General features: G+C 42.1%; 1 protein-coding gene across 1 annotated transcript; it reads left to right on the forward strand.

Annotated features, from left to right (window-relative positions):
• The first annotated feature begins 12,479 nt into the window (after nt 1-12,479).
• On the forward strand, nt 12,480-55,402 carry SLC6A15 (solute carrier family 6 member 15). The gene is made up of 12 exons (XM_075274526.1): nt 12,480-12,611; nt 24,322-24,771; nt 26,540-26,697; nt 28,650-28,776; nt 29,945-30,126; nt 43,532-43,642; nt 47,141-47,382; nt 47,469-47,661; nt 50,415-50,607; nt 51,320-51,479; nt 52,379-52,541; nt 53,182-55,402. Exons 2-12 carry the CDS (start codon nt 24,483-24,485, stop codon nt 53,557-53,559), a joined length of 2,196 nt encoding a protein of 731 aa, XP_075130627.1. The 5' UTR covers nt 12,480-12,611; nt 24,322-24,482; the 3' UTR covers nt 53,560-55,402.
• The last annotated feature ends 16,687 nt before the right edge of the window (nt 55,403-72,089 follow it).

Raw genomic sequence — 72,089 nt, forward strand, 5'->3', positions numbered from 1 at the left:
ATAAAAGTAAGGATTTGTTCTTATGGTGCAGTGAAAAATGTTATTACCCATGTAACTCTTTTAAACATTGCGCCATGTGTATCTGCTCCTGTCCCTTACTGTATTCCATCTGCTCCTCCCATATAAACCTCTGCGTTAAGGTCTTTCTCTTACTCATAGAGTCCCTGTAATCGAACATCTCCCTTCTTATATTGTTCTTTATGGGTCCGATTATGTGTTATATGACTGTCAGGCATTTCATGGAACACTGAGTACTTCATCTTAGTTTTTTTTTTTTTTTTTTTAATGGTACTCCATACAAAAAGATTGCTGACCCCCTGGACTATAGCAAACGGTCAAGACAGGATATTTATACCTGTAGTGCTAATGGACAGGTATATAGACTAGTCCTGGCTAGGTAAACACAGGTTTCCCCAGTTTTATAACCTATTATGAGTAAGACTACATTCATACCAATGAGGTACAAAATAACTGTGAAAAAGGTAAATTTTTTCACAACCATCTTGCACCCCATAGGCACCCGTTTTAACTGATCCCCTTATTCCAGTGTATGAAGGGATCCATGAAAACGGACAAAAATAGGACATGACCTATATTTTGACAATCCGTTACAACAGACCATAAAAATAAGTCATGTGAATTTCCTCCATTCAATGACATTGAAATTAATGTTGCTGTGTGACCTCTGTTTAAAAAAACGGAGGACATGTGGCCATTATTCACTGTTGTGTGAATATAGCCTTATCAGAAGCTTGTGAAAAAGGTATTACAGATTCGCTCTACTCATATCTGTAATACGGCTCTGCGCATAGTATATTAAAAGAATATTTTCAGTGCCACAAAATGTAAATACATCTAAGATTATTGTAGTGTAAGGAATTACAAAAACTTTTGGAGCATGAGATACAGCTACAGACTAATGCACAGCTACGTTATCTTAATGGACATGAAGGTCAAATTACCACATTTCATTTTTCAACCATCAAGGATCTTTCATAGATGAGAATAATGCATGTAGCTATAACATCAGAAGAAATATTGATGCATGCATTGCTTACATAGAAGGATGCTATGATGGCATCACATTGTCATACACAGTAAATCATTGAAAAAACATGTGATTTTAATGGCTAACAGAAAAGATGATGAGATGATAAATGGTATGCTGTCAGTACACAAAAACACCTCTAATTGTTAATGCCCTTCTAATTCTGATGGTTTTGCTGTACTTCCCTTGTCTTATTTAATACACTATTCCTATGCCATTCTGTTTATAATATGTAACTATTCTGATATAGTATTACAATGCAGCATCCCAGAGGACAATGCATTGCACTACGTGCTACATGTAATTGGTTTATATATTATCCCTTGTATTTGTGCTGTTTCTATGGGCTTGGAGGAGCACCCCCCCTTTTGGGAAAACCAATGGTTAGCTCAGCCAGTGCATAGCTGGTTGTGGGAGTCTTCAGGGGGGTCTTGATCCAGCTACTGGGGCATTTAGATGTAGGTCCAGCTCAGAGGGAGAGTCTTAGCAAAGGTGGTGCCCAGGTTTACTGATAGAGCCTTGAGACAGGGAAATATATTTGTTGTTAATCTGAGAAAGGAGAGAGAGCGTTTTGGAGGATGTAAGTAAGTACCATTGCTGTGGAAAGTCAGAGGTTGTTGTTAGCTATGGAGTATAACCCCTATTGCACCGTAGCACTGACAGGGCCATCCTTGGAGTACTTACATTGCAAGAGTCAGAGGGAGATACTGATTACTCCTCCTCTCAACCCAAGTGGAACTGCTGTTATTTTCTGTACCTTCATGCCATATTAGAAGCTATGTGTTGGGTGTCATTCACTACTGTAAAGTTTAGACAGTGCAACCTGTGTCTCCTGAGTCTGTTCCTGCATTCATCACTAAGGGCTCTTCCAACCAGTGAGCTGAGAACCACCATTGGAGGTGCTCTTGGAGAAAATGACTACTACCATCAGGTACCCTGCAGCTTTTCACCAACTCTGGAGCTGAACTGGAGAAGTCAGTTGAGTCTAATGGCCACCACGGACTTGCTACTACTCTCATCCTTTGGGTTACTGTAATACCATGCCACTAAGTAGTTTTGAAAGTTTTCTGTTTGTCATCATTTTTTTAGGTGGTCAATGAAATATATCAGCTACTGAAGACTCTCAAATTTGATGTTGGTATATCATCCAATACCGGAAAATGAGATGGTGTTTTAAGAAGCTCGGACTGGCCCACAGGTGAACAGATGAAACCTCTAGTGAGCCCAAAAGGTAGGTGGGCTCTCAGCTCATCCTGGCATGGCACACTATACCTCATACAAATTCTAATTGTACAGCAGCTCAACTGTGCTATGTGTCAGTATAATATACTTGGAAGTATTTTTTTAAGAAACTTCCCAAATGTTGATCCTTCTTAGACCCCATCCTCTCAACCACCTCAGGAGCCCTAATTAGCAATCACCTTGCAATGTTTTGCTGCGGTCTATGGCTGCGTATGTGTGAACACATATACCTGGTTTAGTTGAAGGCAAGAGCCAGGTACCCCAGTTCAGAAGCAAATAGAGGCAAGGGATAGGCACCAAGCTAATATTGAAAAATACATTTATATTGGAGACATTTTACAAATTTGCAAATGAATGACATTTAATATATACATGTAGCTGTATATTTGGCCCTAGTACCTCAGCGCTACACTGTGCTTAATGATTAGGCATTTTTGCTTACTGGTCTTCATATCATCTAGTCAACTGACAACTTTGTAAAACATCTGTAAAGGACTGGCATCTATGTGTGGGTAACTGGTGTCATGTAACAAAAATATAGTTGAACCTGTGATATCCTGGGTTCTGGTGCGAGTTATTTAAATGGACCCCTTACCGGGTGGATTCACAGTTAAAACTGCCCATCGCACCATGATCCTCTGTATCTATGCCCCTTAATATGTGAATGCAGTTAAATACTGCGGTGAAGGAGAGAACTACAAGCTCCATGCCCCACCATAGACTCTCTCAGGTTGTAGGCCACTTCAGGTCTATGACTTACACTCTATAATGTGATGGAGATAGTGATGTCATTGCATTATCTGTGCCATTCAACAGACAGAGTGGACCACAGGCTAGAAGAAGCCTGTAGCCTGAGCTGCTATGTTCTTCATGGGATTTTTTAATTTTTTTTTGTGCCAACAGGGCACCTATAATATTTGTGGCACCAAAAGCGTACTTTGTATTTAGGACTCTGAGGAGGTACTGTATCTGCGTGTAGTGCGCTGTATTTGTGTATCACACCTAAGTAAGGAGGCCTGTTATAGTGAGAAATGCACTAAAGGGACACTAGTACTCTGGGAGGGAACTAAAAGTAATATGTGTGGACACAGCAGTGGCACTTTTACTATGTTAGGGCACTAAGAGGTTACTGTTAGTGTGCGGGGTACCATTATAATCTGGAATACTGTCTTTTTAGCACAAATTTTTTTGGAGTGTAATGATAGATACAGAGGTATCTAGGGCAGAAGCAGGTACTGTATTGGGGAAAGCTTCAGGATGACAAGTTGGTGTATGGAGCTAATTCTGCAGATGAGCCATGGATGGTCTTTCTTCTTTTGTTTGATTTCACCTCTCCAGAAGACAAACCTTTAAGAAGACCCCCCCCCCCCACTTTCCCATTAATGATCTTTTTTTTCAGCAACCGATTTTTCTCCCATTATACTTTATGGAGACTTTCTCTCTATAAGCAAACCACCACCTTGCCCAACCAAAGACTACCTTTTTGAGTAAATATTTGAGCGCAAATCCCATTGAAAAGTGCTGTGCTGCATCACTGTGACTGACAAACATCAAAAGAGAAAAGTGGCCAGCTTCACACTGAAGCAGAGAGCCCATGTTATAGTCAATGTGTGATTGCTGAAGAATAGAGACTGCAGTCTGTTACTGCCAACAGTCTTAATTTGACAGGACAGTCTCAGGCATTGGTCCACAAAAGGCTCGGGTTTTATGTATACCACATATCAAAATAGGCATTCTTGAGGGATTGTCAGATGACCATTAAAGTTCAGTAAGTATTGCCAAGTGAAGGTGAATAATGCAAATGCTGTGATCCAGGAGGAGGAACCATGGTATGGACCACAGTTTGAATGGATATTGTACAAGGGCCTAGGAATGAGAGGGAACCATGCTGAGGACCATGATTTAAAGAACATGCTGTGGTCACGGGTTGAAAGGGGAACCTTGCTGGAAAACAGGAATGAAAGGGCTAGCCATGCTCGGATCCAGGAGGTGGATTGAGAGGGGGAAAAAAGTTCTGGACCACAATTTAAAGGCGTACTATGCTTGGATCCAGAAATGAGAGGAGAAGCCAAACTGGTGCCCAGGAATGAGAGGTAAGCCATACTGGAAACCAAGAATGATGGGGCAATATTGAAAAAGAAATGTGCAGGTCACAATGAAAATATAAAAGAGTTTTGGGTTCAATGGTTATGTATGTGGGTTGGTGTGACTTGTGTACAGTACAATGTATGTATTATTAGTTAAGGTCTAGGCCTAGTTGTGTATAATAGGTTGATGTGATGCCTGGTTCTGTGTAATACTCTGAAGCATAAAATACATGATATATGGTTCATCATTATGTGGGATTTTGGAGGCTGTACATGCTTACTGACTCCATTAGACTCTCTAACCTGCACTCTTGTATACTTTATTCTTCGAGAAGACCACCCCTATAAAAGACTATTTTTCGAAGGTTGGCTCAAAGAGATTTCACTGTATATTGTTGCTACAGAATGTGTACGCAAAATATGAAGAGCTCAACGGAAAAATGGCCTAAGTCCACATTTTGTCATATTTCAAATTATTACCTAGAAAGCTTCTTTGTACCTCGTTCTATGCATTGGGTTTACATGGTACCTAGGATTAATGACCTAAGTCCATATATTTCAATGCAGAAGAATTTACATTCAATGGAATAATGGCCTAAGTCCAATACAAACTTACTTACTTCACTCTCGTTGATCATTTTTTCATTGAAATCGTGACTTCCGGTCTGTTGTTTATATTAGTGTAAAAACTTTGTCTTATTGTTTAAAAGGCTCTAAATCGACTTTTGCACATATTTAGCGCCGAAAAGGGAGGCAGATAATTATTATTCTTCATCGTTTAATAATAGTAGTAATTAATTAATAATATTAAATAAATAATATTTATACATGAAGCTGCAATTTTTTTAATAAATAATACAATTTATGATTAGGATTAACGGTGTTCATTAGCTGATTACATTGGATAGATATATTCCACAATAATGCCCGTTTGCTTTAGGCTAAAACTTTAAATTTCGTTTTTCTCACAATATTGATTTTTGGACTTAGGCCATTTTTCCGTTGAGCTCTTCATATGTATGTGTATCCAAAAGGTACAATCAGTTTAACTTTTTACTTCTGGATATAGATAAGAGAGAATAATAATAATAATAATAATAATAATAATAATAATAATAATAATAATAATAATAATAATAATAATAATAATAATAATAATTTTATGCACTGCTAACATATGCTGAAACACTTAGCAAATTAATGGGTACATGAGCAGACAATAGCAGAAGTTACAATGTAGCAAAGTAATTAACATATCAAACAGTAAGTTGCAACAAGCAATATGTGAATTGCCTGTTTTTTAATTAAGTATGATCAATGGTAAAAATAAAGTTATGTTGTAATGTGGAGTAAACTGCTCTAAACTACAGATAGTTTATGTTACACTAATGCAAAACTGGTCTATCCAGATACATTTATTTTTTATTTTTTCCTTACACCCTTCCTTCCTCTCTGTATTCTGTATTGTTTGCTCCAGACATCTTCACCAGGCATATGGACAAGTTTTTTTGGACAACATCTAGTTTGCACTAGAGTAAAGGTATAGGGGAAAGGGCACCCAAAGCAAAGAAGTGATAGTTGTTTGTCTCTATATCTATCTCTGATCAACGTGTGATACCTTTGCAATTTGTTGTGCACACATTACTGTGCCATATGTAAATGTAGTTATATGCGTCTGTGGGTATCATTTCAGCCTGAAGAAGAATCTGGTATATCCATGATATAGGGAAACAACTACACTCTGAGCAGGGTGGTCAATATTTGGATCATAGCCCTTCATAGAATTTAGCTCAATTGCTGTGACCACAGTTTTTTTTATTATCTGTGTGTAATGTAACCACCCTGTACAGAAGCCTGGCTTCACAGAATTACTGAAACTACTGCACTCTAGTGTCTCAAGAGTTCAGAAGAGAAGTTTGAGAAAACAAAGAGTTAGTCGGAAAGGCCCAGATGATAGATGGAGGATAAAAGGAACATGCCTTTTTACAATTTTATTGCACACTTTCAATCCTTTGTCCTATATGCCAGTATGAGTGGAAGGATGAGACCAGTTTTCTCTTATATGAGTAGTAGCCCTTAGTAATAGAAACAAATACATTATATTATGCCATTATGGGACTTGCATCTGCATAAGGAATTTAACTTTTTGTAGCTATTTAAAAAAAATTGCATTTGTGTACTTCTATTACATAATGTGAACATATACAGATGTTGTCTCCTATGTTTGTGAATGGAACTTCCTTAAGAGTGAAAGAACATTAATTCTCATATAATTGGGCATTAAATAGAAGTTATTAATGCAAAGGCTTGGTTTGGCTGGAAACCGTATCTGACCTGTGGTAGCTTTACTGTCTTCCCTTACCCTGTATAAGCTTGGCGTTAGGCCAGTGGCCGCAGGAGAGGGGTGAACGTAGATACCTGAGTTGTGTACAGGTCTATTGATACCAAACATTTTTCAGCCATTTTTGGCCTGAGCATAAACGCAATGTGCAATCTCTAGGGAGATAGGGTATCTAAGATAGGGACTTTATATATACTCGTACATTAGTCCCCTACCCTCCACCCTTGAGAGTATACTTAGGTTGTGTCCTGAGTACTATTGGTTATTACTGGCCATATTGTGTTCTTTTGGAGTGGTCTGAAAATACATGTTTTTATCTTTATATGTTAATTTTTTAATGGGTCTTAAAAAAAGGTGAAGTTTTAGATTTTTCCGTTTGTTCCTATTCTTGGGATTTTCTTTTCCCCTCAGTGAAATAATATTTAAAAGATAGGACCCGATATCCTTGCCTCAGTGATAGATTATTAGGGACCAAATTAATAGTTGTCATGAACATAACTACCAATAACTACACTAGGTGGTATAGTCCTGCTAAGACATAACTGTGGGTGAATGAGGGAGATTAAATATTGCGCTATTCTAACGTTTTCATCTTGGTTGTCTTTGCATTATCACTTCAATGTGGGATTACTTTTTGCATTATTGTGACATCACTATCTCTGTATTAATAAATACATTATGGTATTGATTAAAGGGGTATTCCCATAACTCTTGTTCTGCAGCCTGAAGGCTCTATACTCTCTTCACTTCCTGGATTTCTCGCACATTGGTGGGCAGGGTTTCACTTGCAGTATCAGTATGACACTGATGTGGAAACTGATGTAGCAGAGCTGGATTTGAATCAGCTTGCATTACATACAGAGGTAATGGACTCCTTTCTCAGCCCTTATCAGCCAAATTCAATTAAACCGGCTAATCAGTGGAAAAGCTGAAGATAGACAGCACAGTAATCCCGGAGTTCTCACCTCCCCCTCCCCTATATGAGGAACTACATTGCTTGTCAGCCCCTCCCTCCCCCTCTGAGAGCAGGCAGCTACATCACTTGACAAATGAGCAGATAATCCCAAGGGCCAGTGTCAACAATGAAGTGAATTAATTAAGATAGCAGCCAAACAAAGCAGTTTTGATAAAGCAATGTATTTAGGAAAAGTCTTATTTCCACATAAACTAGCAGTATAGATAGGATCCTTGTTATGGGACAACCCCTTTAATCCTGTACTGTGACACTACTGTGTTTATTATTGTGGTACTTTTTCAACATAGGGATTATTATCTTTATGGTGTTACTGGTTTGTTATCTCTGAACTATGATATCAGGTTGGGTTCACATCTGCATTCAGTTGCCATTCAGGGATTCTGTCCCCCATACCACCTGAAAAATGCAAGCAGGACTTTTTTCTCTTAATTTTCAGGGGGAAAACGGTAAGAAACCAGACAGACCCCATTACAATCTGTGGGGTCTGTGGCTTAGCTGCTTTTTAAGCAGATTGGATTTCTGTTTTTTGGTTACCCAAGTGCACCCAAAGAACAGTAACCCGAATGCATGTGTGAACTTAGCATCTCTGTGTTTATCACCCTTTACTGTGATTGTGACATCAACATAGTTATGTCTCTCATGTCACATTTCAGTGTTTTTTAGTCTGTCTGTTTATTATCAGTGCACTATAATTTAGTTTACAAAGTTTACAATCTCTGTACTGTGACATTACTGTATTTATTATGCCTGTAATTGTCTATTATGTCTATTCTGTGACATCACTGTATTCATTATTCCACTGTTGTGACATTACTGTTTTATCTTTCCTATTCTGTGACAGTGTGTTTTATCCCTGCGTATTTGGGAGAAATAATTACAAGCTTATCCTATTATGAACTTACAGCTGAAAGTGAGCATGGTGGAGTGGGACATCATTTCAAGTTTTGCTATGGGGCCCTATGATTGCTTGCCCTAACATCCCCCCTCCCCCGCCATAACTTTTTCATTTTTCTGTGCACTCCCCCTGTACTGTCTGAAAACTCATTTACTTAAGGAAGATAGAAGATATTTCTCAGAAATGGCATCGCGGATCAGAATAATAAAGGTAAGAGAAGAATAGTTGACGTGTATCAAATGATAGAATCCCTTTAAATTTCTATGTGCAGGGATGCATAAGGCATATTTTTTTGCAGGGTCAGTTGAACTTTTTATTCATATCATTTATGGGGATGTATATTGCCTTGATCATTTTTTATTCCAATTTTTATGAAAGATGAAACATGGCGTTTGTAGACCAGGGGTTTTCGGACACAGGGATACCTAAGGTGTATACTTTTTATAATTTTTTTACCTTTTTTTGCTTTTATTTTTAGACCCCTCCCAGGGATCTTGTAAAATACTGACATTGTTATTACAGGCTGTATAGAACAGCCTATAATAAAAGTGCATTGCAGACATGCCAGGGAGCCTTCAATAGGCTCCCGGCTGTCATGGCAATGGATAACTGCACCCGAATTTCATTATGAGGCTGATGAACTGCCCCAAAATGGTGGCGCCCATGCACTGCCTGGAAAATGATGTCTCATCAACTTTGACTGAGGCACTGGGAGGGGGTTAATGCCCATGATCAGTGCAGGCACTGTCGGCAGGCATTGCTGCTATGGCAGCTACTTAGCTTCTGAGTGGCTGCCGTAATTAAATACCTAACATCTACTACTACTATTATAGAAAATATCAGGAAAGGGATAAAAGTGTTGCCCAGTTCTTTTTTTTTTTTTATTGATGCCCTGTTGGGGTCATCAGTAAAAGTCTGGGGTACCTGCTGATCAGCTGTTTGAAGGACTCTGTTACTGACTCACTGCTTATATCACATACCTTTTGTTTCATAGTCGCTGAGCACTATAATTGCAACCTCATCCCATAGAAATCTGGGGTGTGAGACCAACACTGATTCTGTCTATTGATGACCTAAGATAGGTCATCAATTAAAAGAACTGGAAAACTCCTTTAATGCCACACAGTGTTGGATATGTGTAATTTTATTATTTTTTTTATCTTAACTTACTTTTCTGTTGCAAGAATCCAGAGGGAGAGAGGGGGAGGTTCAATTTGCTTTCAGAAAAGTAGGTGGCATGCCCGGGTGGCAAGGACTAAGAACCGAAGCAGAGAGTGTGTATACACTTTCACAGAAGACTCGCAATGATTGAGGAGGAACAAGGCAGGACCTAAGTGATGGGGTGGGGTGTGTCTCAGCTGCTGGGCGATTCCAAAAGGACAACAATGCAGGGCAGGACCAGAAAACATGAAGCATACCTCCCTCTTCCTGCCTCCATTTCTCCAGCACAATGGAGGAACCTGGGGGAAAATTGCCTGCAATCTCGTAGGGACCCTATACCAATGGGACAAAATTTTATAACTAGCCTCATGGTAGCGGGAGCTGATAGAGGTCGCCTGTGAGAGACGAAAGATACACCTCCTGTGATCCTGGGAGAGGGAAAGAGACAAGTCAGACCCCCATTTCAGCATAAATGGCAGCACAAATTCCTCCGAGAGTTCTATTAGGATCTGATAAGTAAGTGAAACAGAGTGACAAAGAAGGCCATCCCCCACACAAATCCTCTCCAGGGGTATAGGCTCAGATTGAAAATCCGCAGGGGTTGGGAGGGAAATGGGAAAGTAACGGAGATGCATCTCACACCACGCATCCAAAGGAGATAAGTCAGGAGTCACATGACTGGTTCTTCCTCCTGCTCTGACTCTGTGGCTGTGTGAGCAGTGTCAGTGGGGGGCGCTATTACCCTGCAGGTTCAGGAGTCAAAGCTAAAGTTATCCTAGTAAGAGAATGGTCCTCTCCATCAATGACCTAACAGGGATGGCTGAGGCCAGAAACAACATGTCTACAAGGATATTAGAGCTCGCTCTGGAGACCATCTCCTTGATCACTGGAGAGCATTACACAGTAGTGAAGAAGTCATCTGGTGAGTGTGCGACACCTCGTGTGTCAGGAGGATGGAGCAGGACCCCGACCCCATCACCGAGCCTCCACCTCATTCACTGAGACATGAGTGGAAGATCCTAGAACTTACCAGCAGGATCACTGAGCTGCTGAGCGGAGAGGTTCCTATATGGTGTCAGGATGTCACTGTCTATTTCTCCATGGAGGAGTGGGAGTATCTAGAAGGACACAAGGATCTGTACAAGGAGGTGATGATGAAGGATCAGCAGCCCCTCACATCAGCAGATGGATCCAGTCAGAGAAATCCACCAGAGAGATGTCCCAGTCCTCCATATTCCCAGGATTGTCCAGAGGATCCAGAGCTGAATGTCCCACTGGATCATCAGGAAAGTGATGACAGTAGTGTGAGAGAAGGGTAAAAACTGGATGACAAGATCCCATGGCTATCTCCTGTCATGTACACACTATGAAGTAGAAGAGAATCTATCACAGTTTTATAGTACTGTAGATAGACCGGCACACATTTCATAGCATATCCCAAATGTGGAAAACGGTAAGTCAGGAGGGGCTTGGGGGCAGGTAACGTACGCCAACCCGTATTGTCTCAGATTATGTCAATTAAGAAATACCCGGTCAAGAAGTACTGGAGAAAACCCAGGGTTACCCAGTATATATTTCCCTTTTTCTATGTCAGTGACTATTTGTAGCTGCATCATAACCTGTTTTTGAGTCCAGTGTCTCTGGATTTTCTATAGTATGTTCACTTTGGCTTTTCTATGCTATTAGTTGTCTGTTATTTTACAATAGCTTTGGGGAGAACATATTATATGTAACAGGAGTAAGCATATAAGTAATGATTTCACTATTTAGAGAGAGCTCCAAAGCCTTATAGAACATGAGAGACAGGAAGTGTGGAGCAGTAAACTATTGGCAGACATGGTACATGCCCCTTGCCTCAGAAAGAAGGTACAGTGTGTCTGACAAAGTCTCAAACAGCAAGACCTCGCTGATCTCGGGTAACCGACATTGAAGCTGGTCATAGGCCTGGTTTAACATCTGCGTTTGGTATTCTGTTTGGGGAGTCCACTTGGGGACCCCCCAAATGGAATACCGAATGTATTGACAAGCGATGAGCTTATGAAAGCACATAGATCCCACAGACTATAATGGGGTCTGTGTGTTTTCCCTGTGGATACACTCAGAAAATGTAGAAAGAAGAGTACTTCAACTACTTTCCTCTTTGCATGACTCATCCGGAGACCGCACAGAAAACACACGGACCCCATTATAGTCTATGTAGTCCATGTGCTCTCATAAGCTCACCGCTTGTCAATGCGTTCAGTATTCCGTTTGGGGTCCCAAGCGGACTCCACAAATGGAATACTGGACGCAGATGTGATCCAGGCCATAGTTGTGCAAACAAGTATTTGTTCCCTGGTAAAAATGTATCTTTATTTAGCATATGGACTGTGTTTCATTTTAGTTATGCTTTTGTTCAGTATGTTATTGTGTGTACTGAAGGCAAAATATACCGAGTCATCATAAACAACAGCATAAAGTATATAATATAAAACAGGAGGCTACAAAGCAGAAACCGCTTAACTTAGTTGTAATTTATTTAACAATGATATTACCTATTATCGTATAATTATATATTAGGCATTACTTAGGATTTGGATAAATATGATATAACCCAGGCCTAAGAGATAATTTCGGGTGAGCTAAGATGACTCTCTTGCTCTGTGTATGGACCACTCCCTGGGACCAGGATGATGCATGCAGCTTGCTCCAGCTTGTATGAGGTGGATTTGTTTCAGACCATAGTCTCCTCCCACTCATTCCTCCTCTTAACCCAGCTCTGATGGAACATGTGCAGATCCGTCATCATCACACAGTGTACACACAGCAGGCGTGCTCCCTGATCACATCACCCATCATCCTCATCTTTTTTCTGACGGGAGGTAAGGTGTATCAATTTTATACTTTTTATTCATGTGTAGTTCAGATACATTGGGGAGAGATGAAGGTATTCTACCGGAGGCAGTGATGCTGCGTGCTGATCCTTACAAAGCATTGGAGGCCTGTCTGATGCTGATGGGATTCTATTTCTACACAGACCCTAGCACAGGATGGAGAGTGTGTTCCTGCCACACATGCTGCTGCCGCATGTCAGTCTGCTGGCCCTTGTGTGCTTGTCTACAGGGGAAATCACATAGCATGCTGCTCTTCTACTGCTTTGTACGTGAGATCCTCGTATGAGAAACTGAACATCTGCTTTATAGGAAACCGCTTTATTACGTTATAGAGCTACCGAGAGCTGCCACCTATTGTACTGTGGTGATGTGTCTGCATGGGAATATGTATTTTATATTACAGAATTGTCAGAAAATAAACAGACCGCCTAACTGAGGTTTGTCGTGTAAATGCTACTTATCACCACATTTTATAGTAGATTTACCGTACTGTCTGGATGGAGAAACCCATTACCTCTGCGCCATGTGAATGAATCATTTTCTACTGATATCAGCCTCGGGCGCTTGTGAAGGTCGAAAGGTAGAATTGTGGTAAATCTTGATGTCATTACCCTTTTTGATGGCCTTACTAAATCTCATTAGGACGATGCAGGTCCTAATCATATAAGCTGACAGGGCGGATGAAGGGATGAAGGTGGCGCTACTGCTGTCGTACCATCCCTTGTATACATCTCTCAGCCACGCAGACATAATACCCGGTAGTAAATATTATTGATTTATGTGTACGATATGGCAGAATATTTTCTATGCTCATAGTAAGCTGCTTAGCACCCTGTCCATGCTCAGTGCCAGTGCATTGGCTTTCAAGGGCAGCCTCCATTGCCCCCCTTCCTCCATGTAAACTACGGTAGAGTAAACCCTGCCCTGCTGCTGCCTGGTGCACTGAAGCTTTGCATAGCTTGCAGAGAAATGCCCGCCTCCTCCCTTGCCTCTTATGTCTATTCTCCTCAATGACAAGGGTAGGCCCACTTTCATCTGAGTGGAACGCCCCAGTTCATTGTATTCTTGTCATCTTTAAAACATGAACTCTCTGGGAGTTCTCCAGCATGGTCACGACTGCCTTCAGAAGAGAATCTTAAGCAAAATGACCAGAACGTCCGAGCAGTTACATAGTTACATGTTTAACAACATTGAGTTCTGCTTGATTTACACATCACAGTTATTTCTACACGAACCTTTCATGTGTCTGTTACAATGTAATGAATTAATCTAAACTCTACTTGGTTGGTCATTTCCACTCTGCGCACATAGTGAGTACATGCTGTGTGAATTCCTGAGCAGAAAATTGCAACGTGGGGTTATTTAGTTACATTGCAAATATGTGCAAATCTACTTTAAAACCATAGCAACCAGTCAAACATTTGCTCTCACTGTATAACTTTCACAGATGGTTGGTTACTATGGTTTAAGGGAGGATTTGTGCCTTTAACCTGGTGGAATTGTAGTAACTTGAGAAAATGCTGTAAAGGGGCGCTCCGACTTTCTCCCAGTTATGTGACCTGTTCTCCCACAAAATATTGTTTGTTATTATACATTTTAGATATGAATGTAGTAAGAGGAGCAGCCAAAGTTGGAGAAACCCTTTAAGTACAGCTTCAGGGTATATGTACTGTAAGCAACACTCTTTATTGACATCATGGTTGAACCTATGTTCGGGTATGTCTTCAATGTAATTTCATTATTGATTACATTGTCAGTACGTACACAATGTATTTGCTTGATGATGCAATATCGCCATGCTATTGCAAAGCTTTCATACAGACAGAGATCTCAGTTTCACACCAGAAAAATCACAGGAAATACTAAGGAAATATCGTATAAGGCTAAGACCTCACATAGCAAAGCAATGTGCAATGGGTGCTTGGGATTAGCTAGAATCCCATCCGCTTTACAGGTGCTGTAGAACGCAGCAATTTTTTCCTGCGGTGTTCCACCTTTCTTCCCATGGGAAAAAACACTTTGTTTTTGCAATGTGGGGCTTCAGCCTATAGCAGACATTCACTCAAATCACCTTTAGGGGGAGTTCACACTACCGTTACTAATGTCCGTTGCTGTCTTGCGTCATTGGATGACCGCAACAGACATTAAACTGTCTCAGAGAACAGTCACAGACTGATTCTGTATCCGTTCCCATTGACAATAATGTAAACAACATGACGAAACTAGCTTCTGTCATGTTTGTTTACATTTGTAACCAAGATAAAGATGTTCACGCAGGCTGAGGCACAAAAACAGTATTTTACAGTCCTAGCAAAGTGAAGGAGATTTTGTTTAATTTCATCCATTCTTTGTGGGGAAAAAAAACTGCTTTATTGAAAATCCCCATATGTTCATTTTACCTGTGGACACTGCATTGCCCCACGAGACGTCCCACAGCCAAAAAGCACTGCGGGAAAAACTGTAGCGGCAACGCATCACAGTTCTTCCCACAGCGCTTAAAACAGAAAGTTTGCAGAGTTTTCCTCCGCTGACTTTCTGTTTCAATTATATCTATGGGGGTTTCTGTAGGTATAAATGACATGCTGCACTTTGCACTTACTGCAAAACGCTGCGATTTTCCTGTAGGTTTCTATACTGTGGGGCCCGGCCTAAAGCAGTGAAAAGTGAAAGCGTTTTGCATCTTTTTCTGCTGCATTTCCACTCTTTTTTCTGGAATGCTTTTAGCTGTATTTCGCTACATTTGTCCTCAGGCTAAGGTCTCGTTCACATCAGCGTTTGTATTCCATCTGGGAGAGTCCGCATGAGGACCCCCCCCGAACCGTATACCGAACGCAACTGCAAGCCATGTACAGTGAAAGCACACGGATCTCCATAGACTATAATAGGGTGCGTGTGCTTGCCACCAAATCTCTGCAGGGATCATGCGGACAGGAAAGTGGTTCGCAATCTACTTTCCTGTCCGCATGATTCGTGTGGGCAGCGCGTGGCAAGCACACAGACCCCATTATAGTCTATGGGATCCGTGTGCTATCACTGCACAGTGCCTGCAGTTGCGTTTGGTATTCCATTCGGGGGGATCCCATGCGGACTCCTGGGATGGAGTACCAACGCAGATGTGAGCCAAGCATACGACTGCTTTCACACCACCATTTTGTCTCACGTTTAATGTATATGTTGGAAAGAAATGAATGGAAACATTTTTGTATCCCAGAAATAGATTAAATGTAGGACAAAATCCTTATATGCCCCTATAGCACTCACATCACGCTGCATTGTGCTATCAGTTAATATTTTTGGATTCTGGATTCTATGTACAGTCCTATGAAAAAGTTTGGGCACCCCTATTAATCTTAATCATTTTTATTTCTAAATATTTTGGTGTTTGCAGCAGCCATTTCAGTTTGATATATCTAATAACTGATGGACACAGTAATATTTCAGGATTGAAAAGAGGTTTATTGTACTAACAGAAAATGTGCAATATGCATTAAACCAAAATTTGACCGGTGCAAAAGTATGGGCACCTCAACAGAAAAGTGACATTAATATTTAGTAGATCCTCCTTTTGCAAAGATAACAGCCTCTAGTCGCTTCCTGTAGCTTTTAATCAGTTCCTGGATCCTGGATGAAGGTATTTTGGACAAACAATTCAAGTTCAGTTAAGTTAGATGGTCGCCGAGCATGGACAGCCCGCTTCAAATCATCCCACAGATGTTCAATGATATTCAGGTCTGGGGACTGGGATGGCCATTCCAGAACATTGTAATTGTTCCTCTGCATGAATGCCTGAGTTGATTTGGAGCAGTGTTTTGGATCATTGTCTTGCTGAAATATCCATCCCCGGCGTAACTTCAACTTCGTCACTGATTCTTGAACATTATTCTCAAGAATCTGCTGATACTGAGTGGAATCCATGCGACCCTCAACTTTAACAAGATTCCCGATGCCGGCATTGGCCACACAGCCCCAAAGCATGATGGAACCTCCACCAAATTTTACAGTGGGTAGCATGTGTTTTTCTTGGAATGCTGTTTCTTTTTGGACGCCATGCATAACGCCTTTTTTTTATAACCAAACAACTCAATCTTTGTTTCCAAAATGAAGTTGGCTTCTCCAAATGTGCTTTTGCATACCTCAGGCAACTCTATTTGTGGCGTACGTGCAGAAACGGCTTCTTTCTCATCACTCTCCCATACAGCTTCTCCTTGTGCAAAGTGCGCTGTATAGTTGACCGATGCACAGTGACACCATCTGCAGCAAGATGATGCTGCAGCTCTTTGGAGGTGGTCTGTGGATTGTCCTTGACTGTTCTCACCATTCTTCTTCTCTGCCTTTCTGATATTTTTCTTGGCCTGCCACTTCTGGGCTTAACAAGAACTGTCCCTGTGGTCTTCCATTTCCTTACTATGTTCCTCACAGTGGAAACTGACAGGTTAAATCTCTGAGACAACGTTTTGTATCCTTCCCCTGAACAACTATGTTGAACAATCTTTGTTTTCAGATCATTTGAGAGCGGGCTGTCCATGTTCGGCGACCATCAAACTTAACTGAACTTGAATTGTTTTGTAGAAAGAAATGGTCCAAAATACCTTCATCCAGGATCCAGGAACTGATTAAAAGCTCCAGGAAGTGACTAGAGGCTGTTATCTTTGCAAAAGGAGGATCTACTAAATATTAATGTCACTTTTCTGTTGAGGTGCCCATACTTTTGCACCGGTCAAATTTTGGTTTAATGCATATTGCGCATTTTCTGTTAGTACAATAAACCTCATTTCAATCCTGAAATATTACTGTGTCCATCAGTTATTAGATATATCAAACTGAAATGGCTGTTGCAAACACCAAAATATTTAGAACTAAAAATGATTAAGATTAATAGGGGTGCCCAAACTTTTTCATAGGACTGTATGTGCTGTATTTATTAACATTCAATGCAGTCTATGAGTGACTTCAGTGTACATAATATATCCCTAAACTGTGCTGTAGGAACATACATAGATACATTTAGAACCTCCATAGAGTTACAGTCCCCAAGATTGCAACTCTGAAATATGCAACAGAATGTGACGTATAGTAAAATGCACCCCTGCTGAATTTACAGCCAATGTAATGGCCTCCATAGTTTCTCACACGTACATATAGGAAGTGACATTACAGTAAGGGTGAGTTCACACGGAGGAAAGTGCCGCGTGATGTGGCACGTAGACGCTGCGTTAGCTTTTGCGGGTCATATACGCTCCCATTGATTTCAATGGGAGCCGGGATCGTATACGCGGCGCTATTTTGCTCATGCGGCGTCTACATGCCACATCACGCGGCACTTTCTTCCGTGTGAACTCACCCTTATAAAGCAAATGGCTAGCCACGTAACAAAACTCTGTATGGCTAAGTGATTGTTAGTCCAATATATGCTAGAAGAATGTAGCAGTATTTGACATTTGGCCATGATATTCCAATATACCTTTGCCTGAACTGTACTGAGACTTGTAGTTGACTGCACTTTTCAAGTCACATGTACAGTATGCAACAGCATAGAATGTCTATTTCTATGAGAGTCAATGGCAGACCTACAAAGCTGCATAGACATACTTGCATGTCTGGAGCAAAGGTTCAGTAAAACTTCTTCTATGATCCTACTGGTTTGTGAGACTTAAAAATGTTCCCAGTTTTCTAAATAATTCTTCATCATGTAATAACGTACTATAATGTTATCATTGATATCATAAATATGTAAATATAACTTATTTTGTGTTTCAGTTGGTCACCATGTGCATATGATCTCTAGTAAGGCTATATTCAGACAACTGTGCCCATTTTTTCGGCTGTGAAAAACAGATGTACCGAACCAATCTTCTGTTTTGCGTCCATTAGTCTGTACTTCATTGCCGCCTAATGTCATCCACTTTGAATCCATATTAATGAACCATGAAAAAATGGATGATTTTTAGAGGTTTTTTTTTACCCAAACGCTTGCTTTAGACATTAATCCATTGGTATACCTGTTGAAAATGGACCCACTGATTCATTTAGTCCATGACAAATATAGAACAAGTCCATTCTTTAAACTGACCGCATTTATGTCCGTCAAAAACAAAACAAAACAAAAAACAGACATGTGAATACTTTCATTTATTCTCATTGTTTTTAAAATGGACGCGTGATGGTTATCAAAAAAATGGTCACCACATCTTTTTCACAGATTACTTCAAAAAGGTCAGAAATTGTGTGCTAAAATGATAAACCCTCTTGATGAAATCCCTACGGACTACATTGTAGCGAATGAAACTTCCATTATGTTTGTCGTTCTACTTCTGTAGGAAAACAGAACAATGAAAATATGTAAGATGGATGTGAACTTTGTTTTATTTTTTATTAAATGTAGATTGTGAGCCCCATATAGAGCTTACAATGTACATTTTTACCTATCAGTATCTCTTTGAATATGGAACGGAAATCCATGATAAGATGGGGAGAACATACAAGCTCCCTGCAGATGGTTTTATGCCCTTGGCGGGATTTGAACACCAGGACTCCAGCGCTGCAAGGCTGCAGTGCTAACCACTGAGCCACCGTGTGGCCCCTATGTGAACTCTGTGTTATGTACAATGATATGTTGCAGGAACTTATCAAGACAAAAGACTACAGTACCTCCAACTTCCTGTGATTATTCCGCCACTGGATGTTCTGTAAACTGTAATGTTACTTTTCACTGACATAAAACTGAAAACAGAAAAATGGTGTAAAATGAAAACACATGTGCTTGTAGTCTATTCATGTAAAAGTGGAAAACATGTATTGAACTGGGAAATCTGGTTCATCGTCATTATATTGAGAATTTGTGTTTTAGTTAAGATAGAGCTGATAAAAATGAATACAAACTGCCACCTAATATTGCATGGGAGGCATATGGACATCATAGAGGGATTCCCCTCTCTAAATCTCTTGGGGGTGTCTACAATACCCACCCCTCTTTGTGCTATTTATACTAATTTTCTATGAGTTGAAATAATATTAGTTATTCTAAGTTATGTTTTATGGCAGGGGTCTCAAACTCATATTAGCAGAGGGCCACGTCAGCCTTGTGGTTGTATTGAAAGGGCAGTTAGTAATTCTGTGACTGTACAAATGTAGCTATGACAGTAAGGTGTAGTTACAGTTATAGTCTGTAGAAGGCAACCATGAGGCTGATGTTAACACATTGCTAATACTTATCCATAGTAGTGTCCAGATGATCCCCCCCATACTTGTAATAGTTCCCCATAGGTAACAGTGTCCCCTCACACATAGGCAGGTGTCCTAATTGTCTCCCCACTTGGGTAATATTCCCCCCATAGGTCATAGTGTCCTTTTTGTCCTCCCACATAAATATTGATGAACCTCAAAGGTAATACACTGTCTACCAATAAGTATTTGGACACCTGTGGTAGAATAGAAAAACAACATTTATCCATATACAATAGTTGGTAGACCCCAGCAGATACTTCCTTACGGATGGTATTGATGGGCACAATACTTCCGGATGTCTGTTGAAACTCCTGGTGTATGTGAGCCATCGGCTGGGTGCGGTTTCTCTGGCCAGCACTCGTCGGTCTCTATCTCCCAGTTTCGGGGGTCTGCTGACTCAGGGCACATTCCGACAATCACCGTTCACCTTCCACTTCATAATCACATAGACCACTGTCAATTTTGGGTAATTCAGTTTGCTTGCTATGTCCCTTAAGGATCGACCATTTCTTTGGTACCCCACAATTACCCCTTTCTCGTAATCAGACAACTCTGCACTTTGTGGCATCTTGTGTGTGACTAATGCCAATGCATTAATGCCAATGCTGTTTCCTATTTCACGGCGGAAGGCATGACGTACATCACGACCGCAGATATCTTCATTTACATGGGTGTCCAAATACTTATTGGTAGACAGAGGATTTCTTCCCATTTCACCCCAATATACAACGCATATAGTCCAGAACACAAAACTCTGGTGAATTTCATACCTCTTCTTCCTGCAGAGCGCTGATGTTGTGCCTGGTTTAGTACCTCTTCTGTTGTCCTCCCAGCAACCCTGTCACCTACACTATAGTACTGCAAGTACTCTCATATAGCAGGAGACAGCTTAGCTAGAAGGTCATTAAAAGAGGTACACAACTGGGCATCACATCAGTGCTTTGCAGAAAGAAAAGGTAAATATTCAATTCCCTATATTTAAAGATAGTAATGTGTTGAGGGGACCTATGTGGCAAACTGGCTTAGGGACCTGTTCGCAAGGGTGACTGCAGTGACCCCTATAGCTGTTTGTTCTGTCTTTGGTCAGAAGGTCAACCACACTTCCCAGTAAAGTGTTTTTTTCATTGTTGCACCACAGACTGTCCAGGAGTTGGCAGATGCTTTAGTCCAGGTCTGGGAGGAGATCCCTCAGGAGACCATCCACAAACTCATCAGGAGCATGCCCAGGTGTTGTAGGGAGGTCATATCGGCACGTGGAGGCCACACACACTACTGAGACTCATTTTGACATGTTTTAAGGACATTACTAGAGATGAGCGAACAGTAAAATGTTCGAGGTTCGATATTCGTTTCGAGTAGCCCCTCAATATTCAACTGCTCGAATCGAATATCGAACCCTATCATAGTCTATGGGGGGAAAATGCTCGTTTCAGGGGTAGGCAACGTTCGATCAAATTATACTTACTAAGTCCACGAGTGAGGGTCGGGCTGGATCCTCCGAGCAGTCTTCTCCTTGCAGCGTCCCCGCGGCATCTTCCGGCTCTGAATTCACCCGCACTACAAGCGGACATGCACAGTCGGCTCTGCCCAGGCCCGATGCCTGGCAGAGTGCATGAAGAGCCAGAAGACGCCGCAGGGAAGCTACACGGAGAAGACTTCTAAAGGTAGGAGAAGAACCAGCGTTGATTGGCCGACTCTATAGCAATTTTTACATTCGAATAGCGAGTGGTTCTCGATCGAGTACGAGTATTTCGAATACCGTAGTATTTGATCGAATACCTACTTGATCGAGTACTACTCACTCATCTCTAGACATTACATCAAAGTTGGATCAGCCTGTAGTGTGTTTTTCCACTTTAATTTTGAGGGTGACTTCAAATCCAGGCCTCCATTGGTTAATACATTTGATTTCCATTGATGATTTTTGTGTGATTTTGTTGTCATCACATTCAACTTTGTACAGTACAAAGTATTCAATGAGAATATTTCATTCATTCAGATCTAGGATGTGTTATTGGAGTGTTCCCTTTCTTTTTTGAGCAATGTAGATAGCACTGCAGCCTTAGTGTCATAGGACCTCCAAAAGCCAGTGTGTACATTTTATAACACCTGAGATGTAACTGAGGTGACCCCTCCCCTACTCTAATTTTCGGTACATGTTACACAGCCCCGTACTCCAAGCCTGTACTCCATACACCATAATATTCAGTAAGAGGCAGGAATAGCTCTCAATACAAAGAAGAATAAAGAGATCCAGGATTTCACAGAAAGGAGACTAAATTTGTTAATAAAGTATACTACAAATTTTATTAACGTCACAAATACTGCCAGGAAATCGAAAAGTCCGAAAATGTAGTTACCCTTTAAACAATGCATTTTTGTGAGGTTTTTCTTATTTTTGGTGGGGTCTAGGGCACTTTTTTCTGAACGGTGCAGGCTTTAGGTATAAAGGATGTGTATGTACGCAGGACGCCTACATGTGATAAGGGTGATGTGTATTATGGAACACATTGGCGACAGTCACCACTTCAGGTCACTTTCATAATGAGTAATGGAGTCTTATCTTATTTCCTATGGAAATGTATCACAATTAGTCTAGGCTCAGAGTGTTAAGATTTTGACAAAACCACAAATTTGTGTGTAGAGGTGGAGGAACTGGAAATGCAGTACAAGTTTAATCTAATGAATACACATATATGTTACTACAATAAGGCGCTGCTGCATTGCTGTGCACTACTATAGCTGCTGTACAAACTATAGAAAATAATTAAGACTTTTTTTTTCCTTTAATCCTGCAAGAATTGCAGTCACATGATGGAAACTCTGGTGCGATTTGGTTTTTTGGCAGACTTCTCAAACAGTTATATTGATAGCTTTGAAGTTTCTTTGAGTATGTCATGTGAATAAGATATTTATGATTATTCAGAATACTTTGTCTTCCCAATTTATATTTCCTTACATCATTTTTGAAGCAGAAGATATGAGATTTGTTCACTTGTCAAGAGAATAGCAGTATTAAAAAAATATTAGGTTAATTTTCCGTAAGGAGCTGAGCTCCTGAATGTGGAATGAGAACCGCAGACAAATGGAAGATCTTGCACTGCTAAATATACATTATATTAGTATACATGTCTTTAGGAATAAAGAAACTCTTTCACTCATATAGAGTCAAATATTAGTGCAGGTTTGTCAGTTACCTGCCGTAATTGTATTGAAAAAATGGTGACTTTTTTTTTCCTGCATAAGTGCAGAGGCATTGTCCTTCCTCATGCTGTCATGCTAGGGGGTCTTAAGATAAGATAAGACAAGACAATCCTTTAATAGTTCCACCATGTGGAACAAAATCTTGCGCGGACATTATCATCGGACACTAGCTGTGTCCATTACATTTTGCATTATTTTAAATGGGACATCATGCACGTCCTTTACTGTCCGTGTCTGTCCTTAAGTGTCCGTTCACAAAGATGTCCAGTTTTTCAAGTGGACAGCTAAAACCTACAAGATTTTGCGCGGACATTAGCATTGGACACTAGCTGTCGGACACCGACGATAGTGTGAACCCTGCTTAAGAAAAGGTAGTAGAAGGGATATCACAACTTCATGTACATTATTGCTGCATTGATACTAAACTATACTTAAAAAGATTGTTCGAGAGTATTGGCATAACTAAAGTCCTCTGGGCCCCAGAGCAATCTTTTGTCCGGGGCCCCCTACCTCATCCCTACAGTGAATTCTTGATAGTGATGGGTACAGGTGCTAAGGAGTTTAATCAACATTAGTGTAGTTAGGTAATCTGTGGGTCTCCTTGGTTTATGGACCAGATGGAAGCTGCAATCTCAGTACTGATGCCAGTGCTTATGGCCCCCTTAAGGCTCCCAGGTCCTGGTGCGACTGCACCCTTTGCACCCCCTCAACTTACGCCCCTGGTTGTGAGGTGCATACAACCTAAATTAAGTACTTTACCTATGCACAGTGCTAGAAAGTATCTATATCTATGTACAGTATATGTAAATGCTTAATTATATGAATTCTTCAGTCACCTATTCCAGCTACCAAATCTATATGACATTGTGTGGTGTGAAATAAAGTGGATACAGACCCTACAAACGCTGGATGATGAGGTCGACTATAATCTGGGAATGTTCTGAGCTCTTTCTTCATGCTGTGGGAAGAATTTAGCATATTCCTTACTAGCGATGTTCTTCAGTGAAGGGGGTACATTGAGTAAAGCCATTATGCCTCACATAATGAGTTGTGAATGTAAAATAATCCCTCCTAACTAATATCACAGTCAGTTTAATCCCATGCTTGGCTTTTTCCCAGCAGTTAATAAATATTCTGTACAGTACATTTTATGGGTTTCTGAAACAACCAAGTGGATGTTAGAATAACTAAATAGATTACCTTCATATGTTAATAGGTTATTTTCTATTGTTGCTTAAAATAAATAACACTATATGTTATTTACTTGTAGAATACCAACGACTATGGATCTTTGAAGAAAGTTGCCAGTGATACTTCACATATAGACTAATACTAAAAAGTATTCTATCAGAATCAACTTTGACAAGACCCAATACTTAAGGACATTAGTCTCTATCTTGAGCCAATACAGAAACTGTATCATACTTTCAGATGCCTAAGAACAGTAAGGTAGCTAAAAGAGAGCTGGACGATGATGTTGTGGAATCTGTTAAGGATCTGCTGTCTAATGAAGATTCCTGCGAGGAGAGCTTTAAGAAGAGTGAGCTAATGGTCCAGGATGAGTTGGACAAGGACAGAGATCTTGAGGATGGATCTGATATTGATGATGAAAGACCAGCCTGGAACAGCAAGCTACAGTATATTCTCGCACAAGTTGGCTTTTCGGTTGGCTTGGGAAATGTATGGAGATTTCCATACTTATGTCAGAAAAATGGAGGAGGTAAGACATCAATCTGCTTTTATATAAGCGAACAAATAATGGATCTATATTATTACACTGGTTATGTCTAAACAGCATAACTCATTACAGGTTGTGGAAGAACATAATGCAATATGCACAGAATAGTAACAAAAGCCTGCGGCGCCAAATCATTGTTCATGTCACTTATAACAGTGACAGGCATTATACAATACAAACAAATCTGGTTTTGGATACAAGGCATCTGTTACTGTGAATCCTCTGCTTTATGCTATAGTGTTTGATGCCTTTCAAACAGTTTGGAAGGAGGCCCAGTCTTCTTTTTTCCATTAAAAAAAAAACTAAAAAAACCTCCCAAAAACTAAAATATGAATAGTTTCAAGAAAAACGTGAAAAAGCTATCCTTTGGAAATGTTTTTATTTTGCCATCTGAAATTTCTATATCTTCCTACATAGATATTGTTATATAGGGATTACTGTATAGACTATACTGTAGTAGATTAGACTATATTAGACTATATTATTCCCTATACACTGCAGGACCCCTGGGGGCCCCAATACACAGCACCTGATTTGACGAGGTTTCCACTCAGATTACTGTCCTTCCTGAGCCCGGAGTGGAGGAGAGTACTTCTTCTATGAGGCACTGCTCTTTTATAACTCCCCTGCTCTGGCTACTGAGGTGCAGGAGTGTACAAGGACTCATATCATGTGAGTTTTGTCTCACAGGTAATTCAGGCAATGGGGTGGAGACTCAGAAGAATCAAAGTGCTTGGCTCCAGTGGCGAACAAACTAAAGTGGGGCATGGAGGAGAAAGTCAGTGTATGACAAGAAAAGTGCATAACCATTTGGGACAGCGGTGTAAAACTGGGACTGTCCTGCTGGATCTGGATTCATTGGGAGCTATGTAATGTCATAATGCCTAAGTACAATTTCTACGTTTTATATAGCTATAATGTCCCATACAACCCATAGAAAGCTATAAGTCCATACTGTACATCTACACTTTCAAACATTTTTTCTCTACAAATTCATATGAAATCTGTGGGAAACAACAAATTGCCATATTGTTCTATGGGAGTGTGGATGCTTTGCCATACAAATGCATCCTACACTAGCACACAGAACCTCTTGGCTTCTATGCAAATGGAGCCTTTACAGCTACACACAAAAAGATATTACTTTTTTTAATGTAAATTGTGAGCCCCATATAGGGCTCACAATCTATATTTTCCTCTATCAGTATGTTTTTACAGTATGGAAGGAAATCCACACAAACAAGGGGAAAACATACAAACTCCTTGCAGATGTTGTTCTTGGCAGGATTTGAACCCAGGACTCCAGCACTGCAATGCTAAACAGTGAGCCACCATGTTAGTCCCTCCTACCCCCCCAAAAAAATATTACATTTTTGTAGCATGATGTAGCTGCAGACCTGATCATCATGGCTTGCGAAGTATAGGGGCTGTTTTGACCACTAGATGTATAAGTTAATTAATCTTGTCTCTCAGTCTTGTTCAGATTTTTGATGCTAAATTACGGTATATGCATTTTTCCCAAAAAATTAACTAGTGTTTAGGAAAAAAATATGTCTGTTTTCTGCACTGGTTATGTTTTTATATCTTGACAGTTTGCTTACATTGCATTTCATGTTCAGACAGTGAAATAAGTAAAGTAAGTGTAAAAAAAAACAACTTATGCACAGAGTTTTTTTTCTCTCCATGACAAAGTATGACCTCCCCTATATTTCAATGATCCCCTAAATGAATGTTTTTGTATTCTTTCTAGGTGCATACCTGGTGCCATATTTAATACTCCTGCTAGTTATTGGAATTCCACTTTTCTTCCTGGAGTTATCGGTGGGTCAAAGAATTCGTAGAGGAAGTATTGGGGTTTGGAATTACATTAGCCCTAAAATGGGTGGAATTGGATTTTCAAGTTGTATTGTAAGTAATAAATATGTATGTTTGTGTTAACGTTCATAAAATTCAACTAATGCAAATTTCAGTATATATATATATATATATATATATATATATACATCAAAGAATGGAATAAAAGAGAGGTAATATAACATCCAATCAGCAGGGGTGTAGTGTGTAGTTAGTACAAGCCATTGTACATTGGCCAAAATTTTTATGTAAAAGGATTGGGGAACAACTTGGCAACCAGTAATAAAAGTAAAAAACACTGTAACCTTTAATCAGACCTTAAAGCAATTCTCCACCTTCGAGCCTGCTGGTATGTGAATAAGTTATCTCAGTAGATTTGCTGGTAGTGGTGAGGGTCACGAAGCTAATACCCTGAACAAAAAGGTCCAGAGGTCATTAAGCAGACAGATCAAAGGTGACCAGCTTTGAGTCATGCATCTGTAAAGGGAATGCACCCATTCTTTTCAACATAGTGATTGTTAGCATTCCAGAACCAATGAGGGAAAACTGGTCCATCCAATTGTGATGGAGATGTGAACATTGCCCTACTGTAGCAAAGTCAAAAATTTATCTAGATCAGTTTGTATACGAGAGCTCCTTTCCTTTTTCCAAATGATATGGCTTGTAATGAATAATGAGATGTGTATGTATATTTCTACTATAGTGTGTGAAATGTCAGGGCATTTATTAATTGGCGCATTCATGGTGTATTAAAAAGGATGTCTTCCTGCCATATGGAATATTTTTACTAAGCCCTATAGCATACCATTGTGTCAAATAAGTATGGGACTGAATTTTTATCTGTCTAAAAGTATCAATGAGAGATGACAAGGCTAAGGGGTGGGGTTTAGCTTTACATGATCCTGACATGCTGGGAAGGGGTCGTGGCTTAAGATGCACCAGAGTTGTGCCAAAATTTGGTAACAAAGTCAGGCTAAATTTACATCAGTGCCATCTTCATTGGAAACCCTGCCAACAATTGGCAGTATGAAAATGGTGGACACTCAGCAGGCACAATTGTTCCCCGGTGTACGTGAACGACGGAGAGAACAGCGCAGATGTGAACTTAGCCTCAGACCTCGCAGTAGACATTCCTAAGTTGTTTCAAATTTATCATCCAGTATCAGCCTCTTAATAAGTCTAGCACATGCCAGTGTGCAGTCAGGCTGGGTACCTAGAATTAATTCTAGGTGCCCACTATACAGCTAAATGCAAATATTACCTGCCTCCTATTCACAAATTCCTTAAAGCTACGCTGACATTTTTTAAGTATTAGCAAGCTATGTAGCCCTCACTTTGGACTGTTCCTGTCTCAGTAACCTGCTAACACTCTTGCCTTAGAGTAAGTCCCCTTTGCTCTATTAACAAGATGACTAGTGTGGGGGCTGTGCAGTGACAGTGAGGAGATCAGGCCCAGGAGGGATGATGGTGGGTAGTTTTGTTAAATATTGTACCCAGTTTATTATATATGACGTAGGCTCACAGATGCTGTATTCTGTCTATAATGCAGTTAGTGTACTGTGCCATACACCACTCTTGCAATGGTTGGAGGTCTATAGTACCACTACTTCCCCCTCAGGTCAGGTGCGCAGTGAGGGGATTTATATACTCCCCTGTGGGTTAGTTAACCCTGTCTAAGTGCCATTATGGAAATCTGCGGCATATATTTTCAGTATAATTCACTCCATTTTTCCCACTTTTGGCAATCGAGGCATAGAATGTGGGATTTGGCGCATCTGTGGCACAAGAAAGGGCCTTGTGCCAAATATGCACCACATATTACCCATCTATGCCAGAAATCTGGCGTAGATGTGTTTATAGATTCTCCCCACTGTCCCTTTTGTTATGGGTTGAACAACTATATAGGACACATATTAAGCCTACATGGTAAAACTAATATTAGTCTTAGTAAATTTGTAACTGTTCTTTCCATATCTATGAATTTATACACTTATTTTATTTTACAGGTCTGCTTGTTTGTGGCTCTGTACTACAATGTCATCATTGGATGGAGTCTGTTTTACTTTTCACAGTCCTTCCAGCATCCTCTACCTTGGGACCAATGCCCTTTGGTGAAAAATGCTTCTTATACCTGTGAGCATTTAACATATGCAATATTTATTATCCTTGGAATAAAATACATGAGAAACAGTGTCAAACTAGTGCAAACATTTGTCATTCTAAGAAAGTTCTCCTGTACTTGAATATTATTCAAACTATTACACAGATGCGGCAAGCTGAGCTATTTTATCCAGCAAAATGGCAGACACCAATAACGCAAACATGGTAGACACTGTTATAGTCAATGTTGGTGCCTGTTACTAAATAAATTTGTCCCTGGCTTCCTTTCTTTTTATCTGTTCCGTTAACACAAAAGAAAAAGATATGAACCCAGTTGAGCGCCATTTTACTTTTCAGAGCTCTAAATACGCCTGAAAATTTGCAATAAATGGTGTTTAAAAAGTGATATTCACTTCAATACTATTGTGTGTTACATGTTTAAGACCTTATTCACATAATAGTGAAAAATGACTGTATGACAGCCATTTTTGGAATAGCATCAGACTGCCATTTTTAAAACTAAATAAATGTCTATGTATCTATTCACATGGCCATTTTTTGATCAAAAATACTGACATGCTCTATCTTTCTTCATTTTCATGAACATAAAGATAGACCCAAAGGCATCACACAGCCATTATTAACTATTGTGAACAAGCCCATTCAATGGGCTTCAATGGACCAACACGGCCATTGTTAAACAGCCATTAGGTCAGGGAAAAGCGGGTCTGAGGCCGGGGCCCCACATGGCATAAACGTCACTGCAGCAAATTCCTTCCACACATTGCAGAAAAATACCTACAGCGGAAACGCTGCACTTTCCAAAACCATTTCGCTGGTGGTTTCCCTATAAGTATAATGGAAGCAGAAAGTCCACATAGGAAACCTCTGCAGACTTTGGGTGTGTTCACACAATGTAAAATTGAGCGTGATCTGGCACGTATACGGCGTGTCAGAGTTTGAGCGCTCAAAAAGATCCCATTGATTTAAATGGGAGTTACGAGCGTATACGCCGCGTTATTTTGCACCCGTAATTTTGCGGCCGTAATTTTGCGGTTCACAATTTTACATCGTGTGAACGCACCCTTTCTGTGAAGAGCGCTGCGGGAGAAAAATGCTATGCGTTGCAGTTTTTTTGCTAAGTGGCACCTTAGCCTAAGAGGAATGACACAATTTACAATATAGTTTTATTGTATTTCAGATATTGAACCTGAATGCGAGAAAAGTTCTGCAACTACATACTATTGGTACAGAGAAGCCTTAAATATTTCTGACTCAATTTCAGAAGGTGGAGGGTTCAACTGGAAGATGACTTTGTGCTTACTAGCCGCATGGATTATGGTGTGTCTTGCTATGATAAAAGGCATTCAGTCTTCTGGCAAAGTGAGTATATATGAGCATGCTATTAGGGCCATAAAAAGGGGCAGGGAAATCATTCTAATTCTGTAGCATTATGTTCTATGTTATTACAAAACAATATACTGTATGTACCAATTTGTTCACTATACAATTTATATAAATGATAAAAGATATCATGTAATCTCCAGCCTTCTTCTAGAATGTAGTGGGAGGCATATCTGATGTAGGCAAAAGGAAATGGAATTTTCCTAATGCCTATTTTCACAAATAATTAGAGATGAGCGAACAGTGTTCTATCGAACTCATGTTCGATCGGATATTAGGCTGTTCGGCATGTTCGAATCGAATCGAACACCGCGTGGTAAAGTGCGCCATTACTCGATTCCCCTCCCACCTTCCCTGGCGCCTTTTTTGCTCCAATAACAGCGCAGGGTAGGTGGGACAGGAACTACGACACCGGTGACGTTGAAAAAAGTAGGCAAAACCCATTGGCTGCCGAAAACATGTGACCTCTAATTTAAAAGAACAGCGCCGCCCAGCTTCGCGTCATTCTGAGCTTGCAATTCACCGAGGACGGAGGTTTCCGTCCAGCTAGCTAGGGCTTAGATTCTGGGTAGGCAGGGACAGGCTAGGATAGGAAGGAGAAGACAACCAACAGCTCTTGTAAGAGCTAAATTCCAGGGAGAAGCTTGTCAGTGTAACGTGGCACTGACGGGCTCAATCGCCGCAACCCAGCTTTCCCAGGATCCTGAATGGAATACACTGTCAGTGTATTCCCGTATACCCGATATATACCCCGATACCCGTTCCAACGGTGTGCCCCCCCACCTTCACCCCAGAAATACCCTGCAAGTCCCCTAGCAATAGAATTGGGGCTATATACACCCACAATTTTTACTACTGGTATACAGTGCCATTGTCTGACTGGGAATTCAAAGAATATATTGGGAATACAAATACCCTCATTTCTTGCTACTGCCATATAGTGCCAGTTTCTGACTGGTAATTCAAAGAATATATTGGGGTTACGTGCACCCACAATTTTTACTACTGGTATACAGTGCCATTGTCTGACTGGGAATTCAAAGAGTATATTGGGAATACAAATACCCTCATTTCTTGCTACTGCCATATAGTGCCAGTTTCTGACTGGGAATTCAAAGAATATATTGGGGTTACGTGCACCCACAATTTTTACTACTGGTATACAGTGCCATTGTCTGACTGGGAATTCAAAGAATATATTGGGGTTATAAATACCCTCATTTCTTGCTACTGCCATATAGTGCCAGTTTCTGACTGGTAATTCAAAGAATATATTGGGGTTACGTGCACCCACAATTTTTACTACTGGTATACAGTGCCATTGTCTGACTGGGAATTCAAAGAATATATTGGGAATACAAATACCCTCATTTCTTGCTACTGCCATATAGTGCCAGTTTCTGACTGGGAATTCAAAGAATATATTGGGGTTACGTGCACCCACAATTTTTACTACTGGTATACAGTGCCATTGTCTGACTGGGAATTCAAAGAATATATTGGGGTTATAAATACCCTCATTTCTTGCTACTGCCATATAGTGCCAGTTTCTGACTGGTAATTCAAAGAATATATTGGGGTTACGTGCACCCACAATTTTTACTACTGGTATACAGTGCCATTGTCTGACTGGGAATTCAAAGAGTATATTGGGAATACAAATACCCTCATTTCTTGCTACTGCCATATAGTGCCAGTTTCTGACTGGGAATTCAAAGAATATATTGGGGTTACGTGCACCCACAATTTTTACTACTGGTATACAGTGCCATTGTCTGACTGGGAATTCAAAGAATATATTGGGGTTATAAATACCCTCATTTCTTGCTACTGCCATATAGTGCCAGTTTCTGACTGGTAATTCAAAGAATATATTGGGGTTACGTGCACCCACAATTTTTACTACTGGTATACAGTGCCATTGTCTGACTGGGAATTCAAAGAGTATATTGGGAATACAAATACCCTCATTTCTTGCTACTGCCATATAGTGCCAGTTTCTGACTGGTAATTCAAAGAATATATTGGGGTTACGTGCACCCACAATTTTTACTACTGGTATACAGTGCCATTGTCTGACTGGGAATTCAAAGAATATATTGGGGTTATAAATACCCTCATTTCTTGCTACTGCCATATAGTGCCAGTTTCTGACTGGTAATTCAAAGAATATATTGGGGTTACGTGCACCCACAATTTTTACTACTGGTATACAGTGCCATTGTCTGACTGGGAATTCAAAGAGTATATTGGGAATACAAATACCCTCATTTCTTGCTACTGCCATATAGTGCCAGTGTCTGACTGGGAATTCAAAGAATATATTGGGGTTACGTGCACCCACAATTTTTACTACTGGTATACAGTGCCATTGTCTGACTGGGAATTCAAAGAATATATTGGGGTTATAAATACCCTCATTTCTTGCTACTGCCATATAGTGCCAGTTTCTGACTGGTAATTCAAAGAATATATTGGGGTTACGTGCACCCACAATTTTTACTACTGGTATACAGTGCCATTGTCTGACTGGGAATTCAAAGAGTATATTGGGAATACAAATACCCTCATTTCTTGCTACTGCCATATAGTGCCAGTTTCTGACTGGTAATTCAAAGAATATATTGGGGTTACGTGCACCCACAATTTTTACTACTGGTATACAGTGCCATTGTCTGACTGGGAATTCAAAGAATATATTGGGGTTATAAATACCCTCATTTCTTGCTACTGCCATATAGTGCCAGTTTCTGACTGGTAATTCAAAGAATATATTGGGGTTACGTGCACCCACAATTTTTACTACTGGTATACAGTGCCATTGTCTGACTGGGAATTCAAAGAGTATATTGGGAATACAAATACCCTCATTTCTTGCTACTGCCATATAGTGCCAGTGTCTGACTGGGAATTCAAAGAATATATTGGGGTTACGTGCACCCACAATTTTTACTACTGGTATACAGTGCCATTGTCTGACTGGGAATTCAAAGAATATATTGGGGTTATAAATACCCTCATTTCTTGCTACTGCCATATAGTGCCAGTTTCTGACTGGTAATTCAAAGAATATATTGGGGTTACGTGCACCCACAATTTTTACTACTGGTATACAGTGCCATTGTCTGACTGGGAATTCAAAGAGTATATTGGGAATACAAATACCCTCATTTCTTGCTACTGCCATATAGTGCCAGTTTCTGACTGGGAATTCAAAGAATATATTGGGGTTACGTGCACCCACAATTTTTACTACTGGTATACAGTGCCATTGTCTGACTGGGAATTCAAAGAATATATTGGGGTTATAAATACCCTCATTTCTTGCTACTGCCATATAGTGCCAGTTTCTGACTGGTAATTCAAAGAATATATTGGGGTTACGTGCACCCACAATTTTTACTACTGGTATACAGTGCCATTGTCTGACTGGGAATTCAAAGAGTATATTGGGAATACAAATACCCTCATTTCTTGCTACTGCCATATAGTGCCAGTTTCTGACTGGTAATTCAAAGAATATATTGGGGTTACGTGCACCCACAATTTTTACTACTGGTATACAGTGCCATTGTCTGACTGGGAATTCAAAGAATATATTGGGGTTATAAATACCCTCATTTCTTGCTACTGCCATATAGTGCCAGTTTCTGACTGGGAATTCAAAGAATATATTGGGGTTACGTGCACCCACAATTTTTACTACTGGTATACAGTGCCATTGTCTGACTGGGAATTCAAAGAGTATATTGGGAATACAAATACCCTCATTTCTTGCTACTGCCATATAGTGCCAGTGTCTGACTGGGAATTCAAAGAATATATTGGGGTTACGTGCACCCACAATTTTTACTACTGGTATACAGTGCCATTGTCTGACTGGGAATTCAAAGAATATATTGGGGTTATAAATACCCTCATTTCTTGCTACTGCCATATAGTGCCAGTTTCTGACTGGTAATTCAAAGAATATATTGGGGTTACGTGCACCCACAATTTTTACTACTGGTATACAGTGCCATTGTCTGACTGGGAATTCAAAGAATATATTGGGAATACAAATACCCTCATTTCTTGCTACTGCCATATAGTGCCAGTTTCTGACTGGGAATTCAAAGAATATATTGGGGTTACGTGCACCCACAATTTTTACTACTGGTATACAGTGCCATTGTCTGACTGGGAATTCAAAGAATATATTGGGGTTATAAATACCCTCATTTCTTGCTACTGCCATATAGTGCCAGTTTCTGACTGGTAATTCAAAGAATATATTGGGGTTACGTGCACCCACAATTTTTACTACTGGTATACAGTGCCATTGTCTGACTGGGAATTCAAAGAGTATATTGGGAATACAAATACCCTCATTTCTTGCTACTGCCATATAGTGCCAGTTTCTGACTGGGAATTCAAAGAATATATTGGGGTTACGTGCACCCACAATTTTTACTACTGGTATACAGTGCCATTGTCTGACTGGGAATTCAAAGAATATATTGGGGTTATAAATACCCTCATTTCTTGCTACTGCCATATAGTGCCAGTTTCTGACTGGTAATTCAAAGAATATATTGGGGTTACGTGCACCCACAATTTTTACTACTGGTATACAGTGCCATTGTCTGACTGGGAATTCAAAGAGTATATTGGGAATACAAATACCCTCATTTCTTGCTACTGCCATATAGTGCCAGTTTCTGACTGGTAATTCAAAGAATATATTGGGGTTACGTGCACCCACAATTTTTACTACTGGTATACAGTGCCATTGTCTGACTGGGAATTCAAAGAATATATTGGGGTTATAAATACCCTCATTTCTTGCTACTGCCATATAGTGCCAGTTTCTGACTGGTAATTCAAAGAATATATTGGGGTTACGTGCACCCACAATTTTTACTACTGGTATACAGTGCCATTGTCTGACTGGGAATTCAAAGAGTATATTGGGAATACAAATACCCTCATTTCTTGCTACTGCCATATAGTGCCAGTGTCTGACTGGGAATTCAAAGAATATATTGGGGTTACGTGCACCCACAATTTTTACTACTGGTATACAGTGCCATTGTCTGACTGGGAATTCAAAGAGTATATTGGGAATACAAATACCCTCATTTCTTGCTACTGCCATATAGTGCCAGTGTCTGACTGGGAATTCAAAGAATATATTGGGGTTACGTGCACCCACAATTTTTACTACTGGTATACAGTGCCAATTTCTAACTAGGAATTCAAAATGCGCAAGGCTCCCGGAAAGGGACGTGGACGAGGCCGTGGGCGAGGTCGGGGGAATGGTTCTGGGGAGCAAGGTAGCAGTGAAGCCACAGGGCGTCCCGTGCCTACTCCTGTGGGGCAGCAAGCATTGCGCCACTCCACAGTGCCAGGGTTGCTTGCCACATTAACTAAACTGCAGGGTACAAACCTTAGTAGGCCCGAGAACCAGGAACAGGTCTTGCAATGGCTGTCAGAGAACGCTTACAGCACATTGTCCAGCAGCCAGTCAGACTCTGCCTCCTCTCCTCCTATTACCCAACAGTCTTGTCTTCCTTCCTCCCAAAATTCCGAAGCTTTACAGAACAATAACCCAAACTGTCCCTGCTCCCCAGAGCTGTTCTCCGCTCCTTTCATTGTCCCTCAACCTGCCTCTCCACGTCACGATTCCACGAACCTAACAGAGGAGCATCTGTGTCCAGATGCTCAAACACTAGAGTCTCCTCCATCTCCGTTCGATTTGGTGGTGGATGACCAGCAACCCACCCTCATCGACGATGATGTGACGCAGTTGCCGTCAGGGCATCCAGTTGACTGGCGCATTGTGCGGGAGGAGGAGATGAGACAGGAGTTGGAAGAGGAAGTGGTGGATGATGAGGACACTGACCCGACCTGGACAGGGGGGATGTCAAGCGGGGAAAGTAGTGTGGATGTTGAGGCAGGTGCAGCACCAAAAAGGGTAGCTAGAGGCAGAGGCAGAGGTCAGCAGCTTAGGCGAAGCCAGGCCACACCCGGAATCTCCCAAGATGTTCCAGTTCGTACCCAGCCCCGAAAAACTCCCACCTCGAGGGCACGTTTCTCGAAGGTGTGGAGTTTTTTCAAGGAATGCGCCGAGGACAGATATAGTGTTGTCTGCACAATTTGCCTCTCGAAATTGATTAGGGGCTCTGAGAAGAGCAACCTGTCCACCACTTCAATGCGCCGTCATTTGGAATCCAAGCACTGGAATCAGTGGCAGGCAGCAACGGCAGGACAAAGGCCGCCTGCCGTTCACGCCACTGCCACTGCCTCTGCCTCTGCCTCTGCCACTGCCACTGCTGACTGTGCTGGCGATGCACTCCAGAGGACGAGCCAGGACACCACTTCATCTGCCTCCGCCACTTTGTTGACTTCTACCTCATCCTCCCCTGGTCCTGTCTTATCTCCTTCTCCTGCACCATCAAAGGCACCATCAGGCGTTTCTTTACAACAACCCACCATCTCTCAGACATTGGAGCGGCGGCAGAAATACACTGCTAACCACCCACACGCGCAAGCCTTGAACGGCAACATCGCTAAACTGCTGGCCCAGGAGATGTTGGCGTTCCGGCTTGTTGAAACTCCCGCCTTCCTGGACCTGATGGCAACTGCGGCACCTCGCTATGCCGTCCCTAGCCGTCACTACTTCTCCCGGTGTGCCGTCCCCGCCTTGCACCAGCACGTGTCACTCAACATCAGGCGGGCCCTTAGTTCCGCGCTTTGCACAAAGGTCCACTTGACCACCGACGCGTGGACAAGTGCATGCGGACAGGGACGCTACATTTCACTGACGGCACACTGGGTAAATGTAGTTGAGGCTGGGACTGCTTCCCAAACTGGCCCGGTGTACCTCGTCTCCCCGCCTAACATTCCTGGCAGGGACACGAGAAGAACACCCCCCTCCTCCTCCTCCTCTACCGCCTCCTCCTCCGCCACCGCCTCCTCCTCCGCCACCGCCTCCTCCTCCGCTGTTAGATTGACCCCAGCTACGAGTTGGAAACGTTGCAGCACTGGCGTTGGTAGACGTCAGCAGGCTGTGCTGAAGCTGATCAGCTTGGGGGACAGACAGCACACTGCCTCCGAGGTGAGGGATGCCCTCCTCGATGAGACGGCAATATGGTTTGAGCCGCTGCACCTGGGCCCAGGCATGGTCGTTTGTGATAACGGCCGGAACCTGGTAGCAGCTCTGGAGCTTGCCGGACTCCAACATGTTCCATGCCTGGCCCACGTCTTCAACCTAGTGGTGCAACGTTTCCTAAAGAGCTACCCCAATGTTCCAGAGCTACTGGTGAAAGTGCGGCGCATGTGCGCCCACTTTCGCAAGTCGACAGTAGCCGCTGCTAGCTTAAAATCTCTCCAGCAACGCCTGCATGTGCCACAACACCGGCTTTTGTGCGACGTCCCCACACGCTGGAACTCAACGTTTCAGATGTTGAATAGAGTGGTTGAGCAGCAGAGACCTTTGATGGAATACCAGCTACAAAACCCTAGGGTGCCACAAAGTCAGCTGCCTCAGTTTCACATCCATGAGTGGCCATGGATGAGAGACCTTTGTGACATCCTACGGGTCTTTGAGGAGTCCACAAGGAGGGTGAGCTCTGAGGATGCGATGGTGAGCCTTACAATCCCGCTCTTGTGTGTTCTGAGAGAATCCCTGATTGACATCAGGGATAACTCAGATCACACAGAGGAGTTAGGGATAGCATCCGATCCGTCACAGCTGGAGAGTAGGTCCACACATCTGTCCGCTTCACTGCGTTTAATGGAGGAGGAGGAGGAGGAGGAAGAAGAGTTGTCCGATGATGTGATGGTGATACAGGAGGCTTCCGGGCAACTTCGAATCGTCCCATTGTTGCAGCGCGGATGGGTAGACATGGAGGATGAGGAGGAAATGGAGATTGAACTTTCCGGTGGGGCCAGAGGAGTCATGCCAACTAACACTGTGGCAGACATGGCTGAGTTCATGTTGGGGTGCTTTACAACCGACAAGCGTATTGTCAAAATCATGGAGGACAACCAGTACTGGATCTTTGCTATCCTTGACCCCCGGTATAAAAACAACATCTCGTCTTTTATTCCGGTAGAGGGGAGGGCCAATCGCATCAATGCTTGCCACAGGCAATTGGTGCAGAATATGATGGAGATGTTTCCAGCATGTGACAGTGGCGGCAGGGAGGGCAGTTCCTCCAGTAGGCAACCAAGTTCTCACCGGTCCACACAAACGAGGGGCACACTGTCTAAGGTCTGGGACACCTTGATGGCACCCCCTCGCCAAAGTGCCGCCACGGAGGGTCCTAGTGTCACCAGGCGTGAGAAGTATAGGCGCATGTTGCGGGAATACCTTTCCGACCACAGCCCTGTCCTCTCCGACCCCTCTGCGCCCTACACGTATTGGGTGTCGAAGTTGGACCTGTGGCTTGAACTTGCCCTATATGCCTTGGAGGTGCTGTCCTGTCCTGCCGCCAGCGTCCTATCTGAGAGGGTGTTCAGTGCAGCCGGTGGCATCATCACTGACAAGCGCACCCGTCTGTCAGCTGAGAGTGCCGACCGGCTCACTTTGATAAAAATGAACCACCACTGGATAGAGCCTTCATTTTTGTGCCCACCTGTGTAAAGCACCCCAACATGAAACTCCATGTCTGTACTCAACCTCTCCAATTCCTCCGCATCCTCATACTCATCCACCATAAGCGTTGCACAATTCTGCTAATACTAGGCTCCCTCCAACATGATTTCCCCCAACTCTGCTGGTTAGAGGCTCCCTCCACCCTGATTTCCACCAACTCTGCTGGTTAGAGGCTCCCTCCACCCTGCTTTCCCACAACTCTGCTGGTTAGAGGCTCCTTCCACCATGAATTTGCCCAAACTGGGCTGTTTAGAGGCTCCCTCCACCATGAATTGGTCCAAACTGGGCTGGTTAGAGGCTCCCTCCACCATTAATTGGTCCAAACTGGGCTGGTTAGAGGCTCCCTCCACCATGAATTTGCCCAAACTGGGCTGTTTAGAGGCTCCCTCCACCATGAATTTGCCCAAACTGGGCTGTTTAGAGGCTCCCTCCACCATGAATTGGTCCAAACTGGGTTTTTTAGAGGCTCCCTCCACCATGAATTGGTCCAAACTGGGGTGGTTAGAGGCTCCCTCCACCATTAATTGGTCCAAACTGGGCTGGTTAGAGGCTCCCTCCACCATGAATTGGTCCAAACTGGGCTGGTTAGAGGCTCCCTCCACCATGAATTGGTCCAAACTGGGGTGGTTAGAGGCTCCCTCCACCATTAATTGGTCCAAACTGGGCTGGTTAGAGGCTCCCTCCACCATTAATTGGTCCAAACTGGGCTGGTTAGAGGCTCCCTCCACCATGAATTTGCCCAAACTGGGCTGTTTAGAGGCTCCCTCCACCATTAATTGGTCCAAACTGGGCTGGTTAGAGGCTCCCTCCACAATTAATTGGTCCAAACTGGGCTAATTAGAGGCTCCCTCCACCATGAATTGGTCCAAACTGGGTTTTTTAGAGGCTCCCTCCACCATGAATTTGCCCAAACTGGGCTGTTTAGAGGCTCCCTCCACCATGAATTGGTCCAAACTGGGCTGGTTAGAGGCTCCCTCCACCATGAATTTCCCAAAACTTGGCTGTTTAGAGGCTCCCTCCACCATTAATTGGTCCAAACTGGGCTGGTTAGAGGCTCCCTCCACCATGAATTGGTCCAAACTGGGGTTTTTAGAGGCTCCCTCCACCATGAATTGGTCCAAACTTGGCTGTTTAGAGGCTCCCTCCACCATGAATTGGTCCAAACTGGGGTGGTTAGAGGCTCCCTCCACCATTAATTGGTCCAAACTGGGCTGGTTAGAGGCTCCCTCCACCATTAATTGGTCCAAACTGGGCTGGTTAGAGGCTCCCTCCACCATGAATTTGCCCAAACTGGGCTGTTTAGAGGCTCCCTCCACCATGAATTTGCCCAAACTGGGCTGGTTAGAGGCTCCCTCCACCATGAATTGGTCCAAACGGGTTTTTAGAGGCTCCCTTCACCATGAATTGGTCCAAACTTGGCTGTTTAGAGGCTCCCTCCACCATGAATTGGTCCAAACTGGGGTGGTTAGAGGCTCCCTCCACCATTAATTGGTCCAAACTGGGCTGGTTAGAGGCTCCCTCCACCATTAATTGGTCCAAACTGGGCTGGTTAGAGGCTCCCTCCACCATGAATTGGTCCAAACTGAGGTTTTTAGAGGCTCCCTCCACCATGAATTGGTCCAAACTTGGCTGTTTAGAGGCTCCCTCCACCATTAATTGGTCCAAACTGGGCTGGTTAGAGGCTCCCTCCACCATGAATTGGTCCAAACTGGGTTTTTTAGAGGCTCCCTCCACCATGAATTTGCCCAAACTGGGCTGTTTAGAGGCTCCCTCCACCATGAATTGGTCCAAACTGGGTTTTTTAGAGGCTCCCTCCACCATGAATTGGTCCAAACTGGGCTGGTTAGAGGCTCCCTCCACCATGAATTGGTCCAAACTGGGGTGGTTAGAGGCTCCCTCCACCATTAATTGGTCCAAACTGGGCTGGTTAGAGGCTCCCTCCACCATTAATTGGTCCAAACTGGGCTGGTTAGAGGCTCCCTCCACCATGAATTTGCCCAAACTGGGCTGTTTAGAGGCTCCCTCCACCATTAATTGGTCCAAACTGGGCTGGTTAGAGGCTCCCTCCACAATTAATTGGTCCAAACTGGGCTAATTAGAGGCTCCCTCCACCATGAATTGGTCCAAACTGGGTTTTTTAGAGGCTCCCTCCACCATGAATTTGCCCAAACTGGGCTGTTTAGAGGCTCCCTCCACCATGAATTGGTCCAAACTGGGCTGGTTAGAGGCTCCCTCCACCATGAATTTCCCAAAACTTGGCTGTTTAGAGGCTCCCTCCACCATTAATTGGTCCAAACTGGGCTGGTTAGAGGCTCCCTCCACCATGAATTGGTCCAAACTGGGCTGGTTAGAGGCTCCCTCCACCATTAATTGGTCCAAACTGGGCTGGTTAGAGGCTCCCTCCACCATGAATTTGCCCAAACTGGGCTGGTTAGAGGCTCCCTCCACCATGAATTGGTCCAAACTGGGTTTTTTAGAGGCTCCCTCCACCATGAATTTGCCCAAACTGGGCTGGTTAGAGGCTCCCTCCACCATGAATTGGTCCAAACTGGGCTGGTTAGAGGCTCCCTCCACCATGAATTTGCCCAAACTGGGCTGTTTAGAGGCTCCCTCCACCATTAATTGGTCCAAACTGGGCTGGTTAGAGGCTCCCTCCACCATGAATTTGCCCAAACTGGGCTGTTTAGAGGCTCCCTCCACCATGAATTGGTCCAAACTGGGTTTTTTAGAGGCTCCCTCCACCATGAATTGGTCCAAACTGGGCTGGTTAGAGGCTCCCTCCACCATGAATTTCCCAAAACTTGGCTGTTTAGAGGCTCCCTCCACCATGAATTGGTCCAAACTGGGCTGGTTAGAGGCTCCCTCCACCATGAATTTCCCAAAACTTGGCTGTTTAGAGGCTCCCTCCACCATGAATTGGTCCAAACTGGGCTGGTTAGAGGCTCCCTCCACCATTAATTGGTCCAAACTGGGCTGGTTAGAGGCTCCCTCCACCATGAATTGGTCCAAACTGGGTTTTTTAGAGGCTCCCTCCACCATGAATTTGCCCAAACTGGGCTGTTTAGAGGCTCCCTCCACCATGAATTGGTTCAAACTGGGCTGGTTAGAGGCTCCCTCCACCATTAATTGGTCCAAACTGGGCTGGTTAGAGGCTCCCTCCACCATTAATTGGTCCAAACTGGGCTGGTTAGAGGCTCCCTCCACCATGAATTTGCCCAAACTGGGCTGGTTAGAGGCTCCCTCCACCATGAATTGGTCCAAACTGGGTTTTTTAGAGGCTCCCTCCACCATGAATTTGCCCAAACTGGGCTGGTTAGAGGCTCCCTCCACCATGAATTGGTCCAAACTGGGGTTTTTAGAGGCTCCCTCCACCATGAATTTGCCCAAACTGGGGTGTTTAGAGGCTCCCTCCACCATGAATTTGCCCAAACTCTGCTGGTTAGAGGCTCAATCCACCCTGATTTTCAAAACAAATGTTGGTGCCAACCTCAACTTACTACAAGGGCCAAATTCACTGCTGGTGACAAGCTCTCCTCACTGCAAGTGCCAAATACACATGTTTCAAGGTGTTTTCCTACTGTCAGAGAGGTGGTATTGAGTGTGTAAAGTGTGTAGTTGTTAGGCTGTGATGTTGGGGTAATAGAGGGTCTTTGGTGTGTTAGATGCCCCCAGACATGCTTCCCCTGCTGTCCCAGTGTCATTCCAGAGGTGTTGGCATCATTTCCTGGGGTGTCATAGTGGACTTGGTGACCCTCCAGACACGGATTTGGGTTTCCCCCTTAACGAGTATCTGTTCCCCATAGACTATAATGGGGTTCGAAACCCGTTCGAACACACGAACATTGAGCGGCTGTTCGAATCGAATTTCGAACCTCGAACATTTTAGTGTTCGCTCATCTCTACAAATAATAAGATACACAAATCTCTGCCTTGGATTTACCAGCTAAAATTGGCTGGATGCTGCACACCTTAGCTAATCTTTCTAACTACAGGGCTCCTATTTCCTAAAAGGGTAGGGCGATACTTTCTCTAGTTTGTGTGAGTCAGATGCCATTAAACTAGGCTGCCTATGTTATTTTCTATACCTGCTCCTCTGCCTCTAAAATAACCACCAAGTAATTTGTACTTTATTCACAATATTTTCAGTTGTTATGTAAATGTCACAGGGAATTGCCCAGACTAGATACAATAGTAGCAAGCTAGAAGAAATATTAGGCTTTCAGCCTTTTCAGCCTCTAAGGCCCGATTCACATCTTCGCATGGGTTTCTGTTGGGGAGTCTGCTTGGAGACCCCCTGAACGGAAACCTAATCCGCATAAAGAAGCAGTTACCTAAGGAAATCCTTGGACCCCATAGACTATAATGGGGTCCGTGTGGTTTCCGCTCAGTGTCCGACGAAAAATTCTTCATGCGGAGAGGGGAACGAAATGGCCCAAACGCAGATGTGAAACAGGCCTAAGTGCATAACAGAATAAGCAGGGTAATTATAGATTTTAAAAAAATTGAAGTACAGTAGGTGGGGGGAGGGGGTTAGTTTAGGAGATAATTATCAGTTTATCCTGGATAACCCCTTTAAGAGACATAGTGATGACGTACGTCCTAGTGATGCCTGTATGCTAATGTTGGGAATCTTTTCTGGCTTACATTCATGGACCAACCAATTCATACATTGATCTATGTATTAAGAAATAGATAGATAGGACTGTGACGTGGACTAATATATTCTGTATTTTTGCTCCATAGGTCATGTATTTCAGCTCTCTATTTCCATATGTGGTTCTTACATGTTTCCTTGTGCGAGCTTTGCTCTTAAATGGATCGATTGATGGCATTAGACACATGTTTACGCCAAAGGTAAGAATCTATTAATACATTTTCATACGTATACATTTGTCAAGAATTCCCATTGTTAAAAGAATTATGCCGAGCAGTATAATTTACTGTAAAGGATAGTTGCAGGTACTGAAAACACTGTGCTTTTTTCAGTACATGCAAAGTGGATGAGTTTCTGGATGAGATGAGATTGTGAAAACACAGTTTTTGGAAACACAGCAGATTGGATTAAGCAAAAAGTGAGAATTATAAGATCTTTTTATATATTTCCCATTACTTTTGTAGACATTCTTGGCTTTGGTTCAAAACTGAATCAAAATCTACCACAAAAAAATGCTGCATGTGGCCTCAGCCTTAGCTTCGGCATAAAAGGTTTTGTCAGCTATATAGGAGTGAATGTAAAGGAGGGTTCACATGGAGTAAAGTGCCGCGTGATGTGGCACGTATACGCCGCGTGAGATTTTGCGGGCCGTATACGCTCCCATTGATTTCAATGGGAGCCGGGATCGTATACGCAGCACTATTTTGCAGCCGTGATTTTGCGGCCACAAAATAGCGCCACGTATACGATCCCGGCTCCCATTGAAAATAATGGGAGCGTATACAGCCCGCAAAATCTCACATGGCGTATATGTGCCACATCACGCGGCACTTTACTCGGTGTGAACCCTCCCTTAGTAGGAAGCATGCATAGATCCTATCCCTGCAGTGTCTATAAGGAGGCTATATGTTCTAGTGGCTATGAAGGCCATATGGACAATATATAAAGAGTTATGCAGATTTAATCATTGAAAGTGTTTTATGTGACTTTGTGGATGCTCTATGTCCCGGGTCATGGAACAAATTTACAATTTTAGCTTATTTTGAAGTATTTATTTTCCTTGGCTGAAGACAAAACAAAGGGTCGTAAGATGGATTGTCCTGAACTAATGGTAAACACGAGAGAGGAAGAGAAGGAATGACAGTGTGTGAAGACTTCATGACCTTCATTAATACAACAAGACAGAGATTGTTAATACTAAACAAATAGAACAAATTTCACAATTCCAGTTAATATTCGGTCTCAACAACGTAAATGTGAGCTGGTTTGACACTGTTCACATCACATGTAGGCACTACTATTTTTTAGCTATGTTAGCTAGCTATAGCTATATGATACCACCCTTAGTATATTAGCAAGATTTCCACTAGTTTAATATTAATGGGGTTTCCCCTGGTGGCACTTATAAATGTCTGATCCCTAGGAGTCTGACTGCTGGGACCTCCCGTGACCAAAAGATTGGGGGACTGCAAGTATTTCATGTGAATGTTACACATGCTTAGCCACCTCTCACTCATTTCTATGGGGTTTGCTGGAGATAACTGTCTCAGCAAGCCCATATATGTGAATAGAGTCTTAAATGTATTAAATGTAATGTGTCATCAGTAAATGATGTATTGTTTAATTGACATTTTTTAAAGAATTTTTGGTGATGTTTTTAATTTTCCATGCTATAATCTATATTTAGAAATATCCTAAATGTTTTGCAATTCCAGCTCTTGCCAATAAGCCTAAAATAGTCTGGAGATGGACTTTGGCCCATATATACAATGGTCTGGAGCAGACCCTATTGCCTTCTATAGGAGAGTTTTCTAGGCATGTTCTGTGACCTGTGCAGGGTCATTGCACAAAGATGGGAGATTTAGGGCCCGTTCCCACAATGTAACGCGCCGCTCATTCTGACACGTAAACATGTGTCAGAGTGAATGCTTCAAAACAGATCCCATTGACTTCAAAGGGTTCTGTCTTACGCGCACTACACATTGAAATCAATGGAAGGCTTTTTAACCCATTGATTTCAATGTGTAGCGTGCGTAAGACGGCACCCATTGAAGTCAATGGGATCTGTTTTGAAACGCTCACTCTGATACGTGTTTACGTGTCAGAATGAGCGGCGTGTTACATCATGGGAACGGGCTCAAACTGTGCAATCCTCTATTGTGACTGGTGGATTCTGTGTCTCATCTACATGTACATGAAAACTGTGACCATCAGTATGCTGAGAAGTGAGGAGGCTGCTGGAAATAGATCTCCTACAGAAAACTTTTTCAAGATTTTCCGTTTTTTTTTTTTTTTTAAGATTCACCAAAAATTCAAAACGTATGGTGACACATTACCTTTAAGGGGACCTTTTGAACCCCTGTTCTTGTGATCAGTGGTGGATAATTATTAATGTGATTAATGGTAAAAGTCATTATATTTTATGTTTTATTTATTTAACCCATTCCTGACACCCATATTAATAGTACTGCGGAGGGTGGTCACTCTGCAGCATTATGGCCACTATAGATGCTGGGTCTCTGCTGTTCTATACACAGGAGACTCATAAAGTGAAAATGTCCGCAATCAGAGAGGACTCTGATCACTGGTATTACTGCAAATACCCCTGATCTCCCCTCAGGTGCCCCCAGCTGCCTTCCCTAACACCTCCGGTAGTTTCTCCAGTGCAGTACGGCTCCTGTAAGGCAATATCACGTGAACTGTCCTGTTCCTATGACAGCTGGTAGCTTCATGAAGGCTCCTGGGCCTGGCATAGTATTACAGGCATTGAAGCATACCTGTGATAGGCCTCAATAGCTATTTAATTCTAGCAAATCCCATCCGCACATTTCGTGAAAAGCCACAACGGTTTCCCTATAGGTATAATTGAAGTAGAAAGCACTGCAGAGATGCGAGATGCATTGCAGCTGCATTTTTTCCTGCAGCGCTGTTTTGCCCACTATATGGGGCCTTAACCTAATGTTGGCATTGCCATAACTGTTACAACCTACACAATAGAAGTTAAATTAAAATTTGGATGCACAGTTAATGCTGTAAAAACAGAGCCCGTAAGAAAGTCGCAAAAACACAGTTTTTCTCTAAATCGATCCCATATTAAATTTTTTCCAGGTTCCTAGTACATCATACGAAATATTAAATGGTACTATTACGTAATACAATCTGTCCTGCAAAAATGAAGCCCAAATATGACACAGAGAAAGGAAAAATAAAAAAAATTATGGCCTAAGGAGTAAAAAAATGAAAATAAGAAAAAGGCTGATGTGTGAAGGGGTTAATTTAGTTTTGCTTTTATTTGAATGTAAATTACAGCCTATGAGGATAAAGAAATTTTTTACACTGTTATAAATGCTTGATTCATGTCTGTACATTACTCATAATGCCTATAGAATTATAGGAAGTTATATGACGCACCATACCTGGAACTGGTGGTGATAATAACGGTCATTGATACTAGTGTGCAGTGCCACCTAGTGTCATGTATTAGAATTTCTTCTAACATGCAAAAAACTATGAATTCTTGGCATGTGGTTTCATGTATCTTAGTTACTTTTATGCTAGATATTGTTCTTCATCACCATTCTCAGGGTTGAGTTCATTTGATATCACCAAGCTAAAACAATGTCTAACGCAAGAATAGTGAACAATCTCAAGGAAACACTTACTAGAAACTTTCTTAGTAACATATTTTCTCATTTCAGCTTGAAATAATGCTAGAGCCTAAAGTCTGGAGAGAAGCAGCGACACAAGTGTTCTTTGCTTTGGGTTTAGGATTTGGAGGAGTTATTGCTTTTTCGAGCTACAACAAGCGAGACAACAATTGCCACTTTGATGCCGTCTTGGTGTCACTTATCAACTTCTTTACGTCAGTTTTGGCAACATTGGTCGTATTTGCTGTATTAGGATTCAAGGCAAACATTGTGTATCAGGGCTGCATCTCCGAGTAAGAGTCTGAGTTCATTTATGCACCTATTATATAGTGTAATATCAGCATATTAAATATACTTTTGGATATCTTTATTATTATAGAAATGCAGGAAAGATTGTGAGACTTTTACAAGCGGGAAATCTCAGCCACAGTGTTATTCCTCATCATGTGAATTTCTCCAGTATCACGGCAGAGGATTACCAATTGGTCTATGATATTATTAAAAAGGTTAAAGAAGAAGAGTTTGATGGCCTTGGGTTGGCAGCATGTCAGATAGAAGATGAACTTGACAAGGTAAACGCTTTCTCTGTTTGTGTCCTAGCCTAAATTTTTTGCCTCCAGTTAAAAATAAAAACTTCATAGTATAACATAAGATTTTATCATGGTCTTAAATGTCATACATATAGCGGAGTGATGGCCTTCATCTCTACAAGTTTATCATCGCCAAGTCACTTCGCTCTTCACTTCTAGTGAATCCCATCCACACATTGCAGACAAATACGTGCAGTGGAATTGATGCAATTTCCAAAATCGTTCCGTTTTTGGAAATCGCAGCATGTCGATTATACTTACGGAAATGCCAGTGGTTTCCCTATAGGTGTAATTGAAACAGAAAGTCCGCAGTGAAAAATTCAGTGGAATTTCTGTGAAAAACCATGATGCGTTTCCTCCATGGTTTTCATAATTTGTATGATTTTCTATGGTTTCCTTTTAGCGAGTTCATCACTGATTCATCCAGCATGTCTGACTTTGTGTCCGGCTAAAAAAACGGTTTCCCCGCAGACATGCAGAAGACGCACACTGGCGGTCACCCTTGCAAACCCATTCAAGTGAATGGGTTTGAAAGCTGACCGCTGGTTTTCCGTCTCCAGTCCAGTTTCGCAGGGCAGAAGACGGAAACCGGCCGGATTGGCTAAATTGGAGACTGGGCGCAGATGTGAACCCGCCCTTACATGTCTAAATAGATATGTGTACAGGAAACATGATATAGGCAGTAATACAGGAAAGAGTTCTGTGCTGTTACAGTAGTCAGACTATGGAACGCCCTACCATAAGGCCTAGCAATGACAGATACTATGAAAGCATTTAACAACGGGCTAGATGTTTATCTTATAATAATTATTATAAAATTATAACAAACCTAGAAATGAATGATTTATAATTGATCAGATATGATGTAATAATGCAATGGTGCCTCCCCATTGTACAGGGATTAGGCTACAGTTCATACCCAGTACCAGTCTGCTCCCAGTTTATTCAATATCCCAGCTTGAAAAAAAAATCTAGGACTAAGAGGGGACTTGTCTCCCTGCTGGAGTTCTTCTTTAAGTGTTAAAGTCTTCTTAAGTCTGAAATCTTGCAGGCATTAGAACAGAAGATTCCTGCTGATTCTAGCTACAAGAGACTGATTCTGCAGAACCAGATGGTGGTGCATTATGTTATTATGTGCCATCTGGCTTTGGGAACATTAAATGCAATGTGTTTTAAAGCAAAACATTACTTTGCATTGCTTTATTTTAGGGTATTGAGAAATGGTATAGACAAGAATTTTATTAGAATTGTGTTATATTTATTACATTTGAAGAGTCACTTAAAAATTAAGGTTATAACTACTCTACAAAATTAACTAAAAAAGTACATCAGGGCGCTTTAACAAGAGGGGCATAACTTGAAGGGGTGCAGAAGGTGTATTCACACCGGGGCCCAGGAGCCTTAGGGGGCCCATAAGCCAAGGAGACCCACAGATTACCCTAACCACACTAAGGTGGATCAAACTCCTCAGCACCCGTAACCATCACTATCACAAATTCACTGTAGGGATGAGGTAGGGGGCCCTGGACAAAAGAATGCACCGGGGCCCACAAGACTTTAGTTTTACCACTGTTTAGCAGCCACCCCCCGCCTCCAGCTCCTCATGTGCCACTTTTGCTGCCTGTTTTCACTGCACAAGATGGCGCAGGCAGGAGAGGGGTGGGATTTGATTAGCAAGAGTAGTACTTGGAGAGCTGAAGTCCTAATTTGCATATATATTTGAAATGATTTGTCTAAAAAATTGACATAAAGAACAAAGGTAAGGATGTAGTAGATCTGCGTTAGTGGGGATGGTGGAAAGTGCATGTAGCTGAGCTGAGTTTGTGGAAAAGAAAAGTGTATGTAGCAGAGCTTATTGTGGGGAGGATGTGTTTGTAAGAGACATGGGTTTTTGGTGGGAAAGTTGGATGTAGCAGTGCTAAGTGTGATTCATGTGAATGTAGTAGAACTGGGAGTATTTGGAGAAATGTGGGAGTAGCAGGCTGAGTGTGTGGAGGCATTTGAAGGCAACAAAGCTTAGTGTATGGAGGGAGCAGGATGTATGCAGGGAGGGAATCTGAAAGTATGTGTTTTTGTATGCATTATGTCAATAATACCTTTTTTAAAAAACAAACAAACAATAGTTTAAGGCTTTTTACCAATAGTTTAAGCAACAAATATAAATGCAACTAATAGAAGTCAGTGAGGTAGCTTGCATTTTTTTGTGTCATGTATATATAAAAGTATATGTTTTAAAAGAAACATTTCTGATATACGTTTACACATTTTAGGCCGGAGCCCCAAGTGGCAAATCCCATCCACACATTGCCGAAAAATATGCACAGCGGAAATGCTGCAATTTCCAAAACCATCGCTTTTTTCAAATTCACATCATGTTAGTTATACCTATAGAAACATCAGTGGTTTAACTGTAGGTATAATTGAAGCAGAAAGTCTGCAGAAGAAATCTCATGTGTCCGCCGTGTTTTTTCCTGCAGCGCTTTTTTCCTGAGGCCCACTATATGTGGCTTTAGCCTTAGGGAACATTTTCATTTAGTTCTCTTAGCTAAATGTAGACCTTGGCAGATGTGGCGCGGCGTCTATGCAGCAACTTTTGCACTACGACTTAACCAACCTCTATTGGTACAATGACAAATTCACAAGCATTTTACAAATATTAATGGTAGAACTACTACTACTACTACTTCTAATCCTATGACTACTACTACTGATAGTGTTTCTTTCTTGTTTTGCAGTCTGTCCAGGGCACTGGTTTGGCTTTCATTGCATTTACTGAAGCCATGACACATTTTCCCGCATCCCCTTTTTGGTCTGTGATGTTTTTTCTCATGTTGGTAAACTTGGGCCTTGGTAGCATGTTTGGGACCATTGAAGGAATCACAACACCCATAGTGGATACATTTAAAATAAGGAAAGAACCACTGACTGGTAAGTACAAGTATTCAACACATTGGCCCAGATTTACTATTACAGATGCCAACGTAAACTGGCGAATCTTTGACGCATCGTGAACATCTAGTTTTGGCTAAAATCTTTTGACATGTTACTAATGTAGGTTTGAATTCTCAGAAAAATGTCTTAAATGTGCCATTATACTCCAAAAATGTGCCAAAATAGTGGCAAAAACTTGTGGCTTGAAGTAAGCCACTAAAAGGTGCCATAACTAGACCCCCCCCCCTCAGAATTATCATCTCGTATCAGTCTCTGGTTGATATGGCATAGTTTTAGACTATCTGTCTAAGTTAGTTATTAGTAAGGGCTCTTTCACACAACCACGTCCTGTACGTGAAAAGCGGTTCATGTGTGGACTGCATTTCCCAGGAGTCACTGTCTCATAGTCAGTTACCATGCAGTGAGCTCCTGAATAGCCTGATCGCCCCTGTACTGGACTGATAGTGTTATGTCAGCTCATTACTGCAGTGACCGGGCTGTTTGGGAACTCCCTGTATCATAACTGACTATTTTGCCTTAAATATGTTGCACACACAGTTGACTGCATTTTCTATGTGACCAGTTCCTTAATATCCACCATGGACATGAGATTGATCTGTGTCTACTTTGGGTATAACTGTTCCTTTCCTTTGTATTGCTGTTTTCCGTATATAACACATTCTGGATATATATTGTTTTTACCCTTTAGTTGGATGTTGCCTGCTTGCGTTCTGCATTGGCTTAATCTTTGTGCAGAGATCAGGAAATTATTTTGTCACCATGTTTGATGACTACTCTGCCACATTGCCCCTTCTTGTTGTGGTCATTCTGGAGAACGTCACTATCTCTTGGATATACGGAATTGACAAGTAAGTGATTATTTCATTATTTGTAGCAATTCTTCTAAGGGAGCGTTCACACTACCATCGGTGTCCGACATGTAGTGTCCGCTCCTAGTGTCCGCTCAAAATCTGTCACGGACACTAGGAGTGGACACTAGATGTGTCCGTGACACCTGTCATTCACTTGAATGGGCATCGGGTGCGTTCTTTTGCACTCCGTGCCCGTCCTTCCCTGTCCGCAAGAGAAGATGTCCGACTTCTCAAGCGGACAGAGGAACCCTGCATGCAGGGTTTTTCTGTCCGCTTGAGAAGTCGGACATCTTCTCTTGCGGACAGGGAAGGACGGGCACGGAGTGCAAAAGAACGCACCCGATGCCCATTCAAGTGAATGACAGGTGTCACAGACACATCTAGTGTCCACTCCTAGTGTCCGTGACAGATTTTGAGCGGACACTACATGTCGAACACCGACGGTATTGTGAACGCTCCCTAAGTGAGAAATCTTCCATGACATAAAACAACACCGTTGCTCCTCTGAGTAGATATTTTTATCACATTTTTGTTACAGGTGTTCTTTTGATTCTTTTAAGAAAATCTACCTAATGTGTCAATTGCTATTGGTCACACATGCTCAGTCCAACTGGCTGGATCCTCTGGTACATGGGCCGCAGGGTGATTCCTGCTACGGTGCAGATCACCATAGAACTGCCCTTTATATACCAGCATTCAATGCATTACGAGAGGGAATCAATAGAACAGCAAGGGGGCGCCATAACAATATGGCAATATCTAAACACAAATGAATAAAATGATTCCACTTCAAATATTGTTAGCAAATGTATATTGATTTCAGACATATTTTGTCCCCAGTCAAAATCTATTTCTATATCCTTTTACATTAAAATGAACTTGCTTTTTCTTTTTAGGTTTATGGATGACTTAAAAGATATGCTTGGATTCACACCTTACAAATACTACTACTATATGTGGAAATATATCTCTCCTATATTGTTAAGTATTTTGCTTATAGCAAGTATTGTCCAAATGGGCTTTACGCCTCCTGGTTATTTCGCATGGATCGCTGAAAAGGTGAGTGATGTAAATGACTAAATGTGTTACACAGTGGGAAGGGAGAGACCGAAAAAAAGATCTAATGCCAAACATGCACCACGTGCCCCGATCTGCTCCTCGCCCACAATAACATGAGAAATATGGGCAGAATGGGGTGAGGATGTCTTGACCCAACTGATTTATTGCAAATCATTCCAGTTTCTGGCATAAGTTAGGGTCCATTCACATGGAAGAAAATGGTGAGGAATTTGGTGTGGAATTTCAGCGCTGGAAACAAAGCCTCCCATTGACTTCAATGGGTTCCTTTTTCTGCTAGCAGAAAAAGGAACCAATTGAAGTCAATGGGAGGCTTCTTTTCCAGCACTGAAACTCCACACGAAATTCCTCACCATGTTTCTACGTGTGAATGGACCCGTATAGTGGGAATCTATGAAAGTTCCTAACTGCCGTAGATTTCTATTCTGGCACAGAGACTTCAGATTTATGGATTTAAGAGGCTGCAGTCTCATTATGCCTACATCTAACATTAGAATGTTGTACTTGCTGTATAACTTTTACATTTTTAACTGTCTATTACATATACTGCATACATTTTAAGACAATGACCTATTCCACTATCATCTCATTCTAAACTTTTGTATCATTTTTCTTCTTGTAGGCTTCTGAAGAGCGTCTAAATTATCCACCTTGGGGACTTTTTGTATGTATATTGCTAATAGTGTTAGCACTGCTACCCGTTCCATTGGTCTTCATTGTACGATTCTTTAATCTCATTGACGATAGCAGTGGAAGCCTGGCTTCAGTCTCTTATAAAAGAGGGCGTATGATAAAGGAAATATCCAATCCCGAAGAAGACGACGCTAGTTTGATCCATGAGAAGATTCAAAGTGAAATGCCATCTCCAAACATTGGAAATAGCATCTACAGGAAGCAAAGTGGATCTCCAACTCTGAAAGTAGATACTGCCCCCAATGGACGATACGGCATTGGGTACCTAATGGCAGATATGCCAGACATGCCTGAATCAGACTTGTAAATGAAATGGCAAAATGCAACTTTTTCCTTCTTGGCACTGTACACTAGCTCTTCTGAAGTGAAGAGGTTGGCTTTAATGCTTGTGAAGCACTGATAGCTATATAATGTTCTCAGGACTGAGAACACATAGTTTGAGAGGGAGAAGGGTATTGTGGATTGTTACCAAAAGGCATGGCACTATTGTGTTCTGGATATGGCTTTAGCCCTTAGCACTTTCTAGGACCTTAAGTACTGTATGTGTCTTACCTCTTTGTGCCTAATATGTCCCAACATCAAGTGGAAAATCAACTACTGACATCTGTCTTCTTTACATGAATAGAAACATCATAATACAAATAACGATAAGGGCAATGACACGAAAAGTGCCGGAAAAGAAATAGATGTACATGGAAATAAGTTGTGGGTCCCTAAACTCCCTTTAAGCCATATGAGTGATTGGTTTGTGGGCTGCAGTATTATCACGTATTATGGAGATTTCTCAGCATTCTATTAGCACGGATACTTTCCGCTGTCTTGGTCAGTTGAAGCTCAGGGCTATCAAGTAACTGATCCATTTTCATGTTGTTTATCATAAAGGTCCATTCTATGTGATTGTATTTTAGTTCATTTCCAGGTTCCATCTTCAGTATTATTTTCATGTCAGAATGTCAGGGTCACTCAGTGGTCAGAATAGAACCGAATGTTTTTCTCCTTAATTGTGAATGTTTTTTTCAATGACCAAAATTGGAGTGTGCTGTAAAAACATATTGCACAAGAATGCCAAATAGGTCTACAGTTCATAACAAATGTATTCTATATGGAGGAGCGTTATTAGGAATACAAGATGAAGCTATATGTGCCAAAATGACTCTTTAAAAGTGAATATGAGCACTTCTATACCAACCTGTTCCAAAGGAAATTTGTACACTTAGGGTTCATTATTAGTATACGACACACTCTTACTAATACTAATATATATGAAGTTAATCGTAGCACCTCACTGTCAGTAATAGACATCAATTTAAGAATAGACTTTTCTATTTTTACATGCAGGGCAAAGGATTTTATATTTGTATGTAAACTTCGGTTCCTTGCATTGCGGTACCATGCAATATATAATACAATTTGCACAATGACAAAGATTGTACAACTTCTAGGTGCATAGAGTTCTTCTCAAGACACAGAATGTTTCACTGGCCAAGTAAAACACTACTGCTTTTTGGTTTTAAAGGAACAATGGTCAGTTTTCCTGGTACGGGAACAGTTAAATACGCACATTTACATAGGACACTCGCTGTCTGGTATAAGACACTTACTTTTAGATTAAATTTATTCCAATTCTAGAGATACAATCGCTGTTGAGTTGATAAAATGTTGCAAAGTTATCTCACTGGAAATATCTAAACTGTGTGCGGTTCACTCTATGGACCCATTCTCTTATAAGACAGTCTGACCCCAATTTCACACATTATTTAACATAGTCTATTACCGGAGCACAATGCATTGCAGGATTGACTGAACAGGAGAGTACTAAAGATTGAAAGTGACTGTCCTGTCATTGCACTCCAAATCGGAAGTAATATAAACCCTGCTCCAGTAGCTTTCACGTATCTCTTACTGCTTGCTTATCAACTCATTTTGACCTCAAATACTACTAAAGGCTATATAGGTATCTAGAACTCATTATGATTTCATTGTAATAGTGAATAAATCAAGCTATAGTACACTGACCTCTATGCAGGTGGCGTCTGCTTTATTGTTTGTTATGTTGCTAGTCTCTTAGGCTTTGTTCTCACTAGCATTAAAATGAAATTCTAGTAAATGCTACAACTGAAACACATTGGGGAAGATTTATCAATTCATAGAAACCCGTTTTCTGGGTAGAAAGATGATATTGCAGCACAAATTTGGCACAATATTTTCTTGTGCCAAACGTGCCACAATTCCCCATTTTGTGCCCAACTCACCAGATTGTGTGAATATTGGCGGGCCCAGTTTGCTGGTATGAGTTATAATGGAAATATAATGGTAGTTTATGAAGTGGCTGGAGTCCCTCATAAATCACTCATTCTATGTCAAAAGTTTAGGCTTTTATTAAGACTGGCATGTGATACACCAGTCTTAACAAATTGGCCCCTTTGTGTATCAGAAATGCCTTTCCTCCTCCAATAATGATGAGATTATTAGCATAGGCTTGTTTCCATGATAAAAGGAACATCCAAGGTAAATAAAAAAAACCTGTAATTGTGCTCTATGTTTCACATTAAAGTAACTTACTCATCATCAATTGGACCATTTTACCATTGACTTTAGTAGAGCCTGAAAGGTATAAGGCATATATAAAGGTGAAGGGAGCCTGTCAAATCAAACAGTCCTTTATACAGCAATGGCAGCCAAGCAGACCAATTTATAGCATATATATATATATATATATATATATATATATATATATATATATATATATATATATATACACATATATTATATAGGGACCGATTTAGTACAACCTGTATTCTTTTCATTCACTATTCTCAGTTCCCTCTGGACTGGAGTACATGTCTTCCATGTACCAGTGTGCATGCATACAGATGTAGCAGAGTTAACCAGACTTTCTGTAACAGGATACATTGCTTCAGTATTATAACTTATCTCAGTATACAACAAAAGTCAATGAAAAGTCCTTTGTGATAAGATCTTATGCTCAGTTTGTCCTGCAGCAAAAATTTTTGTTAACTCTGCTATATCTATAAGCTGTCAACCATTGAGTCCTCTGGACCCTTAAGCCCTGAATGGAGCAGGAAACAACTCAATAAAATATCCATAAAATTATATATGTTGCCCTGCTCAGCTCCTTCTGCTCTATGACATGCTGCCTATAGATTGGACTGCATTCATGTGATGGGTGGGTTCACTTTAATAGAGTGTATTATGGCATTACTACTAAAGTATCACTTACTACTAAAATACTCAATGATGGTGGGAATGAGCTCTGCTACAAAAGAAACACAATAAAGACAACGATCTATACACAAATGTCCTCACCCATAAGACACAATTGACACTTCCATTGATCCATATACCTGCACTTGATTGTAATGTAATATATAGAACCATTAGGGGACTCTTATGTTATTAGCCCTGTTAGATCCGAATGAAATAAAGTAGTGTGCTTCTTATTTTCTTATGTATTAGCTGTATACTAGATAATTTGTAGTAAGAAATGAAAACTATAGCACTTACTGACTGTGGGGTGTAATCTGTCCCCTTCTTTGCTGTGGATGTATGACATAAAGCTGTATATTTTAAGTAAAGAACTTGATGTTAACTACAAGATGATATGATCTTTTATCAGGTTATAGTAAGTTACAGTGAGAATTTAAAGTTTTTACATGTGGTGTTCCTAACAGAGCCTTTGCTATTTATTGTGGTTACATCATGTCCAATATGTCGTATATTTATACAAGCTACTTGTACTGTAAATATGTATATTACTATATACTGACTCAGAACTACATTTCATGTTTTAAGCTAGCCACAGAAGCAAATCCTGTCTTTGTATTGAAAGAGGGCATATTTTGGAGTTCTTGTGAAAAAAAAAATATACAGTGGGACATGCATAAAGTAAAATACAAACAATATTTTTTGTACTTTTTTTCCTTCTAACTTAAAATATAAAAACTAGTGACTCTGGTATTCATCTTCAGCCATACTTTTATTACCTTTCAGTTATTCGCATGTACCTGTATGCCAGGTCTGTTACATCATTCCTAATTTGTATTATAATGTATGTATTATTAAAACATTAACAAGAAGTATGATATGTGTCATTATTTATTTATTATGCTTACTTATATAGCGCCATCATATTCCACAGCGCTTTACAGACATTGACAATCACTGTCCCATATAGGGCTCACAATGTGTATTACCTATCAGTATAATTTTGGAGTATGGATGGAAAGCGGAGTACCTGGAGGAAACCCTCGCAAACACTCATTTATATTTAATATTATTACATGGTAGTCTGCATTTATAAGTATAGGTGCCACGTTTTACTAAAACTGATCCTTATGACAATTACAAAGTGTATTGTTACATAGAATTTACACATTGCTACATTGGAGGGCATTGGGTCCTATACCATAGCTGTGATGCTGATCGCTGCCCCTCAGTCCATGAAGAGTGATGGAATGGCTATAATACGTATCTGCAGTACAGCGCTAATGGTAGAGATCAGAGAAACTTCATGTTTCCCTTGTGCGGGGACATCTCTTGTGCTGTATGTTAAAGCTGATCATCCAAGGGCATAGACAAAGAAGGGAACCCCATTGATGCTATTTGCAAAGTTGCCAGCAGTCCTGGTAAATGGGTATTGCTAATCACAAAGAGAGAATAGTTTGGGCAAAATGAACCCCAAAGGAGGCAATTTGTGAGCAACTCATGAGTGGAAATAGGGCATTGGGGTGGAGCGGAGTTAAAGTATATGAGACTTGTTTCCAACTATATGCTTGCGCCCATACCAAATATGGCCAGATCCGGGTTACTAGTGTCTGACCGACTTGCTTGTTATGATGGCATGTTAAGATATATACCAGTATAGACTTTTATGTCACTAGGATATACAGAGTAAATCACTGGTTTATGTTATAGAGATACAGTAAATTAATTAAAAATATATATGATAAATTATAATCCCTTTTGGGATTCCTTTGAGATTATAAAAAGTATAAAATGTTACAACAAATAGAATGAAATAACGTTTAATACTTGCTATGCCTGTGTACTATAAATGACATCTCAAAAAGTAAAACAAACAACAACACTTTATATACAATGATATAAATCATAAAATATAAAATAAAAACTGCTGAAATGCAAAGAGGCAACACTAGAAAAATTCTGAAGGGGTAGGAGGAATAGACAGAAAAAGACGGTAAATTTCAGCAGATAGTCTGTATCTTGTAATGATAACCCGTACAAACTTGACATATTAATGCACAGACTTGTCACTAGATGGAGCTGTAATCCAACCTTTTACTTCTCTCCCTTAATAGAATTTATCTTGTGACCATATCATGGTTTAGTTCATATTAGTTCTGAATAGAACAGAGCATCAGCACACCATATTAAAGGGGAATTATTATCATATTACGGTAGTTTTGACATTTATCTTCTGTATCAATTTATGTAGTTTTCAAGAAATTTAGTGATTCATTAGTTGTTTACTTCCAGGGGATATAAAGCTATTCACCTGTGTGTCCATCACAGGACAAGGACAGAGTTTTATTCTCTAGAACTAAACAATTAAGGTTGTTGTTCAAGTACTACAAGCAGAAATCCTAAAAAAAAAAACATGAAATGAGACAAAGAGCAAACTAGAAAATGTATTTTTCATAAAAAGAACAAAAATGGGTGTGCAAAATTGGAATAGTACCTTTTGTAAATGGGTAAGTGCTAGTATTTAAGCATGTCCCAAAAGGGTCCAAAGTTTACTGTTGCAGAGCACAGAATGTTGCTGGCAGGGATGTAACTAGCAAAGAGAGGGCCCCTCAGCAGGAATTTTTGACTTTGCCCCCCCCAGCACTACGCCCCCTTTCATGGCCCCTCCACATAGTATTATGTCCCACAGTCGCCCCTGCACACAAAGTATTATGCCCCATAGTGGACCACTCATGAACTATTATTATATCAGACTATATTCAGATAAGAGTATTATGATCGGAGACCAAGGGGAGGTGACAAACATAAAAAACAGTGTTACTTATCTCTCCTGGGCTCCGGCGCACTCCCTCCTGCTTTTGTCTCTCTTCAATGCCGGCACAGACATCACAAGGGCCAGGCCGGTGTTGCGACGCATAATGCCGGCCTGGGCCATGTCACCTCTAGGATGTCAGTAAAGAGGCCAGAAGATTACAAGGAATTACGTCGGACCGTAAGAGAGATGAGTAACACTGGTTTTTATGTTTTCTTACCTCCTCGGGGTCACAGATCATTACATAGCTTTTATAATGTTAGCAGTATTTGTTGGGGTTCATCCAACAAACACTCTTGCCGAGGCCTGCGGCCTAACTTACCAAACCCCACACCTGCCTCCCCTACTGCTCTCCAGTGGGCTCCAAGGACATGATATGGGATGCAGAAAGGAAATCGGAGGCAGCCATGAGCAGGAGCAGGGATTGATATGTAAATAGGGCCAGTTACCTGGTTGGGTTAGTCCAGAGGGCCCCCTAAGGCACTGGGCCCTGTGGCAGCCACTACCCTGATACTTACACCACTGGGTGTTGGCGCTGTGTGAATGCTGCTTCCTTAGCAGCCATTCCAGCTCTGTCTGATGTGACCAACTACCCTTTACTTCAGCCACAGGTCCATAGAGAAGAGAAGAGAAAGTTAGGACCGGGAGCATAGGAACTTTGCAGAGGCCCGCCATGACAGGGATTTGTCTTGTCATGCCTTTGCAAAGTCTGCAGCGCAGTCAGGGTTAATGTCCTCTGTGTGACTTTCCTATTTAGGTTCATCTTCAGGGCAATGGGAGTGTTTGTTTTGATTATAGGGCCTATTTAACCCCCCTTTGTTCCTCCCTGATGCTGGTCACTCTTACCTGAGACTTTCAGCATCATGTCCTCTCCAACGGACGATGAGATCCTGCAGGACTCCATCAGGCGACTTTCGGCCCTCCATGGCACGGCTTGGCTGCGCGATACTCTGCTTGCAGCCCTCCCTCCACCTTCACCTCCAGCTGCTGCCCGGCGGACTAGGACGTCCCGGCCACCTCAGCGCCTGAGCCCGTCCACTTCTTCTGTTCGGCGGCGCCGTGCACGGAGCCCCTCACGGGACCCGCCGGCTCCTGTGCCTCCTTCCGGTGATCCTGCTCCAAGCCGGGAGGCAGGCCAGGGCCGACGGAATCCATCTGCACGGCGTCATGGTCCTCCCCACGCTGCCGGCCGCAAAGCCCGAGCTCCGCCCACTTCCTCTGGAGCCCCGCCCTCGACACCGTCACGGCCTGATGACGCGGCCGCGACTTCCAGGACTGGATTGCGGCCTAGCCGGAGAAGCAGGCCTGAAGCCCTGCCTGCGGAGGCGGAGCCTCCTAGACGTCTTGCCCGGGTGACGGGCTCTCCCTCTCCTGCACCGCAAGCCTCCAGGAAGCACGGCAGGGTACGCCGTACCACTGCCTCTGCCAGCATGAGGGGGATGGATCCCCCTCCTTCAACCTCTGCCATGCCGGATCCTCTGCCTGCTGCTGCAGCTCATGCGTCGCGTCAAGATGGATTACCGCGGTCACCCGTGGCCGCGCTTCAGGATCCAGTTCCCCTGGGCTCTGCTGGATGTGGTCCTGTCCGCCGCGGCCGTCCAGCCTCCACCCGTGACCTGCCGGATTTGCCATCTTCTGCCAGTGAAGAGGACGACAACTACAGGGACGACCCTCAAGAGGTGGACGATTCCAACATCGCAGCTGCCTCGGCGCTCCACCGGAGCCAGCCTGGTGAGTCACAGCATTTCATTCCTGATTCGCGGTTAGGGCTCCCCCCTCCCCTGAACCATACTGGCCCTGCAGCTGTTCCTCCCCCCCCCCCTTGATCCGTTATCTGATTTGTTTGATTGTGCTCGTCGTTTTATGGATAGTTATGCTTTGTCGCGTAGTTTGCCTACCCCTGCAGCGGCATGGGTTGCCCCGGGTCCGGCTCCTCCTCCTGCAGTGTCTACTTCTGTTTTGCCCTCGCAGCCCCCTGTTCCTGCAGGGGCAGGGGATCCTGTGCAGGCGGAGGCGTCGGTTGACCCGGTTCGGCTTGATGATGCTGCTAGGGGAGAAATCTATGTTTGCTTTGATGGTCCCTTGGGGGCACATGTGAAACAAGAGATTAGAGAGAAGATATGGCGAGATGAATACATTGAAATATTTTCTCTCTTGCCTCTTGAGAAGTTTAACCTGGATCGGGTCAAACTGACGGAATCCAAGAAGGAAGAGGAGGAAAGGCGACGGTATCGTTTGATTCCTCGCACTTTCTCGAATTGGTCGCAGGCTTTTAACATTCTAGCTAGCATTATTGGTGAGAGGGCGCCCCAGACTTGTTCCGCTTTATTTTGCTATCAGGACTCCATTGCTGAGGCCTATCGTGTGTATGGGGGAACTGCATGGCTCCGTTATGACGAGCAGTTTCGTCAGAGAAAGGCGGTTCGTCCATCCATTCAGTGGGATCAAAAAGACATAAATTTATGGGTTCGTCTTATGGTGGCGGCTAGGCTACCTCCTCAGCCTTTTCGGTACGGTACTGGGGCGTCCTCTACGGGACAGGCGTCCTCCACGGTGCAACGTCCCGGGTGTTGTTGGCAATTCAATGAAGGGCAATGTCACTTCGGTGGCACTTGCCACTTCAAACATAAATGCTCACATTGTGGGGGATCGCATGCAGCATCCCAGTGTTTCAGAAAGCTCCGAGCCAAGCAGTCAGAGACTGCTTCAAAAAGGGAGGACACCGGTTCTTCTAGAACCGATGCTTCCTTACCTAAGTAAGTACCCAGATCGCCAGTCAGCCCATTTTCTGTTGTCAGGGTTTAGGGATGGTTTTGTTATTCCTTCGGTTGTTCCACCTTCTGTGCCGTGTCGGCAGAATTTGAAGTCGGCTCGTTTGCGTCCTGATGTGGTGTCTGACAAATTGGCTAAAGAGCTTTTGCTGGGTCGTATTGCTGGTCCTTTTGTTGAACCCCCATTGCATAATCTGCATATTTCTTCATTAGGTGTAGTACCAAAGAAAGAGGCGAATAAATTTCGCCTAATCCACCACCTGTCATTCCCTAAGGGTCTGTCAGTAAATGACGGTATTGACGAGGAGTTATGCTCTGTGTCATACGTGTCATTTGACCGGGCGGTGGATTGGGTGAGACGCTGCGGTTCTGGGGCCCTTATGGCCAAGGCGGACGTGGAGTCTGCGTTTCGCCTCCTTCCCATTCACCCGGATAGCCTCTTTTTGCTTGGTTTTCGTTGGGAGGGTGCTTACTATGTGGATAGATGCCTTCCCATGGGTTGTGCAATTTCTTGTTCGTACTTTGAGAGGTTTGCCACCTTTATTGAATGGGTAGTGCGAGAGGATGCACAGTTGAGCTCCATCTTGCACTACCTGGACGATTTCCTCTGTATTGGTCCTGCAGGTTCGACTGTGTGTGCGGTCCTTTTGTCCACCTTACAACAGGTGGCTTGTCGTTTTGGCATCCCCCTCTCTCCTGAAAAGACAGAAGGACCGACCACGCACTTGAAGTTTTTAGGCATCGAAGTTGACTCTGTTGCAATGGAATGCCGATTGCCATTGGACAAACTAGAGGATTTGAGGAAAGAGGTTGATCAGTTGATGTCTTATAGGAAAGTGCGGCTGCGCCAGTTGCAGTCAGTTCTTGGTAAATTAAATTTCGCTTGCAGAATTATCCCCATGGGACGGATATTCTGCAGGCGTTTAGCACAGGCGACTGCTGGGATCTCTGGTCCGGCGCATTTTGTTAGGATCACCGCGGAGCACAGAGCTGACTTGCGAGTTTGGTCATCCTTTCTATCTCACTATAATGGCAGATCTGTCTGGCAGGATACTTGGAGGGATAATTCTGATCTCTCCCTGTATACTGATGCCTCCGGCAGCTGCGGCTTTGGAGCTTATTTTCAGGGCCGATGGTTTTCAGGCGTATGGCCTGCGTCATGGATACAGGCTGGCTTTACTCGCAATCTCACCTCGCTGGAGCTCTTCCCTATTGTTGCTGCTCTTGAGGTTTGGGGGCCACTGTTTAGTAATAAGCGGGTTCGTTTTTGGTGCGACAATTTGTCAGTTGTGAATGTTTTGAACAGTTTGACGGCTTCTTCACCTCCAGTCATTTGCCTGGTTCGGCATCTGGTGCTTAAGTGTTTGTCTCTTAATGTTTGGCTGTCCGCGCGCCATGTCCCAGGTGTGTCTAATTCTATTGCGGATGCTCTTTCTCGCCAGCAGTTCCAGCGTTTCCGGGACTTGGCTCCAGAGGCGGCTCTTCGAGGGACCCCTTGCCCGGGACACCTCTGGGACCTGGCGTTCGGCGGGCCTTGAATCTGGTAGGTCGGTCTCTTTGTTCAGCCACATGGTCTGCTTATGTCCGCTCGTGGCATGAGTGGTCTACGTTTTGCAGTTCGGTAGGGCATGACTGTTATTCTGGTGCTCCAGTCTCTTTGGTCTTGTCTTGGTTAGGTTCCCTTTCCTCAGCGGGCAGGTCTAAGACTGTTGCACGCAAGAGCATGGCTGCGCTTGCATTTTGGTTGAAGTTTTTTGGCTTGGTTGATACCACCAAGTCCTTCCTTGTCCGCCAGGCTCTTGTTGGTTTCAGTCGCTCCGCCCCTTCCTTGGATGCTAGGCGGCCGGTGTCTTTTAACCTCTTATAATCTATGTTGTCCCAGTTGCCTTCCATTTGCACATCTGCTTATGAGGCTCAGTTATTTGCCACGGCCTTTTCTTTAGCCTTTTTTGGTGCATTCAGAGTCAGTGAGTTTGTTAGCTCTTCGGTTTCTGCTCATGATGGTTTGTTGCGTTTGCATGTCCTGGTGGGTGATGACACTGTTGTCTGCCGTGTCCGGCATAGTAAAACTGATCAGGAGGGCAGAGGGACGGTTGTGCGTTTGTTCCCGGTGCCGGGGGCCGCTTCTTGTCCAGTGTTGGCAGTTACTAGGTTTGTGAACTTGCGGCCCGCCTGCGGCGGGGCCTTTTTGATCCATTTCTCTGGTAAGGCGTTGTCTCGCTTTCAATTTATTTCTGTTTTTCGCAAAGTTCTGTGCAGCATGAACATTTCCCCTCAGCAATATAATTCGCATTCCTTCCGTATTGGGGCGGCGACTGAAGCAGCTAGGTGCGGTTTGCCTGAGGCGACGGTTATGCGTATCGGCCGATGGGCTTCCAGGCGCTACCGCCTTTATGTTCGCCCCCAGTTGCTTTAGTTCAATTCTTTGTTTCACTTATGTGCTTCTTCTTTGTTTCTTTATGATTTTTGCCTGATGTTTGCCTTTCTTTCAGGTGCTGACCCATGCTTGGTTTGGATTGTGGGGCACTCGTATGTGCATTGGGGTTCCCTCAGAGCAGCTGTGAGACCTAATGGTAGGCAACTCGGTTTTTCGCGTGGTCAGGCCTTAGTTCGTTGGATTGGTGTTAGAGGGATGTTGTGGTCTGGGTTGTTACCTTCTTTGCACTATCACTCTCAGTTGGATCGACCTCCTAACGTTTTGGTGATCCATACGGGTAATGATTTGGGCATTCGTACCTCGCGGGACCTCATTAGGGACATTAAGTCTGATCTGCTGCGTATTTGGTCCTTGTATCCTGGGGTTGTTGTGGTATGGTCGGATATTGTAGCACGATTAACATGGCGATATGCTCGTTCAGTTTCTAAATTGAATAAGGCCAGGCGAAAAGTTAGCACTGCGGTCTCGGCCTTCGTAGCTCGCAATGGTGGCATCGTTGTCCGGCATCGTGATTTGGAAGTTCCACATAGCGGCCACATGTGTCGAGATGGGGTTCATTTGAATGACGTGGGGTGCGATATTTGGATTTTAGCCTTGCAAGATGGTGTGGAGAAAGCTGTGCATGTGTGGGCGGACTATCAGGCATAAGGTGTCATACCTGATAGTGTTGGCGCTTGGAAGATCTTACAGGGCACGCTTGAAGGGGGAGTTCCGGTCAAACACAGGGGACCCATGGAAGGGTACCTCTGCTGATGTGCATTATAGTATTAGTAAAGTTATCAAGTTAAAGCGGGAGTTCACGGCAGTACCAGGAAGTTTTGTCTTCTCCTGTGTCGGCGCGTTGCGGCTGGGAGGTTTTTGGGCTGCCTTTCGCTTATGTGGGCCCTGTCTGATCTTCCATTTAAAAGAATGCAATAGTATTAACTGTTTTAGTTTGTTTATATTTCAATAAATTGGCTGTTGTGGCCGCTCCTATTCCATCGTACTTGTTGTATGTGTCTTATTTTTGGGGATAGCAGCCATATTCACAGTTTGGGTAGTAGGTTGGGGGTGGGTTTGGGTGTGTATGGGGTTGTTCGTGTTTTAATTATAGTTAATTTTGAATGACATAGGAATATCCCAGTCATGGCATGTGACTGAGAGTCAGAGTAGGAGAAGGAAAGGCAGAAGAAGGAAAGTTCCAAATTCCCCATGTGCTTTGTATAGAGTCTAGACAGATAGCTGTATACAGTGTACATAGCTCCTTACACTGTAGCAGTGGCACCTGCAACTATAGTCCCACTTCCAATCCCTTAAATAGGAGCAGAGCTGCTCCTGGCCGTATGCCTACTATATGGCTTCCAGCAGCTGAAAAATCTGATGGGGAAGTGGTACAGGAGTTGGACCCCAGAGTGTTCTGATACTGATGATCTAACTATGTTAGGGTGCTTTCACAAAGAGTTTACGCTCCGCTTATTAAGACACGTAAACACGTGTCAAAGTGCCCGCTGTAATACACAATCCCATAGACTTCAATTTGTGCCGGTCTTACGCTCTCTACACATTAAAATCAATGGGAGGCTTTTAAACCCATTGATTTCAATGTGTAGCATGCGTAATACTGGCACACATTGTAGTCTATGGGATTGTGTTTTACAGCGGGCACTTTGACACGGGTTTACGTGTCTGAATGAGCAGAGCGTAAACTCCATGTGAAGGCTTCCTTACTTGGTTGTTTATAGCTTTACATTAAAAAGTTATAAGGATACACTAACTACTAAAGGAAGCACTCCCAAAAGTCTGAATTGCGTATGCATATATATTATACCCATATCTAGGTACTAGACCTATATCTTATGGCTAATGGAATTTTAAACAGGAAAGAAGGAAAGACAACCCAAACTTAGTGTTGTTTCTTCAAGGCAGAAGCCCAGTCTCCCAAACTGGTCATGTACTCAGCAAGAAAAATAGTCCTTCACCAGCATTCGCAAATGATTAGGTCATTTATTGGAGTGCAGCCCGCTATCAGACATTTGCTTACTTATGTATTTCTGATTTTCTTTTTCCCTGTGGAAAGGGGAGCTGGTCAGCAATGCTGCAGTATAGTAACAGGTGTGAAGATATAAAATTCTACTGTACATTGCAGCATCCCGGAGTTCTCCTGCTTATATTGTCTTTGTGCATCTGGATTATGTTTGTATGTCCCGTTTATATGTTCTATATGTGACTCCTGCTATGCGACCAAAGAGTGTCGCAACGCCGTGCAAATTCTTCACTAATGTAAGTGAATGGACTTGCACTGTGACATAGTGGATGTTGCAAATTGAGAGTCTGAGTGAAGATGATGATGAAGAGAGTAGCCTATAGAGTGGAGAAACAGATTTCTTTAATATTACAATATTATTAATATTAAGTTTATTATAGTCTCATTTATAAAAAGTGGTTTCATAATTGGTGGTACGATGTAAATCGCTTTCTTATTTATTGCACTGAGGCTTTAGATGCTACATAGCTTTTATTAACCTCAGGTGCAGCTATTTTAATAACCTCTCCAGGGATAAAAGTGAAGTATTTCCCATGTTGATGATCATTTTGAATACACTACATCATTACATCACCATCATTTATCAGGGTACTTGTAGCCTAGCAATACCCCCCTCCCCAAGGATGATACCCCAAGGAGCAACCACAGATTTCATAGGCATTAGATATTGAATAGCTGCATTGTGCGAGCTAGCTTTAGAAACATTACTTTACATTAACATTGTAAGGCAGTATTTGAGATGATATATATTGTGACAGGGCCAGGGAAAGGTTTAGAGGTGTTGGAAGGAGTATAAATTTCACCCAGGTTCCTGTCTTATACATTCTAAAAGCAGCCAGGAAATTTTGTAGAAAATAGTGTTTCCTTCCTTCCTTGACAGAGGATCTGTCACCAAATCTAAAATGCTAAATATATATTTGGCATTTATTTATATTTTAAATCCGTTCACTCATTCAATAGATACAGCACATGTAAGCTTGTATGTAAACTAACTCTGATTCTCCAAAAAGTTACAGCCCACTTGGAGAATCAGGTCTAGTTTACATACAATCATTCAGGGGCCATATATCAATATATTTTGAACAAATTTACTAGTTGCCTGAAAATGGCAAATAAAACTGGTTGAAGCAGTACGAGTATATATATATTCTCATTCCTAGTCTCCGTAGTTCCCTTTCTAGATTCCATATCGCTGCACCTCTCATTCCTGGTTTTTCATAGGCCAAAATCTGACCCACCTAGAAACATCTCAGGAAGGCCCATGTTGATATGTCTATATATATGATCCCTTTTTATGACCCACTTTCTAAGATTGTCCTGGCAAAATGGACTCTCTGCCCCAGGGTGATACTGGGCATTTTTCTCCTCTAATACCCCTTACAAGTCTCTTGCTCTTGCTTGCTGCAGTCCAGTGATGCGGCACAGCATAGGCTTGTGTCCATATTGGGTTAACAGTGCGTGTTCAAAGGGATTCCCAAGGGGGTGGTCTGCTTAGTTAGAAGTAGTTTCTATAGAGTATAATGGGAGCGGTTTCACTGTATTGATTATCTATCTTAGAATATGCAAGACCCAGAAAACCTCTTTGTGTAATAGACGAAAATTCCCATGAACATGACTATATATAAATTTATAGACAATGAAAGGTTAATGATATTTGCAAAATTATAAATTAAATGTTTTGCAGAGTTTTTCTCAGAGTTAAGATTTTCTCTAATAATTTTAGTGGTTACAGTCTGTTGTCTTGATTGGTTGCCAATTGGTTGGTTCAGAAACCCAGCCATGATTTACTTATTGTGGCCAAGGTTTCATTGAAAGACACTAGATGCACAAGAAACATTAATCTGCTACAATAAAAAAAAAATCATGGCTGGATTTCAGACACACAATTGTTTACCGATATAAATGAAAGACTAGTCCACACAAGGACTCGAAGGAAAGACAGCCCGTCCTCTAGAAAATGGTCCATTGGGTTTTTGCCAGTTTTATACTAAAACCAGCAAAAAGAAAAGTCTTCCATGCAGGACTTTTCTCTCCACGGATCTTAGAAAGAATCTGCTACAGAGACTCAAATGCAAATGTGAACCTAGCCTTAAGCAGAAATTGCTGTTTAGGCTGATAGCTTTTGCCTACAGTGATGCATTGTAGCAAACCCTTAGCAATGTGAGCAAGACAAGAGGTTAGGTGGAGCTGAGAAATATATACAGTATGACTGAGTGCCAAGGGGATTGCCAGATTTCCCAAGGTTTTCAACTTTTTAGATGCTTGTTGAAATTTTTGAGCTGCCCACGTCACTTTTCACCCCAAAATGTGGCATGGTGAGGGTATACTAGGTTCAGAACCATCAACCCCGATAGATTTATTAAGATTTACATCAGTAAACAAGTAAATGGTGCTGAAAATCTATTCCAGCCATGAGCTGCCATAGAATTCACAGTGGGCACAAGGAATATGAAGACTCACGTTGAATACGCCAGTCTTTATAAAGTTCCCCCATGTCTCCCATGTCATAGGATAGAGTTGTTGGATAGTGCAGACAGGCAACAGAAGGCTGTCCTCAGAGGCAGCTTCTAGTATTGCAGGCACATGTAAAGAAGACATCGCCATGTGAATAATGGAATAACCCCGAAAGTCCTAAATATTCCTTATGGTTAGCCATGTCTCTCCAAGCCCTTCTCTTTGCTCAGATATGTAATACAGTCTGTACTTTCATAAATCTGTATACCAGTGGCAATAATCTGGTTATGAGGATAAACACTGTCTTGATCCAGTGATGCAGCTATAGTACACCATGTCTATAAGGGCAAACTCCACAAGTCCCAGAAGTAATTAAACATGGAGAGTGTATCATATGTCTGACCACATGGCTTGCCATACAGTCGACATTACAGTACCGAATGACAGTATCCCCAACTGAGCCGCCCTGATCACATGCACAGTGCTGTACTGTCCAGAGCAGTGCCTTGATGCAAATGTGCTGCCTCGATCTAGACTACAGGGGCGCCCATATTGGCGTGCTAAAAAAAAGAAAAAGAAAACCTGTGCAACTCATTGACACTGTGTTTTATTTTCTGTTGCCAGTCAGACTTTCATGGGAAAACTTGGGGCCAATGTGACAGTCCATATGTAGCCAAATAAAAATCGTCTTTCAAGAGTCTTGTGTCAGAGCCCATTCCCAATTGATTCTGAGTAGAAACCCCCTCTTTATGTAAACCTGTAATATCCAGCGTGTGGATCTCCAGCTGTCTGGGCATGCTGGGAGTAGTAGCTTTTCCAATCCAGCTTAAAGATCACTGTTATAGGATATGAACCATGAAGCGCCTGATGCACAGGTTTTGTTTTTAGCATTTGCATGGTTTTTCATGGTCAAGCAGCTGCATACAGGTCTTACTTCACCAGACTCAATGCTAAGTGTGGGATGGAGTAATGTAAAGCCCTTTATCACTGGGTACTGTGGAGTGATGAATCACACTTCACTGTCAGTATGATAGACAAGTCTGGGTTTGGCTAATACCAGGAGGCTGATACCTGCCTAACTGCATTGGGATACCTTATTTCTTGAGAAGGGACAAAATGGGGTTGTTTTTCAGGGGTTGGTCTAGGCCAACTGAAGGGAAGTCTTATAGCTTCAGTATACCAGTGTTCCAGTAAGATTGTGCACCAGTACACAAAGCAATGCCCATAAAGGCAACATTGGGTGAGTTTGTTGTGAAAGAACTTTATTAGCCTACACAAAGTCCTGATCTCAACCTTATCCAACACCTTTGGGGTAAAATAGAATGGACATTGTGAATCGGGCGCTCTTGTCCAATGTCAGTGTCTGATCTTACAAATGCTATTCTGAATGAATGGACAGAAATTCCCACAAAGACACAAAATATTGTAGAAAATCTCAGAAAGCTGTTTCAGCTGCAACTCCATTTAATGTCTACAGATTTAGAATGGGATGACAAGCTTTTTCAGGTGTAATGGGAGGTGTCCCAATACTTTTGTCCATGTAGTGTATACACTATATGAAAACTATATGAATATGGTGAGAGGGCAACGTTACTTTACCTGTTGCCCAAGTTCATCTTTATAAACTGTACTGTACATAGAATATGTTTTGCTGTTAACTGAGACATCCAGTTGCCAGGAAATGTTGGGCTATAATCTGCCATTAGACATACTTTTCTAGGATATTCAGTATAGGGTTTACCTAAGGTGAGATGTATGGTAATTTAGTCATAGTATGGTATAAGATTATTGTCTTCTTGAATTTAGATCAGACATATTGCAATTATTCTTTCCCCTTGTCTCCACTTCTCTTACATATTTCCACAGGACAATTATTATTCTGGGTACAGGACGTTCAAAGGAACAATCTGTTGTTAACCTGTAAGTCTTTCGTTTTGACAGCATTTTACATAAAACATGATGCATAAATTGCTATCCTAATATATCCTGTTGGCTATTTTCCATTAATACTTCAATATGACTTCTGGCTTATTTCAATATTTAAAATATTTCTTCAATTATCTCACTTAGTTTTTAATTCATTTCCTGTATCATATTCCATTTTCTCTATAGGGAATGGGAATGTGTTTTAAGAATATCAGTGAAAAAGTATTTCCTTTATGACCTGATGCTTGTCTGTTATTTCATTATTCCTGACCAGAATGATGAAGTCGGAAAGTGGTGGATGTTTTATGCATCATAATGGTATTCTGTGATATTATGTTTATCACGGTTGATGACATTTAAAGACAGTTTTCAGGGAAACAGTGAGAACCTGTAGATAGCAGCTGAATACAAAATAGAAATGACAATCCCTCTTCAGGTAGCTGTTTATGAGGATTATATATAGTGCAGCCAGAAGTAATGGGGGAATTTAGAAGAGACGTTGGAACAGTTTTGTGGAAGTGACAAGTTGTAGTCTCTCGGCGCACATGATGTTCTTCAATAAAACACAACTTGTCAACATGCTAGTGGGGAGTGGGCAGAACAAGGATGGGTCTTTGTAATGTGAAAACTTTTTATAATTTGTTCCAAAAATTGTATAAAATATAACTGAAATCTACACCTGCTCCTAGATAGTATAGTCTTCACTTTGAGGTCAACAGGACTGTATGAGATTTCCCAGAACTTTCACAAGGTGTGTGACTCTTAATAATTGTAGCGCATATGAAGCCAGTAAAGTTCAGTTAACATATCAAATGATGTTCTTAACAATTTCCCCCATTGTGTCTAACCTCCTTCCATATGCTGGGTAATGTATAAGAATGCATGGACTATGTACAAAAAGCCAATCCCTTCTCCTCTGCTGCTTCCATCTTCCTTTTTCTGCTGTTCCATTAAATTAAGTGAGAATCTGAAACTGTATCCAGCTCCTGTTTACCATTTTACAATACAAAATGTTTTTTGGGGGCAATTTAAGCATGTTTCTGAATAGTTATGGACATATTCCCAGTAGAGAATTCTTCATTGACTTTGCCCCTTGAGTGTAACTAGCAAAGATAAGGCCCCATAGGCAACTTTTGGCTTAGGCCTCCCAACATAGCATGGAACACCTTTTCCTGGCCCCCATAAAGTA

Source organism: Leptodactylus fuscus, chromosome 5 (assembly GCF_031893055.1).
Source record: "Leptodactylus fuscus isolate aLepFus1 chromosome 5, aLepFus1.hap2, whole genome shotgun sequence".
In the NCBI taxonomy this organism is placed as follows: Eukaryota; Metazoa; Chordata; class Amphibia; order Anura; family Leptodactylidae; genus Leptodactylus; species Leptodactylus fuscus.

Coding starts and splice junctions, on each gene's coding strand:
- SLC6A15 (XM_075274526.1), top strand. CDS start 24,483: ATGCCTAAGAACAGTAAGGTAGCTAAAAGAGAGCTGGACGATGATGTT. Junction 51,480..52,378: donor TGGATATACGGAATTGACAA/GTAAGTGATTAT, acceptor TTTTCTTTTTAG/GTTTATGGATGACTTAAAAG. Junction 52,542..53,181: donor TCGCATGGATCGCTGAAAAG/GTGAGTGATGTA, acceptor TTCTTCTTGTAG/GCTTCTGAAGAGCGTCTAAA.